This window comes from Conger conger, chromosome 11 (genome assembly GCF_963514075.1).
Source record: "Conger conger chromosome 11, fConCon1.1, whole genome shotgun sequence".
In the NCBI taxonomy this organism is placed as follows: Eukaryota; Metazoa; Chordata; class Actinopteri; order Anguilliformes; family Congridae; genus Conger; species Conger conger.
Window position 1 is genome coordinate 4,161,473 of NC_083770.1, and position 72,089 is coordinate 4,233,561.

Consider the following 72,089-nt stretch of genomic DNA (forward strand, 5'->3'; position numbering starts at 1 on the left):
GAAAATATAATTATAATTTTTTGCAGATTATCTTTCAAGATTCAAATCACTCATAATGCTGTTGCCTTTAATATTTTGGCGAGAACATTGTACATATGTAAAAGATAGGGCTAACACTACCATTAGTTACCATATACAGTACAGTACAATTGCTTTGCAAACAAACAGTAGATGTGATTTCCCGACCGATCACATTGTTGATTCTATTAAAGCTAACTATCACTCTGTTCTGAAGGCCTCTTCTCATGCCAGCATGCTAATGCAGGGTGATTCCTGACTCCTGCTCAGAATGCAAGTTTAGCAAGCAACTATAAGCAAAAAGAAAAATAGAGACAGATCAGCTTTGTGGAACTTAGGGACCTAAGCTTTATGTAGCTGATAATATACATTTTATGAAAATTTGCATTACTAGAGAAATTAATGTTCCTCTGTAAAAACACAAGCCCTAATAATTATCTGTGCGCCAGTAAAATGATCATTAAAAAATAGTGACCCATCAATTGTTTGCTGTCAGCTTCAGGTATTTCAGTACAAGAGAGCAAGCAAATGTAAGGCTGTTTTATGGGTGCAGAAATATTAGAATATTGCCAGCTAATTGCATTATCAACCTGAGCATGCTGTATGTATAACATCAATGGGTTGGGAAATGAGGCAGTGTCATAGGCCAATTGCATGTCTTATTTTGAGATTTTATAAAATTTTGGATTGGGGAGACATAAATGCGGCAGGAGCGCCCTCCCGTGGCCCCAAGAGGTAATGCCCGGAAAACCCCATGACAATTCTGACCTTTGGTCTGAAAAACAGCTAACCCTCTTGACCACATCTGCACGGTTTTATGTATTTAGTTGCTGCCACATGATTGGCTGATTAAATGTGTGCAGCAAACTGTTGTATATCACTCTATAAAATCTTTGTACTGGCTTCCCTGACAGACCAGACCGGCAAATCCAGGTACTTTGAATAAATGGTTGGCATTTATATAGTGCCTTTATCCAAAGCAATGCTTCTCATTCACCCATTCATACACACACTCACACACTCACACACTGACGGTGATTGGCTGCCATGCAAGGCGCCGACCAGCTCGTCAGGAGCATTTGGGGGTTAGGTGTCTTGCTCAGGTACACTTCGACACAGCCCGGGCGGGGGATCGAACCAGCAACCCTCCGACTGCCAGATGACTGCTCTTACTGTCTGAGCCATGTCTCCCCCTTTGAAGAACTTTGAAGTACACGCCCCTTCTGGGGGGGAAGTATAACATTGCGGGAATAGGATATTTTACTTAAATTAGCTATATCTTTTGACAACAAAATCATTTTTATTATATGCCAGACAAGCTGAAAGTATTTTGAGCATTTCCATATCAAGTTGACATTTTTACGATGAGTAGTTTTTTGAGAACGAGAGCTTTGCTTGACACTTGCGGCAGTCTCCATCTGCACCTGCACCAAGTCCGGCAGTACACTGACGTTACGTTTAATCACTTTATACAACGGATAGGTCCGGTCCATTATCTCTATTAGTCAGTTTGCGTTCCAGCCGTGCCAATAGGGACTTTAATCAACAACGGGTTCTGGGACGGCTATGGTGACCGGAAATAGATCGATATATAGATTATCGCCGTCGCCGTCAAATCCATTGAAGTCATTGAGCAAAGTGCTAACCTAGCTAACGTTAGCGTATGGGAAAGTGAGGTAAATCTATTGCTAAAAATTTATTAGAGGCACCCCTAATACAATCGACCTTTGTCACTAGTTTCTAGAATGCATTAACAATTTACATATACTACATTGTATAAACATGTAGCTGAGCTAAATGAAATGTAACCTATTGGGAATGCTTGTTTGTGCCGCCAACACTGGCACAACTGTTGCCTCGAGGATCAGACAAAGCAGACATAGCTTCTGGAAAATCTTCTGGGAAATCTTAACATTAATCAGTGTCTATGGAAAAGGTTCACTGAAATCATTTAAAGCATAGTGTCACTATCAATTGTAAAAAACAATTTAATTTAAAAATCATAATAAAAGCGGGAGATTCACACGTTGTCATGACTATGTTAAAATGCTACTTTTCCCCTTGATCCCATTGATCTGCAGACTACGGCAGCAAGCGGAGTAAGTCTCGATCAACAGATCAACACATTTATTTTCAAATGTGTAAATGGCAACTATGAGTATAGTGTAATGTACATTAATGCTTGTCATATGATGATGATGATTAACCAATCATACTGATCACTAAGTGTGTTATATTTTAGTGTAATTATGTTTTTAAATATTATTTGTTGCCCCCGTTCATGGCATGTCCTGGTTTGGAAACCGAAACTGTCCGTAATTCCTGGTAGTTTCGGTTGTCGCATGTGTTTGCATCCCTTTGGTGCATATCAGACTAAGCACATTAAAATGTTATTTTAATGCATTGTTGTGTATCTGTTGTTCTGCTGTATCCTCAGGGCACCCTTGCAAAAGAGAACTTTGCTCTCAATTGGCCTCTGAACCATTAAACAGAATTCTGTTTCCATGGTGCCCAAAATACAATAATAAAGTCCTGTTTATTAGGGCATTACATTACATTAATGGCATTTGGCAGATGCTCTTATCCAGAGCGACGTACAGTTGATCAGACTAAGCAGGAGACAATCCTCCCCTGGAGCAATGCTGGGTTAAGGGCCTTGCTCAACGGCAGTGTGGATCTCATTGTGGCTACACTGGGGATCAAACCACCGACCTTGCGGGTCCCACTCACGTACCTTAACCACTACGCTACAGGCTGCCCAAATACACTGCTCAAAAAAATTAAGGGAACACTTAAGGGACACATCAGATCTTGAAAAACGATTGATTCATACTTTCCAGCGTTTTCTGTTAAACGTCTGTTACGACCTGTTTCGACCCCGACTTCCGCGTTTAGATTTTCCCATCTGTTTACTTTTGACCCGCAAGTGTATCGACCTGTTTCTGTTTACCGACTTTTGTTTCTGGATGTTTTTGGCTGCTTAGCCCGCTTGTTAACGACCCTTTGCTTGTGACCATGATTACGTTTTAGATTATCCCTGATGCTGGAATTCTGACTCATTGCCTGGACTTTAGATTACAAACTGCCTGATCCCTGCTGTATCTGTTTGCTGGCTATTGACCCTCGCCTGTCTGACCTGCATCTTTATAATAAAGACTTTTATTATAAATCCTAAACCATGGTCTCGCATCTGGGTCGCTTGTTCTATGGACTTGATCATTTTCCCATGGGCCTATCACAGGCATGCCAGTAGATTGTTTCCTAGATAAACAACTCTTACCTTTGGATTTCACTTACATAATGGCCCCTCCCCAACCTGGCCCCTCCTACCGTGCACACACACACACACACACGCACACACCAACAGGATTTGTGGAGGATAGGAGGGGTCAGTTCGGGAAGCAGTAGAAAGTAACTGGAAACAGCCTCTACAGAGAATGTTGACAGTTGAACAAGCTTGTTGCCCAGAGACCAAGCAAGAAAAGTGGCATGGGAGGTACTGCAGGTTATTAAGCGTTGTGTGAAAACTACGATTTTACCGTGGAGAATTTTGGGCAGTAATTTTAATTCTAATTGTTTAAATTCTAATTTAAGAAGTGAGATAAGGACTCTCCAGGGGTACCCAGTTTTTATGCACAGAACATGGGGTGACATTGGCTCAGGTGGTAAGGGCATTCGTCTGGCAGTTGGAGGTTTGCCGGTTCGATTCCCGCCCTGGGTGTGTCAAAGTGTCCCTGAGCAAGACACCTGACCCCCAAATGCTCCTGATGAGCTGGTTGGTGCCTTGCATGGCAGCCAATCACCATTGGTGTGTGAGTGTGTGAATGAATGGGTGACTGAGAAGGGTGACTTGTGGCGTGCTCTGTGTTTTTTGTATAATAAATAAAATAAAGCTTTTGCCCTTTACCTGCTTCGTCCTGAGCTCCTTGTGGTGGGTGGGTTCTGCCTAAGAACAATAGGAACCCGTGGAGGGGGCGGGAGTCAGCTGGTGCTTTTCCCGCTCCCGACATAATCACTCCCGAGGTTAGCGTATGTTTCAAACCCAAATTTCTAAATTATATCTTAAATGGAGTCAGATAACGAAGGTAAATGTATTGGCCCTACTGTGGAGATTCTTGGTCAGCCCAGACCAGTAAAGAGCGGAAGGCAGAGTGGTACTACTGTCTTTGTAACATGGTTTATTCATTGGCTGATCTAGACTCTCCGCATAGCGGTCATTACTATTTAACCCAAGTAATATTCTTCCAGCAACACCAGAAGGACAAGCATGCAAACCCCTTCGGCCCTCACTAAATTCCGTCATTGGGTTTTACAGAGTCATCCCTTCACATTTAGGCACCCAAAATAAAGAAAGAACGAGCAGAGAGAAGTGTGAGTCTTTTAACTTCCTCTGTAGTCTGCGGTCAGGTGCCACTTAATCCAAATGAAGCCTCCACCCACAGCCACACAGAGCCCAGCAGAGCCCCTCACTGCACCCCACTCACTGGCCACAAGAATACTATCACCTAATATAAAACATGCACCCTGCTCTCACTCAGACACAGAGCCCAGCAAGAGTACGGTGGCCCAGATGGACAGTCCTCACTCTCTTAGAACTGTCCGCACCAGGGATGCACAGCAAGGGCAGAACCATGATTTTGTGGAAACTTCTGCTCTTAGTTATTTAACTAGCTCAATCATACTGCATCTTGCTCATTTGTATAAGCACCAGCTACAGCCACAGACTGCAGGTGTAAAGATTTCACTGTAATCCAGAACAGGAGTGAAGCAGTGTAAACTATAGAGCTGTCAGAAAACTACAATGGAAGTAATTGTGAGTTATGCTCCCCTGGTCTACACGCTGTGAAAAGCAGCTCTGCACTGAGAACTTCCAGCTCCACTTCCAGAACAGCCTGCCTGTGAGAGTAAGTGTATTCAGGAATGTTTACAAATGTGGAGTTTGAGTTTGGCTTCATTATAACATCTATGCTGGAATTGATAATCCCAGGAATTATACTTGTGAACATAATTGTGATTCTGCTTATTTGATCAATTAAATAAACACAATTACATCTGAATCTGAGCAGCTGTTTTCATTGCCGTTGGTTTGGATCTGAATCTCAGTCAGAAAGGGCGTGCCGAGGACTACCCAGCCTTTGTGAAATGCACATAGGGAGCGACTCGGAAAACGCTGGAAGAAAAACTGAGAAGATCCGAGCTGGGCCTGCACGTATACTCCATCAGTCATCAGACATCAGATATACGTCATCAATCATCAGTCATCAGACATTAGTCATCAGATATCAGTCATCAGATATCAGTCATCAGTCATCAGTCATCAGTCATCAGACATCAGTCATCAGTCATCAGATATCAGTCATCAGACATTAGTCCTCAGACATCAGACATCAGTCACAAAGCAGCAGAACGTCCTCAGGGAAAATGCAGTCTTCGATCGCAGAATTCCTTTTTCTGCAAACGTTTTGCATTGTTTCTTATTTAATTCCAATTGACAATGTCTTCTGTGAACAAGCAGTATCATTTTATTTTTTTTGGTGTACATTCAGAAAAATTCTGCTCATTGCTCATTGCTCCCATGCACAGAGTATTATGCACATTACTGCACGTCTTATCTTCAGCCATGTTCAAAAATATGCATGAACTTTATGAAAAAGAGGAAGGGCTGCGGCAGCCAGCTATTTGAGTTCACTCTACATTTATATTTAGTGTTTAGCACCTTCCTCTCACATTTAGTCCTGTTGCTCTGTCAGTCAGGCTGTTTTACTTACATTTAGCAAAACACTGAGCCCTGATCCACAAAGCCCCAAACCTCTCTCCTGGTAAGTGTTTTAACACATCATTGAATTGAATATAAATTATGTTCCAATATATTTTGGTACGAGAATTTTAAACTTGGATCAAATTTAAAATAAATAACATTTTCTGGTGAAAAATAATTGCTGTTTATTCCAGACAAATATCAGTGTATTTGTGTGAGGTCTTCATTAAGGTCAGAGCATTAACTCACTGTGTGCTCTTGTGTAGCATCTGTTACAATGAGAATATGGAGAATACTCTGACAATGTACCAGCACAGTAACTCATTGTGTAGCATCTGTTACAATGAGAATATAGAGAATACTCTTTCTCTGCCATTTATTTTTACATTGTAAATAAGAATAATATCTATTTGTATGAATATTTTCAGTCTGATGCACCCATGGCCTTCAGCACCTTGTTGGTAATCCTCTTGACTGTGTCAGGTAAAATGTTATGTTTTTGTTTTTTTCTTCTATTGGGTGCCATATGTGACAAAACACTAGAATTTCTCTTGTAATTTTTCCCCCCACATTTAAGCAAAATTTGCATTTTTTCTCACATTTAACAAAAAATCTTTGAAAGATCTTTGAAATCACAGGTGCAAATGGTAAGTGTGCTATCCACAAATTATATAATGTGAGTTTAATTATTTAGTAGTCTTTATTATTTATCTCAATGTATGAAACATTGAGCAAAACAGTTATACATTTAGCTAAATAATAAAAGCTAAACAATGAAACATTATTATCAGAGAGGTATCCGATAGAATGTCTTTATTCAGTTCACAGCAGGTCAGGCAGGCAATGGTCAGATACGAGCAGGCGGGAATATCACAGGTAACCAAGTGTTGTGGTGATTAACACAGGTGAAGGTTTGAAACCGGGGCTATCAGACATAGCAGAGATAATCCAAGACGTAGTGAGAGTCACAAGCAAGAGTTTGTAAATGGGCAGGTACTTAGAAAAATACAGAGACAGAAAAACACAGATCATTCCAGGATAGCACAGTTACACCTGTCATTTCAAAAATCACAAATGTAGGACACATTTTAATCATTTGAGTAAAATGTGAGAAAAAAGGGATATTTTGTCTGAAATGGGGCGACATTGGCTCAGCTGGTTGGTTGAGGGTTGCCAGTTCAATACCGCCCTGGGTGTCTCGAAGTGTGTCGAAGTGTCCCTGAGCAAAATACCTTGTTGTGTGTGTGAATGGATGCATGAGAAGCATCAATTGTGCAGTGCTTTGGATACAAAACATTTACCATTTAAAAGAGAGAGAATTTACTCTATTAGATGAAGTTCTTTTTCACACCCAGCTTTGAGACTGAGACAGAGGCATGATGGGAATATCTCCGGTTTTACAGAATAATCAGACCTGTATGCAATTATTGATGTTCTGTATTTTTGGAGAAAATGTTCTGTGCAGTTGTTCTACAGACACTTCATTTTTGTGAATTGAATCCATGATCTGTAATGTCGGCAACACACATGTCTGTACGAGCATTTTTGAGCTGTCTGTCTGTCTGTGTGTGTTTTTCAGGTGTTCTTGGCCAGAACGGATGGGGAGTGACTTACACCCCTGAGAGAATCTGTGCCTTAAAGGGGTCTTCAGTAGACATGCGCTGCATTTACTCATATCCAACATCACACAAAGTGCAGAAAGCATTCTGGTATATTCTCTGGCACCATCCACAGGAGCCTGATGACCTGTCCCGGGACCCAGAGTACTCTGGTCGTGTGGAGTACCGTGAGAATCTGAACAGAGACTGTACTTTTAGAATAAAACAACTGAGAGAAACAGATGCAAGAACATATTACTTCAGGTTCCTAACTGACCATGCTGCTGGAAAATATAGTGGCCGACGTGGTGTCAGATTGACAGTCACAGGTAACCATTTTATGCCATGAGCTCATAGGATTCTTCTCCCATATCTATGAATGGAACACTGGGGAAGGGAGAGATGTTTTTACAGTTTTCATTTGTTTGCAGCTCTACAGGTGATGGTGAATCCTGGCTCAGTGACAGAGGGACAGAATGTATCACTGACCTGTAACACCACCTGCACTCTGACTGGCAGCCCAGTCTTCACCTGGTACAGAAACGGATTTCCTCTGTCCTTCACCACCCAGACACACCAGCTCACAGCCAGCAGTGAAGATCGAGGCACATACTCCTGTGCTGTAAACGGATCTGAGCTTCTCCCCTCCCCTGCAGTGGCTCTTACTGTGAACTGTGAGTACAAGAGGCCAGACTTGCGTGTTTCACACTATTGGTGATGTTACCATCACTGTAGAAAGTAAGTTTTACACATCACACAGGTTTTAAAGTATTCAGCCGAAATGTACAGTTAAATTGTACAGATGATCATATGCTGCATGTACATGGTGGCCTGTAGCGTAGTGGTTAAGGTAAATGCCTGGGAGACACAAGGTCGGTGGTTCTAATCCTGGTGTAGCCACAATAAGACTTCCACAGCCGTTGGGCCCATGAGCTTGGCCCTTAACCCTGCATTGCTCCAGGGGAGGACTGTCTCCTGCTTAGTCTAATCAACTGTACGTTGCTCTGGATAGGAGCGTCTGTCAAATGTCAATAATGTAATGTAATGTAATAATGTACATGTAGTGTTTACTAACTTTATTTATTAGCTGAAACATGAATATGGAAATAAATGCATGATTTAATGATTTGAAAGCACTCTACGAGTCCAGTTTAGATTTCATATGAAACTACAAATTATTCTTCCCTCTTACAGATCCTCCTAAGAGCACCTCAGTATCAGTGAGCCCCTCTGGTGAAATAGAGGAGGGCAGTTCAGTGTCTCTGACCTGCAGCAGCAATGCCAACCCACCAGTGCAGAGATACACCTGGTTTAAGGAGAATGGAGTTGTAGTCTGGCAGGCAGGATCAGGACAGAGTCTGAACTTTTCTAATGTTAGCTCCTGGAACAGTGGACAGTACTACTGTGAGGCAAAGAACACCCACGGAGCCCAGAACTCTACTGCTGTGACTTTAAAGGCACTGGTTGTCACAGTGCAAAGTATGGCCAGAACAAGTCTAAGTTAGGCTGCAGCCTGCATGACATTTATTTAGGCTGCAATACCTAGCCCATCTTTGCACAGAAAATCAATCATTCAAAATGCATTCACTGTAATTGGCTTAGTGATGAAGATGTTGGAAGACTGGTGGAATTAATTATTTTGACTAATATAAACTCAAACAACTAATTTTTATTCAAAATACAGTGGTGTCATGTTCCAGATTATTCCACTTCCCTTATTCGATTTCCCTCGTTGCTGCCATTTGCACACACAGCTCTCTCAAAGATGCTCTTAATAAAACAATTTGCTTCACATCAATATCCTAAAAAATAAATTCAACAAACGTAGGCTAACATTAAATGTGCAGAGCAAGTTCAGTCAGGAAACTCTTGCTGCAACAGCCAACCATTGGGCAGCCTCAGCAAGCATGTCCTCAACTCAACCAATCACATACAGACATCACAACATGTCCTCAAACTCAACCACTCACATTGACCAATCACAAATTCTAGTAAACGTGCAGTACATTCTCGTAAACATACTGCAAGCATAGATGGGTATGTTCCCGCATTTATAAACTTTACATGGTGTGCTTTGTTGTGAAATTACCACGGATATATCATGACTGACTGTGATATCCTTTGTATTCTTAAAGGAAAGGCGGACAGCAGGGTAACGTTTCTTGTACTTTACTGAACACTTGTTGGAGCATTACATGAGCTTGGCAGTTACCTTCATAACACTACTGCCTTGTGCTACACACTTCATTGTATATAGTTGAACTCCTACTGCCATCTAGAGGACAATTGTAACATAGCAAAGATAACCTTTCCCATCAACAACACTGACACAGGCGCATCTCTCTGACTTTGTGTAGGGGGTCGGTCCTTGACTCTGGTTGCAGCAGTGGGAGCTGTGGCAGCGGCGGCCATTGTGGCTCTTGTGTTTCTTGGTGTCGTCTGTGTGAGGTACGTGGCTGAAAATCTGTGCCAGTTCACAGTCACTCATTAGTGACTAGCGTACATTTCTGTGGAATGATGTTGTCATATGCTAACTGTTGATGCCATACCCCCCTCTTATGTCTGAGTTGTGCTGGGACCACTGCATCATTAGGTATTTTGGATTATTGCAATGTAAACTTATGACTGATGGGTTTTGATTTTCTAATTACATTTGAGTTTTTTCTCTCTATAAGCAGGAGGAAACGATCAACAAATGAGGAGGTCAGTCAATCAAAATGAAATATATTTCATAGATGTTTTTGTGTATACAGTAAACAATCAGTGACCACTTTCTTAGGTATACCTTTGTTGTACTGTTTTTTATTTTCTGGTTTTTGGACTCTGTTTTGGGTTTTCGTATTTGTGCCTTTGCTTGTTTGGACTTTCTCCTTGTTTTTGAACTCTGCCTTAGTCTAATCAACTGTAATTTGATTTGGAAAATGTGTCCACTAAATAACGACAATATGAAAATGAAGAGGAACTTTCTGCTGAACATTCCCATCCTTTCCCTGCCTGCTCTTCACCCTGCAGGGGAATAACAGCCCCATGTACGACCACACTGCAGGGATGCCAGTGAGGCACACTGAACCCCAGGGTACAGACAGAGGCAACGGGGAAGGTCCCCTCTACTCCTCCCTTCAACCTGCCAACACCCACAACCAGCAAGACCTTCTATACTGCACTATTCAACCTGCCAACACCCGCACCCAGCTAGACCTTCTATACTCCACTGTTCAAAAGCCTCTCCTCGAGTGTTAGGAAGATGTTCAGTACGCCAGCGTCCAGTTCCTGCCCTCCCGTGCTGCCCCCAGGTGAGAATACCCCCTCATTACACTCCCTGTGCTGACTGTGGCTGTGCCAGCTCTTCTGTTTAGCCCAGTCTACATCAAACAGCAGACTTGAGACGGGACTAAACCAGACATGTTGGTTTCAGAATGTTTTTTAATAAAGTCTGCGTGGTGTGTTCTGTCCAGTTTTGGAGAGTCTGCTTATTTGTTTACTTGGCGCTGTGGTGTGGACTGCCTAGTTTTTACTCTGAGCTTTCTCCCGGCTTGCAGGCTGATCAGCTGATCTAGACGCATCTTTTGATTGGCTCTGCTTTTCAACTTTTGCTCCTCCTCTTTTGACCTGCCTGCAGTGTGACCTCAGCCGATGACATCACAGTGATGTAATGACTGACTGAAACAGAATTCCAGAAGGCTCTTTTGTAGCTGAACTTCCTGCAGCTTGTGCTTCATGTAGCATGCTGTGCACTCTCAGAAATAAAGTTATGGAAAGTCCATGAAAAAGCTGAGCTGTTCTCTCCATGTAGGTCACCAGCAGTGAAAGAAGACTGTGTTCTCTACGCCACAGTGCAGGAACATCAAACACGGAAATAAACCACCAGATCTCTCGTCCCACAAACCGCTGTGTGCATAGGGGTATATTTTTTAATGTGTGAGCCATTTTAAGTGGATTTGCTCGGCAAACTCGACAAAGCAAAATTCTGTCAGGACAACAATCTCCAAGCAGCAACTTCATTTGAATGCAACGGCATGATGTGCTGGATGAGTGTTTATTAAAATCAGCGATCATACGCCTGATCGGTGATGTGCTGGATGAGCATTTATTAAAATCAGTGATCATACGTCTGATCGGTGATGTGCTGGATGAGCGTTTATTAAAATCAGTGATCATACGTCTGATTGGTGATGTGCTGAATGAGCGTTTATTAAAATCAGTGATTTGCAGAATATACATTTATTTAAGGTGTAATCGTGGTTCATTATTCTACAGGACAATTATGCCATCAGCACTGTCATTTGTGTTTTAGTACTGGGCAAGACCTACACAGCACTGGTAGTTCATGAATGAAGTTAATAAAAACAATAACTAAAAACAACACAACATAATTGTGATTCATGTAGCAATGGTAAAACCTGCTATTTGGGGTAGTAAATTATCCTAGATAGATGCATATAGCACATTTCATCTGCCTGTAGATGGTTTTATTTTGCTACAGTAAACGAGTGAAACCTGTATGTAAATTTGTCATATGTTCCAAAATATTTTATGAAGCAAGATTAAATAAAGTGGGAGAAGGGGAAAAGAGTGCGCTCCAGAACATTAGTGACCTCTCCTGTGACCCCATACCTGGTCACTTCCAAGGGGGAAGACTCCAGACAATGCCACAGTGCCCTCATTTGGGCACTGCTGTCATTACACCGGTGACTGCTCTCCTACATTAAATATTCAAAACTGCTATTGAGATAGTAAATAGACCCGGTAAAACCTTGAAAACATTGCCCATGTGATCCTTGTATTATTGCATTAAGTCTTATGTAATGGTAACAGGAATTGCATGTAAAATGGATAATCAGGAGGGAAGTTTCATGATAACTGCAGCATAATAAAACATAAGGGTAATCTGTTGGGTATGGATGTGATCCGGGAAATACAAGGAATCGGATGAGATACATTTCATACCAAATGGAGTTTAATAAACCATAGTTTCAGTAACTCAAGGGAAAACCTGCATGTCCTCTCTTGGTAATCATTTCATTTTCCCTACTGAACAACCCCCAAGGGTGGGGGTCTAAATTCCAGATTTGACCACCCCTCCAGGTTGATTTACGGCACTGCCGCCTGGTTTCAAACGTATGATTTGGCATAAAAGCAAGGGAGACAGACCAGTCTGGGAAGATCGTATTCGACTTCCCACAAGGCATATTCTGCGTATGTACATGTGTATGTCACACTGTGTATACTCTGTGTTTGTGTGTAGCCAAAGCAGGCTAGGTATGATTATTTACTCTATCTCTATTCTTAATTTGTGTATTTTGTAATTGACTATTGGTATTCCAAAGCTAATAACCTACCTGTCTGCAAATAAATTATTTTGTTTGTAACTTGCGTGATCTCCATGACTCTAATTCATCTTGTACCTTTTCCAGCCGAAATTACGACTGAATACTCAGGGGGACAATATTGACCAAAGACCGACTGATCAGGGGCTTGGTACTTTAGTGGTGTTTCCAAACTGGGAAAGGTAGCCAAGTTCAGCCCATAGAAAGGATTGGTGGTGCATGGCTCTTGTAATTTGATGCGAAGGGAACCCAAGGGTGTTTCTACGCTGGTTCCTGTCAAGTTAGCTCTAAGGAGCCCTCTAAATGCACGCCGACCTGGGCTCGCAACTATCATGTCAAAATAGTGCATGTATTGTGTTGGCTAGACCCTCAGCCTCTGAGTTCTCCGCCAAACTGAGATTCAGCAATAATGCTAATCCCGGGAGCATATATTGAGTAATGGTGGCGCAGGTAAGAGTCGAGTGTAGTTGTCAGGAGCCTGGTGGCTGGGCTGGATTTGCCAGAGTTGGGTGGGGCTCGGTGTGGGGCTCAGTTGACTTCCCCTTTGCGTGGGGTTTCTTCCCCCCCCTCCTGGGCGTGGGCTGGGTGGCAGGGGGGCCCTGGGTGGGCGACACTGGAGTGCTGTTTGGTCACTGGGGAGTTTAGCCGTGATTGCCTTTGTGTGTTGTGTGACAGGTTTACGCTCTACCTGTGCCGGGCTCTGGGTACGGGAGGGGGGGCGTGTTGTTGTAGGAGTAGTGGGGAAGTCGAAGGGGGGTGGGTTTGTTGCGAGTTTGTGGCGTGCTCTGTGTTTTTTGTATAATAAATAAAATAAAGCTTTTGCCCTTTACCTGCTTCGTCCTGAGCTCCTTGTGGTGGGTGGGTTCTACATAAGAACAATAGGAACCCGTGGAGGGGGCGGGAGTAAGCTGGTGCTTTTCCCGCTCCCGACATAATCACTCCCGAGGTTCGCGTATGTTTCAAACCCAAATTTCTAAATTATATCTTAAATGGAGTCAGATAACGAAGGTAAATGTATTGGCCCTACTGTGGAGATTCTTGGTCAGCCCAGACCAGTAAAGTGCGGAAGGCAGAGTGGTACTACTGTCTTTGTAACATGGTTTATTCATTGGCTGATCTAGACTCTCCGCATAGCGGTCATTACTATTTAACCCGAGTAATATTCTTCCAGCAACACCAGAAGGACAAGCATGCAAACCCCTTTGGCCCTCACTAAATTCCGTCATTGGGTCTTACAGAGTCATCCCTTCACATTTAGGCACCCAAAATAAAGAAAGAACGAGCAGAGAGAAGTGTGAGTCTTTTAACTTCCTCTGTAGTCTGCGGTCAGGTGCCACTTATCTCAAATGAAGCCTCCACCCACAGCCACACTGAGCCCAGCAGAGCCCCTCACTGCACCCTACTCACTGGGCACAAGAGGACTATCACCTAATATAAAACATGCACCCTGCTCTCACTCAGACACAGAGCCCAGCAGAGCCCCTCACTGGGCACAAGAGCACTATCACCTAATATAAAACATGCACCCTGCTCTCACTCAGACACAGAGCCCAGCAGAGCCCCTCACTGCACCCCACTCACTGGGCACAAGAGTACTATCACCTAATATAAAACATGCACCCTGCTCTCACTCAGACACAGAGCCCAGCAAGAGTACGGTGGCCCAGATGGACAGTCCTCACTCTCTTAGAACTGTCCGCACCAGGGATGAACAGCAAGGGCAGAACCATGATTTTGTGGCAACTTCTGCTCTTAGTTATTTAACTAGCTCAATCATACAGCATCTTGCTCATTTGTATAAGCACCAGCTACAGCCACAGACTGCAGGTGTATCCTAAAGATTTCACTGTAATCCAGAACAGGAGTGAACCAGTGTAAGCTATAGAGCTGTCAGAAAACTACAATGGAAGTAATTGTGAGTTGTGCTCCCCTGGTCTACACGCTGTGAAAAGCAGCTCTGCACCGAGAACTTCCAGCTCCACTTCCAGAACAGCCTGTCTGTGAGAGTAAGTATATTCAGGAATGTTTACAAATGTGGAGTTTGAGTTTGACTTCATGATAACATCTATGCTGGAATTGATAATCCCAGGAATTATAGTTGTGATTACTATATGCATACCCAACATAATTGTGATTGTGCTTATTTGATTAATTAAATAAACACAATTACATCTGAGTCTGCTGAATCTGAGCAGCTGTTTTCATTGCCGTTGGTCTGGATCTGGATCGCGGAAAACGCTGGAAGAAAAACAGAGAAGGTCCGAGCTGGGCCTGCACGTAGACTCCATCAGTCATCAGACACCAGATATACATCATCAATCATCCGTCATCAGACATTAGTCATCAGACACAAAGCAGCAGAACATCCTCAGGGAAAATGCAGTCATCGATCACGCAGAATTCCTTTTTCTGCAAACATTTTGCACTGTTTCTTATTTAATTCCAATTTACAATGTCTTCTGTGAACAAGCAGTATCATTTTATTTTTATTGGTATAAATTCTGAAAAATTCTGCTCATTGCTCCCACTCAGACACAAAGCACATTACTGCATGTCTTATCTTCAGCCATGTTTAAAAATATGCATTCACTTTAAGAGGAAGGAAGGCAGGGCCGTGGCAGCCAGCTAGTTGAGCTCACTCTACATTTATATTTAGTGTTTAGCACCTTCCTCTCACATTTAGTCCTGCTTTTTTACTGACATTTAGCAAAACACTCAGCCCTGATCCACAAAGCCCCAAACCTCTCTCCTGGTTAGTGTTTTATCACATCATGCGACATGGGTCAGGCAGTAAGAGCTGTCGTCTGGCAGTCGGAGGGTTGCCGGTTCGATCCCCCGCCCGGGCGCTGTCGAAGTGTCCCTGAGCAAGACACCTGACCCCCAAATGCTCCTGACGAGCTGGTCGGGGCCTTGCATGGCAGCCAATCGCTGTCGGTGTATGAATGGGTGAATGGGGAAGCATCACTTGTACAGCGCTTTGGATAAAGGTGCCATCTAAATGCCTGCCATTTACCATTTTACATCATTGAATTTAATATTAAGTATGTTCCAATATATTTTGGTCCGAGAATTTTAAACTTGGATCAAATTTAAAATGAATTTTCTGGTGAAAAATGATTGCTGTTTATTCCAGACAAATATCAGTGTATTTGTGTAAGGTCTTCATTAAGGCCAGAGCATTAACTCACTGTGTGCTCTTGTGTAGCATCTGTTACAATGAGAATATAGAGAATACTCTGACAATGTACCAGCACAGTAACTCACTGTGTAGCATCTGTTACAATGAGAATATAGAGAATACTCTTTCTCTGCCATTTATTTTTACATTGTAAATAAGAATAATATCTATTTGTATGAATATTTTCAGTCTGGTGCACCCATGGCCTTCAGCACCTTATTGGTAACCCTCTTGACTGTGTCAGGTAAAATGTTATGCTTTTGTTTTTTTCTTCTTGTTTCATTTCTCTCGTAATTTCCCCCCCCCACATTTAAGCAAAATTTGCATTTTTTCTCACATTTAACAAAAAATCGTTGAAATGGTGTAAATGGTAAGTTTGCTATCCACAAATTATATAATGTGAGTTTAATTATTTAGTAGTCTTTATTATTTATCTCAATGTATGAAACATTGAGCGAAACAGTTATACATTTAGCTAAATAATAAAAGCTAAACAATGAAACATTATTATCAGAGAGGTTTCCGATAGAATGTCTTTATTCAGTTCACAGCAGGTCAGGCAGGCAATGGTCAATGACGAGCTGGTTGGTGCCTTGCATCGCAGCTGATCGCCATTGGCTTTAGATAAAGGCGCTATATATATATGTACCAACCATTTTCCATTTAAATGTGGGACATAATTAACAGAAAAAATTATTGCGTTTTAAGGTAGCGTTTTTATGTCCGGCACCCCGTATTTTTCTAAATAAAGTTCAGATATTTCAGTCTACAAATCTTTTTTAGTATTGGCTCCGATTGATCGTACTTCCTGACTTAATAATCATCTCTGATCATCTCAATCAGCAGCAGAAGTGAAAAATCTAAATCCATTAACTGGCAAAGGTATGGAGATAATTCTCATATTGTGACAGTACAGCCATTAGCTCTGAGCAGTGTGACTTCTCTATTGTGTGTGTGTATGTGTATGTGTGTGTGTGTGTGTGTGTGTATGTGAATGGATGAATGAGAAGCATCAATTGTGCAGTGCTTTGGATACAAAACTTTTACCATTTAAAAGAGAGAGAATTTACTGTATTAGATGAAGTTTCACACCCAGCTTTGAGACTGAGACAGAGGCATGATGGGAATATCTCCAGTTTTACAGAATAATCAGACCTGTATGCAATTATTGATGTTGTGTATTTTTGGAGAAAATGTTCTGTGCAGTTGTTGTACAGACACTTCATTTTAGTGAATTGAATCCATGATCGCTAATGTCAGCAACACACATGTCTGTACGAACATTTTTGAGCTGTCTGTCTGTGTGTGTGTTTTTCAGGTGTTCTTGGCCAGAACGGATGGGGAGTGACTTACACCCCTGAGAGAATCTGTGCCTTAAAGGGGTCTTCAGTAGACATGCGCTGCACTTACTCATATCCAACATCGCACAAAGTGCAGAAAGCATTCTGCACTGGTTTATTCACTGGAGTTATCCACAGGAATTCGTGTGAAGTACCGTGGGAATCTGAACAGAACCTGCACTTTTAGAATAAAACAACTGAGAGAAACAGATGCAAAAACATATTACTTCAGGTTCCTGACTGACCAAGCTGCTGGAAAATATAGTGGTCCACCTGATGTCTCATTGACAGTCACATGATCAGATTCACTTTTAAAATGCAGCTAAATGTTTATATATTGTACCATGAGGGCTGTGATTCCAACACAGATATGGATGTAAATGTCAAATTTAAGTCTGCCTTTTAACCCTTGTGTAGTCTTTACATTCTGTATACTCCCCTTGTCCTAAGGGTCAAAAATGACCTTCACTGAACCCCTAAAATAAAGCAGCTTAATTTAATTTTTTAAACCCCAAATCTATTTTGCAAGAAGAAACAACCTGTCACTCTTCACAAACTTTGTCATCAAATTTCAAGTTTAGTTCAGGGGGTTTTCTGGGGGGGGTCTGCTGTTAAACATAGTGGCAGGTCATTTTTGACCCTTAAGACAACACATTTGTCAACCTCACATTCATGCTTTAATTTCAAATCCAATATGCTGCAGTACAGAGCCAAAGCAACTGTGTCACTGTCCCGATACTTTTACATTGAACTTTTATACATGCTTTCACATGGGGTTAAAATAACACTTTTCATGAGCAAACGTTTGTTATATACAGCACTAGTAGTGGGTCTTGATCCCGTGGAATTAGCTTCTCTTCTGAGAATCGTCGTATTTCAATTAAGGCATCAGTCCCAGTCGTGCGATGCTGCTGGGATGCAAGCACTTGAGTGTCAAACTGTGTCCATACCCCACGCTTTGCTGCAGGTGTGGATGCAGCGGTCGCTGCAGTGGAGCTTGAGGTAGTCGCAGTATGCATTGCTGAGGCAGAGCTTGCAGCAGGTTTGGGTGCTGACACTGGAGTGGCTGAGGTCTGGTTCACTGACGGCATCTCAGTGAGGAGTCGTGCTTTCACATGAACGGTTTCAATACCTCTGAAGCGACGTTGGGACTGGGCTGACAGCTCAGCAGCTAGCTTGCTACCTTTGCGCTCAAATGATGCACTTGCTCTGAGAAGCACTGACACAAGGGGAATCACTTTTGAAACTGAAACATGTTTTTCAGTTGATATCTCTCTTGTGACTTCTTCAAATGGTCGCAGGGCATCAATAGACTGACGGATCATGGACCAATCGTCCTCACTCATGCACAGTCAGCTCTTTCCAAGAAGGCAGAGGACAGTGGTAACAGCTTCCTTCTGCTCATAGAGTCTCTCAAACATATAGAACACAGAGTTCCACCTTGTTTCAACTGACTGTATTAGTTTGTGTTCTGGAAACTTAAGCTGTTTCTGGATGTCTTTGAGCTTCTCTGTTGCTTTTGTACTGTGGTGAAAGAATGCTACCAAAGCACTGCATCTGTGCTGGATGTCAAGTAGATTAGGAAGTGCCTTGATGGAGTCTTTTACCACTAGGTTTATAGTGTGTGCAAAACATGGATAATGCAACCAACCTGCTTTCCGCACTGCAGCAACCATGTTTGCACCATTATCTGTGACTACAGCCAGAACCTTCTTGGTTATGCCCCATTCATCTGTGATTCTCTTTAGTTCTGTGCAAATGTTTTCAGCAGTGTGTTGTGCTGCAAAACTGCAGGTTTCCAGGACATAAGCTTGCATTTTCCAACTGTCATCAATGACATGGCATGAGACGGTTAAATAAGCCTCTGTAGCTCTTCAAACATTTGTGGTATATTTTTTTCCATAATAGTTTTCCTACTTGGAATCTTGTAGCGTGGCTCAAGTGTCTTGACAAACTTTCTGAAACCCTCATCTTCAACTACAGAAACTGGTTGCATGTCCTTCACAATCATTTCAGTAAGGCTCCTGGTGATACGGACAGCTCTTGGGGAATCACCTAGATGAAATAACTAGGTAATTAGGTCTATAGCCTATAGACTGCCTATACTTTTTAGAGTTACACAAAATTGTTATAGCCATTTTCACATTTCATGTTTGAGGTAGCCTAGGCTATAGCCTATATAATAATAATAATAATAATAATAATAATAATAATAATAATAATAATAATAATAATAATAACATTATTATTTAATATTGTATTATTATTGTTGTTGTTAAAATAATAAATTATATGTCAAGTTTCCATAGGTGGAATATATTATTTCAATGTCTCAATATAGTCTAAGCTATATTTAACCAGTCTGTCTGCTAAAATCTAATGATACCCATTTAGCCTACAGTTTGAATAAAAACCAATGCTGAAGATCCGATTTGACAAAAATAGTAAGCTAATCTACCCTATATTGTACCTGGATATACTTGTCCTCCCTGAAAAGCCTCCATCAGTGAACTCTGTCTCTGTGTTGGAAATGGGCGGGGGCTTTCTGATGCATCCCCTCCGGCTCCGCCCTCCTCCTCACGTCTTTTCTTTTCCATTTCCTCATTCTCTGTCTTGTGGATGTTTCGAATGTGCTTATATAAATTGGTTGTGTTTCCACAATACCGAACTGCCTTCCGACAGATGTCGCAGTGTGCGACATTGTTGTTCGCAAGCGTGAAATAGCCCCACACCACGCTTCGTTTCTTTTCAGCCATGATTGATTGGCGTCGACCGTCCGTTCTGACTGACAGGCAGGCAAGTGTGGGCAGGCAGCTCTCTCCCCCTCCAGGATAATCCGGGGATGACCCGCCCTACTCTGCCTGTTATTGGCTTAGGTTTACGCATGAGGATTGTTGATTGGTTATGGTCAGCCAAAGTGTTAGGCTAGGATTGGCTAGGCACAACAAAAAGAGAGAACTGGAATATCGATCTTTTCATGCTAGAATTGATCTTCAAAAGACTAGACATAGAATCGCAGTATCGATATTTTGAGATCTCTCCGCCCATCTCTAATACAAACAGGACAGATACAGAAACATCAGAACGTTATATCTAGAACCATCCTGGAACAGGATGTGCCAATGCAGTCAATATTAAAGGTGAGTAAGCGATGTCCGGTCATGTCTGTTATTTTTAACAATGGTGATTGTATCTGTTTGGGTGTCTGCTATAAATGACCAGCATATCTGATCTCATTATGGTAGTCATAGCAGAGGTGGAAAATCTAGGTTCCAAAAGTAAAAGTCCTTCCAGTATTTTTTCAAGAAATCAAAAACCTGAATCTCCTCATTAGCACAATTCTTTGGCTCGGATGTAGAGCTAATGAGTGAAATCAGCTGGAAGAGTTGATCAGTGGAGGAAACACACAGCAGCACTTTTACTTTCTGACCCCTCTGAGTCCTAGTATCACTGACACTATTATACAGCTTGGACCACAGTGGTCATCATCTCAACAAGAAGATGCAGTTTACCTGCAGCCTCCAAGCACGACTCCACGGTTCATGCAGTGTCTCAGAGCAGTAGTTCTGATCTGGGATCAGTTGTGTCTTCAGGCCATAATGGATAAAGCTTGGATATGAAGAGGGGAAACGTGATCCCAGATCAGCTGTCCTACTGAGATTCTTTAGGAATGTGGATGAAGGTCAGTTTTGTCTGGGACCGAGTCCCTGGAAGATTACAGGCCACTTTCTACTGCTGGACCGGCCAAGTAAACTCAGCTGCAGTATGAGCAATTTGAGTTGCTCACTGGCAGTCTAGTCTCGCCACGTTTTTATGTTTTATTTCTTTTTACGTTTCATTGTCATGTCATGTTACTGTAGCGATCCATTAGGGAAAACAGCAGTCCACACAGAGACCTAGATCCACAAATTAACGTTTTATTAAACTGTAACAAAAACTGGACTTTAACAAGCGGAACAGGGAATTATTTCCATTACGTACACATACTCCACTATTTACTGGGCTCTGCCACGGTCCCGAACTGAGAGAGCTCTCTCCCCTGAATGCACCCTCTTAAGACCCCCCACAAAACCCAGCCCCCATCCGCTGAGCTACTGATCAGATACCGAACCTATACAGTGAACAGATACATAAGAACATTTCAAACAATCCAAACATTTAACTGGACTAATTACCGGGTCATTACACTGCCTCCCCCCATCAAAGTTCCTCGTCCGTGAGGAAATGAACAAAGTCCCTGAAATGACCAGGGGGCCTCCTACGCCTGCACGGCCGTGTGGGGGCCACAGGCGAGTGGGGCACCGTATCCGTGTGGGGGCCACAGGCGACACAGTCGCTGTCTGTGGGGAGGGATCTGGGACCACAGTCACTGTCTGTGGGGAGGGATCTGGGACCACAGTCACTGTCTGTGGGGAGGGATCTGGGACCACAGTCACTGTCTGTGGGGAGGGATCTGGGACCACAGTCACTGTCTGTGGGGAGGGATCTGGGACCACAGTCACTGTCTGTGGGGAGGGATCTGGGACCACAGTCACTGTCTGTGGGGAGGGATCTGGGACCACAGTCACTGTCTGTGGGGAGGGATCTGGGACCACAGTCACTGTCTGTGGGGAGGGATCTGGGACCACAGTCGCTGTCTGTGGGGAGGGATCTGGGACCACAGTCGCTGTCTGTGGGGAGGGATCTGGGACCACAGTCGCTGTCTGTGGGGAGGGATCTGGGACCACAGTCACTGTCTGTGGGGAGGGATCTGGGACCACAGTCACTGTCTGTGGGGAGGGATCTGGGACCACAGTCGCTGTCTGGGAAAAGGGGGGAGTGTGGGGTGGCTGAGGTCAGAGTCTGAGGGACCGGGGGGAAAGAGTCAATCTGGTGTGGGGGGACTTGAACAGACTGCACGGGGGGCTGGGTGTAGGGGAGGAGTGGTAGGGTGGGAACATTTTGTGGGGCCATGGTGATTGTGGGGCTTCCTCGGAAGCTAAGGGTGCCCCTCTACAGGTTCAACTGGCAACCTGTGCTCCTCAGGAAGTCCAAACCCAGTATAAAGGGGTCCTGTACAGCAACTACGCATACTGGATGACAAACAGACCTACCCCTCACACTCAAAGTCATCATCCCCTTCCCTTTCATTGGGGCCAGCTCATCTGTGACTGTGCGGAGCTGTACTGCTGTTGGCTCCATCTCCGTCCAGCTTGGCAATATGTCAGTCCTCACCAGTGTCACCGTGGAGCCTGTATCCACCAAGGCAGAGCAGGGCACCCCCTCAACCATCACCGGGACATGGCACAAATCCCCCATGCGAGCCCAGCCCACCAAAACAGGCACCAGCTGTGTGCAGCCATCCGCTTCTCGGGGGAACGTAGCCCCACCCCCCCGGCTGTGCTGTCGGGCTCCTCCATGCGACGGGTGGGATGCAGAGCTAAGGGTCCCTGATGCCCCGTCTACACGGACCCCGAGCCGTTTCCCTGGGCCTGCAGCACTTTGGGGCACTGTCTGACCAAGTAGCCAGGCTGACCACACCCCCAACAAACTCTGGGTCCGGTGTGAGGACGGCGCTCAGCTTGTAGGGAAACTGGAGGGATCAGCTCCATCATCTCCTCCACCCATGCACAGCCCGCGCTGCAGGTCTGCAGCTGCCCTGCCTCCCGCTGCACGCCCTATACTAACTCCCTCTCCAAGGCCATCTCCAAGGCCTCCTGCAAGGTCTTGGGGTGAGCTAATTGCGTCTGAACACCGAGTGCCTGGATAAACTGGTCCTGTGCGACCTCACATATGGAGGCATGTGTGCATATGCCCGCCTCAACAAGCGCTCAATGTCATTGGCCAGTGCTCTAAGTGGCTCTCCGGGCTGCCTGCACCTACTACTCAGTTCAGAGTGCTGCAATCCCGGCTCCAAACACTGTCCAAAGCGCCTCCTCAGCGCTCTGACTAAGGCAGCATAGTTGTAGTTGTGGCTCTTGCCTGCTGTTCATTGATTAACATACACTTTTTTCGTGTCTTTCCGAAAACCTTGCGTTCATGCTTTTTCTCTCTCCCTTGCTGTCGCTCACGCTTCCCTAATTGTTTCATTTTCCCGTGTCTGCTTACTAATCTACTAACATTAGATCAGGATTGGGTAATACTAACATTCTAACCATGTGTTCATGTTTACCACGTTTCTTGTGCATGTCATTTACTAATTTACTAATGTTAGAGCAGGATAGGTTTATTCCGAACGATGCTGCTCTCAAACTAATTGTATGCACCTGTCTACACCTGCATATAAGCTCAGTGTTCATGTCATGTCTTTGCAAAATTCTTGTGAAGCGATTGCCTACCCGTTAAGATCCAAGCCTGTTTATCAGCCAAAGTAATTGACTTCTGTTTTGTTGACCACTGCCTGCCTGTACCACAACCTCTTGCCTGCTGTCTTTGTGCTTTTGCCCGTGGAGCGGACTTCGGTCTCGACTCTTGCACCGCCTTCGACCCCGAACCTGCCTACCGTCCGTCTGCACTACTGCCCTGCTGACAGCTTTCCTGGTGACTGGACTTATTGCATGGTGTACCGATTACGAGACTACCTTCTCCCTCAGTACTGTACTTTCACATCACATCTGAGTCGTGCGTTTTGGGTCCAACCCCCACGCACCCGTCTCATACAGGAATTGTAGTCTCTGTTGTATTCCTACACAAGCATGTAGATGCTATGTCTGTTTACTTCTAGCAGGGGATTGGACAGAACTTGTGTGTGCAGTTGTTGGAAGTATAGTGACTCTTGCACTGATGGCTGTTATTGTGTGGACGAGGTAAGTGTTCACAATGTGAAAACATCTGGAAATCAATCATCACTCAGAAGATGTATAATTAAAAGTTCACATTAAACAGAGATTTGTTGTAATTTTACAGTTTAACGGTTTAATTCAGAGGAGTAAGTAGGAATGTTACAGCCAGACGCCATCTTGAATATCTGTGACTCCCCACCCCCCTTTTATAGTCCATGATCTGTTAAAATGATAATAATTCCATTCCTGGTACACTGGTTCTTGGAGTGATTCTGTGATGTATGACTCAGGTCTGGGGGTCATCAGAGTGGGTGTGGAAAGCAAGGGGTTGTGTGGCCACTCAGATGTAGGGGCAGTCGTTAGGTGGCCAGGTCAAAAGAGCCAGTTTGGACCAGGATACTTAGATTAGCAGCTGTACCTTTGGAAAAGTGCCATGGGAACTTTACTGACAGTGAGTCAGGATGTCATTTTAACATCCCAGCTGAAGAACAGCACTTTCACAGTGCCCACCACGATGAAGGTGCACTGGATTTAATCAGCTTCAGCTAGAAGAGTGCCCTCTACTGGCCCACCAGGACACCTTCAAGCAGCAGCCATTTTCTCTCAGAGTAGCACATGCTGTGCCTTGAACAAGTATTCGCCCCCTTCCTGATTTCCTCTGTTATTTTTCACACTGAATGGAATCAGATCTTAAGACAAACTATAATATTAGACAAAGGAAACTGAAGTAAACACAAAACACAAACTGCTACACACACCCTCTTATTACATTACATTACGTTACATGAAGGGCATTTGCAGACGCTCTTATCCTGAGCAACGTACAACAAAGTACAACGTGCATACCCATAACACACAGTATAACCCTGCTACACACACACTCCAATAACACCATTACACACAGTATAACCCTGCTACACACACACTCCTATAACACTGTTACACACAGTATAACCCTGCTACACACACACTGTTATAACACCATTACAGACAGTATAACCCTGCTACACACACACTCCTATAACACCATTACACACATTATAACCCTGCTACACACACACTCCTATAACACCATTACACACAGTATTACCCTGCTACACACACTCCTATAACACCATTACACACAGTATAACCCTGCTCCACACACTCCTATAATACCATTACACACAGTATAACCCTGCTACACACACTCCTATAACACCATTACACACAGTATAACCCTGCTACACACACTCCTATAACACTGTAACACACAGTATAACCCTGCTACACACACACTCCCATAACACCATTACACACAGTATAACCCTGCTACACACACACTCCTATAACACTGTAACACACTTACAGTATAACCCTGCTACACACACACTCCTATAACTCCATTACACACAGTATAACCCATTCATACACAGACTCACACACTGATGGCAATTGGCTGGCATGCAAGGCCCCGACCAGCTCGTCAGGAGCATTTGGGGGTTAGGTGTCTTGCTCAGGGACACTTCGACACAGCCCGGGCGGGGGATCGAACCAGCAAACCTCCGTGTTCTCTCTCATTGTATGGGAAGCTGTTCTGTGTAAGCACGTCGGCTAAATTAATGCTGAATATATGGCACTGCGTAGTTTAGGCTGTGGCATGGTTCACATGTATTGAGTTCCTCTCTCTATTGCTCACATACCAAGTCCATTTTTGCAGTTTCTGTCTGGGATTAACAATTTGACATGATGCATCATTTTATGTGTTCTCTTTACATATACAAATATCCTTTTATTATATGTACTGATGTATTATAGTTTATTTTATCTTTATCTATCTTTTTATCTTTATCTTTATCTTTTTTATCTTTTTACACACTGTTTCGAGTCTTCATTTTACATTGCTTTGTTTTATTGACTCAGATTTGAACAATTTGAGACAATCTTTTTATTTTTAATCTTTAAATATGTTGCTTGATTGTGCATATTGATGAATTATGGTTTAAGCATTGTAAAGAACTGTAAACCTGTGGTCTCTATGAATATAGTACATTCATAAAGAACATTATAAAGCCTTCATGTTTTGCCAGCACATGTAGTTCAGCTCCAAGGAACGTGAAAGAGACAGTTCATAATACAGCTTGACATGGTTTGACCAGCTCAAGCTATGTTTTGAAAGAAAACGACAAGTGTTCAGACAAGCTACGTACCATATCAGTCAGACGCTATGCTTAGAGGAGGCTTGCCAGCTTGGAGGGTAATAATTGGTGAATACATTCTAATGGGAGTGAAAGTATCAAAAAGCACAGTGGCCAAATAAATCCACACAATCCGTATGAAGATAATGTTTGGAGTTCCACTAAGTAGTGACATCACAACGATACACACAGTTATCAGACATTACACAGCATTTTATTAGGTTAACCTGTAAATCAGCAAATATCTAATCAGCCAATCATCTGGAAGCAACGTCGTGCATAAAAGCATGCAGACATGGTCAAGAGGTTCAGTTGTTGTTCATACCAAACCCGCACAACAGTCACTAGAGTTTACAGAGTGTGGTGCCAGAAAACAAAAAGATCCAATGAGCAGCAGTCCTGTGAGCTTAAACACCTTGTTATTGAACGAGGTCAGAGGAGAAAGGCCAGACGGTTTCAAGTCAACAGGAAAGGTGACTAACACAAGTTACGGCACATCACAACAATGATATGCAGAAGAGCATCTCTGATCACACAACGCATCGTAACTCTAAGTGGATAGGCAACAGCTGCAGAAGACCAATTCCTCTAAAAATAAGTCTAATAAATACCGAATAAAGTGCTCAATGAGTGTATGTTGATGTATTTTGGAAAATACATCTCGATGAATAAAGTTATGATTTTATTTATTGTAGGACCTTCATGTTTTGCCTGCATCACATCTTCCATTCATGTAGTTCATTTCTGTGAAATGTGAAAGATGCAATAAATAATACAGCACTGTACAATAAGTCATATGCAGTAAAAGCGGTCATCCTGAAATGTGGAAAACTGTTTATGTGAACAAAGAGCCATGCAGCGGCCAAAGCTGAACCCAAGTTTGAAACATTCACATGAACATCAGCCACAGGAGCAGTGCTGCATCACCGGAGCGGAACTACACATTACACTGACTACTCTGTGGAGAAGTGTGGGTCTTTTAACTTCCTCTGTAGTCTGTGGTCAGGTGCCACTTATCTCAAATGAAGCCTCCACCCACAGCCACACAGAGCCCAGCAGAGCCCCTCACTGCACCCCACTCACTGGGCACAAGAGTACTATCACCTAATATAAAACATGCACCCTGCTCTCACTCAGACACAGAGCCCAGCAGAACCCTTCACTGGGCACAAGAGTACTATCACCTAATATAAAACATGCACCCTGCTCTCACTCAGACACAGAGCCCAGCAGGGTCCCTCACTGCACCCCACTCACTGGGCACAAGAGTACTATCACCTAATATAAAACATGCACCCTGTTCTCACTCAGACACAGAGCCCAGCAGAGCCCCTCACTGCACCCCACTCACTGGGCACAAGAGTACTATCACCTAATATAAAACATGCACCCTGCTCTCACTCAGACACAGAGCCCAGCAAGAGTACGGTGGCCCAGATGGACAGTCCTCACTCTCTTAGAACTGTCCGCACCAGGGATGAACAGCAAGGGCAGAACCATGATTTTGTGGCAAATTCTGCTCTTAGTTATTTAACTAGCTCAATCATACTGCATCTTGCTCATTTGTATAAGCACCAGCTACAGCCAGAGACTGCAGGTGTATCCTAAAGATTTCACTGTAATCCAGTACAGGAGTGAACCAGTTTAGGCTATAGAGCTGTCAGAATAATTGTAATTATTTGTAATTAATTGTAATTATGCTTATTTGATTAATTAATAAACACAATTACATCTGAATCTGCTGAATCTGAGCAGATGTTTTCATTGCCGTTGGTCTGGATTTGAATCTCAGTATGAAAACCTTTGTGAAATGCACATAGGGAGCGACTCGGAAAATGCTGGAAGAAAAACAGAGAAGGTCTGAGCTGGGCCTGCACTTCGACTCCATCAGTCATCAGACATCAGTCATCAGATATCAGTCATCAGACATCAGATATCAGTCATCAGTCATCAGTCATCAGTCATCAGTCACCAGACATCAGTCATCAGACATCCGACATCTTTCATCAGACATCAGTCACCAGATCACCAGTCTTCGATTGCAGAATTCCTTTTTCTGCAAACATTTTGCATTGTTTCTTATTTAATTCCAATTTACAATGTCTTCTGTGAACAAGCAGCATCATTTTATTTTTTTTGGTATACATTCAGAAAAATTCTGCTCATTGCTCATTGCTCCCACGCACAGAGTATTATGCACATTACTGCATGTCTTATCTTCAGCCATGTTCAAAAATATGCATTCACTTTATGAAAAAAAGGAAGGGCTGTGGCAGCCAGCTATTTGAGCTCATTCTACATTTATATTTAGTGTTTAGCACCTTCCTCTCACATTTAGTCCTGCTGGTCTGTCAGTCAGGCTGTTTTACTTACATTTAGCAAATCACTGAGCCCTGATCCACAAAGCACCAAACCTCTCTCCTGGTAAGTGTTTTATCACATCATTGAATTGAATATAAATTATGTTCCAATGTATTTTGGTACGAGAATTTTAAACTTGGATCAAATTTAAAATAAATTACATTTTCTGGTGAAAAATGATTGCTGTTTATTCCAGACAAACATCAGTGTATTTGTGTGAGGTCTTCATCAAAGTCAGAGCATTAACTCACTGTGTGCTCTTGTGTAGCATCTGTTACAATGAGAATATAGAGAATACTCTGACAGTGTACCAGCACAGTAACTCATTGTGTAGCATCTGTTACAATGAGAATATAGAGAATACTCTGTGTTCTTCTCTGCCATTTATTTTTACATTGTAAATAAGAATAATATCTATTTGTATGAATATTTTCAGTCTGGTGCACCCATGGCCTTCAGAACCTTGTTGGTAACCCTCTTGACTGTGTCAGGTAAAATGTTATGTTTTTGTTTTTTTCTTCTATTGGGTGCCAAATGTGACAAAACACTATCATTTCTCTCGTAATTTTTTCCCCCACATTTAAGCAAAATTTGCATTTTTTCTCACATTTAACAAAAAGTCTTTGAAATGATCTTTGAAATCACAGGTGCAAATGGTAAGTGTGCATGTATGAAACATTGAGCGAAACAGTTATATATTTAGCTAAATAATAAAAGCTAAACAATGAAACATTATTATCGGAGAGGTTTCCAATAGAATGTCTTTATTCAGTTCACAGCAGGTCAGGCAGGCAATGGTCAGATACGAGCAGGCGGGAATATCACAGGTAACCAAGTGTTGTGGTGAGTAACACAGGTGAAGGTTTGAAACCGGGGCTATCAGACATAGCAGAGATAATCCAAGACGTAGTCAGTCACAAGCAAGAGTTTGGAAATGGGCAGGTACTTAGAAAAATACAGAGACAGAAAAACACAGATCATTCCAGGATAGCACATTTACACCTGTCATTTCGAAAATCACACATGTAGGACACATTTTAATCATTTGAGTAAAATGTGAGAAAAAATGGATATTTTGCCTGAAATGGGGCGACATTGGCTCAGTTGGTTGGTTGAGGGTTGCTAGTTCAATCCCGCCCTAGGCGTGTCGAAGTGTCCCTGAGCAAAATACCTTGTTGTGTGTGTGAATGGATGCATGAGAAGCATCAATTGTGCAGTGCTTTGGATACAAAACATTTACCATTTAAAAGAGAGAGAATTTACTCTATTAGATGAAGTTCTTTTTCACACCCAGCTTTGAGACTGAGACAGAGGCATGATGGGAATATCTCCGGTTTTACAGAATAATCAGACCTGTATGCAGTTATTGATGTTCTGTATTTTTGGAGAAAATGTTCTGTGCAGTTGTTCTACAAACACTTCATTTTTGTGAATTGAATCCATGATCTGTAATGTTGGCAACACACATGTCTGTACGAGCATTTTTGAGTCTGTCTGTGTGTGTTTTTCAGGTGTTCTTGGCCAGAACGGATGGGGAGTGACTTACACCCCTGAGAGAATCTGTGCCTTAAAGGGGTCTTCAGTAGACATGCGCTGCACTTACTCATATCCAACATCGCGCAAAGTGCAGAAAGCATTCTGGCTTATTCACCCTCCACAGGAGCCTGAAGACCTGTCCCTGTACCCAGAGTACTCTGGTCGTGTGAAGTACCGTGGGAATCTGAACAAAGACTGTACTTTTAGAATAAAACAACTGAGAGAAACAGATGCAAAAACATATTACTTCAGGTTCCTGACTGATTTTGATGGAAAATATAGTGGCAAAACTGGTGTCTCATTGACAGTCACAGGTAACCATTTTATGCTATGAGCTCATAGGATTCTTCTCCCATATCTATGAATGGGAGACTGGGGAAGGGAGAGATGTTTTTACAGTTTTCATTTGTTTGCAGCTCTACAGGTGAGGGTGAATCCTGGCTCAGTGACAGAGGGACAGAGTGTAACACTGACCTGTAACACCACCTGCACTCTGACTGGCAGCCCAGTCTTCACCTGGTACAGAAACGGATCTCCTCTGTCCTTCACCACCCAGAGACACCAGCTCACAGCCAGCAGTGAAGATGGAGGCACATACTCCTGTGCTGTAAACGGATCTGAGCTTCTCCCCTCCCCTGCAGTGGCTCTTACTGTGAACTGTGAGTACAAGAGGCCAGACTCGCGTGTTTCACACTATTGGTGATGTTATCATCACTGTAGAAATATTTTACACATCACACAGGTTTCAAAGTATTCAGCCGAAATGTACTGTTGAATCGTACAGATTATCATATGCTGCATGAACAGATGTACATGGCGGCCTGTAGCGTAGTGGTTAAGGTAAATGACTGGGAGACACAAGGCCGGTGGTTCTAATCCTGGTGTAGCCACAATAAGACCCGCACAGCCGTTGGGCCCTTAAGCAAGGCCCTTACCCCTGCATTGCTCCAGGGGAGGATTGTCTCCTGCCAAATGCCACTAATGTAATGTAATAATGTACATGTACTGTTTACTGACTTTATTTATTAGCTGAAACATGAATATTGGGAATAAATGCATGATTTAATGATATGTGCTTGAGTCCAGTTTAGATTTCACATGAGACTACAAACTATTCTTCCCTCTTCCAGATCCTCCTAAGAGCACCTCAGTATCAGTGAGCCCCTCTGGTGAAATAGAGGAGGGCAGTTCAGTGACTCTGACCTGCAGCAGCGATGCCAACCCACCAGTGCAGAGATACACCTGGTTTAAGGAGAATGGAGTTGTAGACTGGCCGGCAGGATCAGGACAGAGTCTGAACTTTACTAATGTTAGCTCCTGGAGCAGTGGACAGTACTACTGTGAGGCAAAGAACACTCACGGAGCCCAGAACTCTACTGCTGTGACTTTAAAGGCACTGGTCGTCACAGTGCAAGGTATGGCCAGAACAAGTCTAAGTTAGGCTGCAGCCTGCATGACATTTATTTAGGCTGCAATACCTAGCCCATTGTTTCTTTGCACAGAAAATCAATCATTCAAAATGCATTCACTGAAATTGGCCAAGTGACGAAGATGTTGGAAGATTGGTAGAATTAATTATTTTGACTCATATAAAATCAAACGACTAATTTTTATTCCAAATACAGTGGTGTCATGTTCCAGATTATTCCACTTCCCTTGTTGCTGCTGTCTGCACACACAGCTTTGCCGATCTCTCTCAAAGATGCTCTAAATAAAACAATTTGCTTCACATCAATATCCTAAAAAATAAATTCAACAAACGTAGGCTAACATTAAATGTGCAGAGCAAGTTCAGTCAGGAAACTCTTGCTGCAACAGCCAACCATTGGTCAGCCTCAGCAAGCACGTCCTCAACTCAACCAATCACATACAGACATCACAACATGTCCTCAAACTCAACCAATCACATTGACCAATCACAAATTCTAGTGAACGTGCAGTACATTCTCGTCAACATACTGCAAGCCTAGATGGGTATGTTCCCGCATTTATAAACTTTCACCTTACAGACCATGGTGTGCTGTGTTGTGAAATTACCACGGATATATCATTACTGGCACTGGTGCATCTCTCTTTGTGCAGGGGGTCGGTCCTTGACTGTGGTTGCAGCAGTGGGAGCTGTGGCAGCGGTGGCCATTGTGGCTCTTGTGTTTCTTGGTGTCGTCTGTGTGAGGTACGTGGCTGAAAATCTGTGCCAGTTCACAGTCACTCATTAATGAATGATGTCGGATTAGACCTGCGGTATCAAAACTCGCGTACATTTCTGTGGAATGATGTGGTCGTATGCTAACTATTCATGACATACCCCCCTCTTATGTCTGAGTGCTGAAACCACTGCATCATTAGTTATTTTGGATTATTGCAATGTAAACGTATGACTGATGGGTTTTGATTTTTTCAATACATTTGAGTTTTTTCTCTCTATAAGCAGGAGGAAACGATCAACAAATGAGGAGGTCAGTCAATCAAAATGAAATATATTTCATAGATGTATGTGTTTTTGTGTATACAGTAAACAATCAGTGACCACTTTCTTAGATACACCTTTCTTGTCATGGTTTTCACTGTCGACTTCTGGAAATTCCTGTATTTACCACTCTAGACCTCTAGAGGGCTTGCCGGCGTAGCTCAGCAGGAGAGACTGCCTCCCACATGTGGAATGCGGGGGTAATCATGGCCGATTGCAGTCAGCTGCTTGGAGAACTATTTAAGTCTCTTCCTGGCACTGCTCTGAGCTTTGGTGTTCAGTTTGACACATGCACAGAGCCGGTATTGAGGTCTAAAGGGAGACAGAGACAGAGACAGAGACAGAGACAGAGACAGAGACAGAGACAGAGACAGAGACAGAGACAGAGACAGAGACAGAGACAGAGACAGAGACAGAGACAGAGACAGAGACAGAGACAGAGACAGAGACAGAATTTAATTCAGTTAGAAATCGATATGTTTAGGGTCCTATTTTTGTTTTCCTTTGGGTTGGTTAGCTCCTGAGAACCTTCCCAAGTTTTGTTTCTTGGTTCCGCCTCTGTTTTGAGGTCTGTTTTCTTGACCATTTTAGTTCTAGTCATATTTTCGGTTGGCAGATCGCCGGGGAGTTTTTTTTTCCCTTTTTCTGTTATTTTCCTCATCTATTTTAGTGGTTATCCAACTTATTGTTGGTAACTTTGTGATCCCTTCCCGGTCGCTCTTGCTCTCCCGCCCCTCACATTTCTTGTTCTGTTTTTTTTCTTTTCTGTTTTTTGGACTCTGTTTTGGGTTTTCATATTTGTGCCTTTGCTTGTTTGGACTTTCTCCTGGTTTTTTAACTCTGCCTTAGTCTAATCAACTGCAATTTAATTTTGAAAATGTGTCCACTAAATAACGGCAATGTGAAAATGAACGGGAATTTTCCTTTCACCCTACAGGGGAATAACAGCCCCAAGGATGACACCTCTGCAGGGATACCAGTGAGCCACACTGAACCCCAGGGTACAGACAGAGGCAACAGGGAAGGTCCCCTCTACTCCTCTGTTCAACCTGCCCACACCCGCACCCAGCAAGACCTTCTATACTCCACTGTTAAAAAGCCTCTCCCTGAGTGTGAGGACAATGTTCAGTATGCCAGCGTCCAGTTCCTGCCCTCCCGTGCTGCCCCCAGGTGAGAATACCCCTCATTACACTCCCTGTGCTGACTGTGGCTGTGCCAGCTCTTCTCTTTAGCCCAGTCTACATCAAACAGCCGACTTGAGACGGGGCGAAACCAGACAGGTTGGTTTCAGAATGTTTTGTAATAAAGTCTTAGTGGTATGTTCTGTCCAGTTTTGGAGAGTCTGCTCTCGTCGGCTAGCGTTTCCCAAACTGACCATGTCAATGCGAAATTGGCTCAGGAGGTAAGACCATTTGTCTGGCGGTCAGAGGGTTGCCGGTCCGATCCCACCCAGGGTGTGTGAAAGTGTCCCTGAGCAAGACACCTACCCTCCAAATGCTCCTGATGAGTCAAGTCTCTTGTCAAGCTGACTGTTTGTTGTAGACTGGTTTTAGAACTTAACCAATCACAAAGCAGCACAGCGGATTGGAGAGGACGGTGGTGTGGGAGGAGTCTCATCAAACTGTTAGCTTGTGTTGATGTTGTTAAAGTCACGGTACCCAACAATAAATATAAACAATACAGTGGAAATGCGAGCTAGCTAAACAAAATACACATATAAACATCACTAGAAGAAACATAAACCGTCAAGCACGCGCAGTCATTGTTATGAAAGCATTTGTTTATTTGTTTACTTGGCGCTCTGGTGTGGACTGCCTACTTTTTACTCTGAGCTTTCCCCCAGCTTGCAGGCTGATCAGCTGATCTAGACATGCTGTACACTCTCAGAAATAAAGTTATGGAAAGTCCATGAAAAAATTCAAATAGAGATACAAGAGTTCACAAGTGTTTTACTGAGCGGTTCTCTCCATGTAGGTCACCAGCAGTGAAAGAAGACTCTGTTCTCTACGCCACAGTGCGGGAACATCAAACACGGAAATAAACCGCCAGATCTCTCGTCCCACAAACCGCACTGTGCATATGGGTATATTTTTGACTGCGTGAGCATTTTATGGTGTGGATTTGCTCGGCAAACTCGACAAAGCAAAATTCTGTCAGGACAACAATCTCCTAACAGCAACTTCATTTGCATGCTTCGGCATGATGTGCTGGATGAGCATTTATTAAAATCAGTGATCATACGTCTGATTGGTGATGTGCAGGATGAGCGTTTATTAAAATCAGCGATCATACGTCTGATCGGTGATGTGCTGGATGAGCGTTTATTAAAATCAGCGATCATACGTCTGATTGGTGATGTGCAGGATGAGTGTTTATTAAAATCAGCGATCATACGTCTGATTGGTGATGTGCTGGATGAGCGTTTATTAAAATCAGCGATCATACGTCTGATCGGTGATGTGCTGGATGAGCGTTTATTAAAATCAGCGATCATACGTCTGATCGGTGATGTGCTGGATGAGCGTTTATTAAAATCAGCGATCATACGTCTGATTGGTGGGCATGCAGGCCATTCAGGACTGGAAGAGCAGACATATTGTCTGAGTGACAGATCAGGGAACAAACCGCTCCAGTCATCACATTGAAGATGAGACTCTGGGACTCTTTCAGTTACTTTATCCACTTTACCTCCAGGTCAACTCCTCATCAACTCAGGTCACATGGCTGGGATGACTGTGGTGATTGGCTCCTTAAACGTGCGCTCAAAATGATCATTCATTTGACATTCTGTGAACAGTATATGCAAAACACCCCCATGTCTTCATATTGTATACAAGGTATCATCAAGATGCCATTTTATTTTCTTAACTAGATGTAATTTCTTACAACTAAGATATTTGCTGGATTAAAAGGCTTTTTGTCTGCATATTTAACCTTAGCTATTGTTTTACTGAATTAACTGGTATAATCTGTGCTATGGTTAAATTCATTTTAATTATTTTGGGATTATGGAAGCCGAAACATCAACCATTTTAGATTTGATTTCTAAACCGACACACAATTTAAGTTTTCGCGAAAGGATTTTGAGCAGTAATTAGACAACATACCCGGATTACTGTGCGAATAGGTTAGCCCCTTTTTCCTGCCTATACACATTATATTATAAGTATTTCGCCAAGCAATGTGATTCGCAGAATATACATTTATTTAAGGTGTAATCGTGGTTCATTATTCTACAGGACAATTATGCCATCAGCACTGTCATTTGCGTTTTAGTACTGGGCAAGACCTACACACCACTGGTAGTTCATGAATGAAGTTAATAAAAACAATAACTGAAAATAACACAACATAATTCTGATTCATGTAGCAATGGTAAAACCTGTTATTTGGAGAAGTAAATTATCCTAGATAGATGCATGCTGCACATTTCATCTGCCTGTAGATGGTTTTATTTTGCTACAGTAAACGAGTGAAACCTGTATGTAAATCTGTGATATGTTCCAAAATATTTTATGAAGCAAGATTAAATAAAGTAGGTCGGGAAATTGGTTTTATACAGGGATCCTGGACTTATGGGTGTTTGACTACGGTTGCTGCCTACATATCAAGCCTCACATTAATATGAATCTCTGCTGCTTTTTAAATTTATGCATGTATTAAAGTAGCCCTAGCCTCAGCATTAGCAGCAGTGTGTGCCTTAGTAGTGTAAACCAGTCATAAGTAACATTTGGTCTCATGCGCTGGTCAGCTTGCTGACTTCCCCCTCCTGGAGCATACATTGTTAGCCCCCACCGTTGGCACACATGCCTGTGGGGGAGAGCTAGAGAAGGATTCTTAGAGGCGCCTTCTTGGGCCCTGGGGGCCCCCCTTTTCTCACATTCCTGACAGGTTAGAGCAAAGGAATATTGGAGATTTTATGAAGATGTTTCATGATAATCCCAGGTCAGAATATAGTAATGTTTGGTGTTATTCTGATTGGTTCAGTGCAACTGGTGTAATGGTCTAGTTTTTGTAACAGTCTACCTTTGATAGCATAACCATTCAGGAGCCGAGGGGAAACTGGGCAAAAGATGTCTCTGTAGAAGCCATGTGTTTTAGCCCCCTGCCTGGTGGGACTGGCTGTAAATTATAGATGGGTGACTCAATTTTAGGGTCAAGAACTTAGATTTTGGAGATAAGGAGAAGAAACCAAACAATCTGGGGTTGTGTCTCCTTTCCTTTCATTCACCCAAATCAGGTTTATCCAAAAGGTATATTACCATGAGAGGCACAAATACAGATTTACAGCATAATGCAGTTCTCATGAAAACTCCCAACTACAGCATTCATAGATATTTTGGGGCGGCCTGTAGCGTAGTGGTTAAGGTCAGGAAGGGCTGCCATTTGTGAGGGGCCTGAGAGCTGGGGTTTCATTGTTGTTTAAACTAGATTTGGGGAGTTTCGGGCAAAGATAAAAGAAAGATGTATGAGTGGTCCAAGGGCAGTTGGGTCATGGGAAAAGAATCCTCCCGAACATTGGTGACCTGACCTGAGACCCCATACCTGGTCACTTCCAAGGGGGAAGACTCCAGACAATGCCACCGTGCCCTCATTTGGGCACTGCTGTCATTACACCGGTGACTGTTCTCCTAGATTAAATATTCAAAACTGCTATAGTAAATATAGTAAATAGACCCGGTAACACCTTGAAAACATCGCCCATGTGATCCTTGTATTATTGCATTAAGTCTTATGTAATGGTAACAGGAATTGCATGTAAAATGGATAATCAGGAGGGAAGTTTCATGATAACTGCAACATAATAAAACATAAGGGTAATCTGTTTGGTATGGATGTGATCTGATAAAATCAAGGAATCGGATGAGATACATTTCATACCAAATGGAATTTAATAAACTGTAGTTTCAGTAACTGAAGGGAAAACCTACATGTCCTCTCTTGGTAATCATCTCATTTTCCCTACTCAACAACCCCCACCCTGGGGGTCTAAATTCCAGATTTGACCACCCCTCCAGGTTGATTTATGGCACTGCCGCCTGGTTTCAAACGTATGATTTGGCATAAAAGCAAGGGAGACAGACAAATCTGGGAAGATCGTATTCGACTTCCCACACAGCATATTGTATGTATATGTAAGTATAGGGAAGATCGTATTCGACTTCCCACACAACATGTCTTGGGTATGTAGGTATGTATGTATGTATGTATGTGTAGCAACGGAAGATCGTAATCGGCTTCCCATACATGGCATATTCTATACTCTGTGTTTGTGTGTAGTCCAAGCAGGTTAGGTATTATTATTTACTCTATCGCTATTCTTAATTTGTGGATTTTGTAATTGACTGTGATATTCTGAAGCTAATAACCTACCTGTCTGCAAATAAACTATTTTGTTTGTAACTTGCGTGATCTCCATGACTCTAATTCATCTTGTACCTTTTCAGCCTAAATTACAACTGAATACTCAGGGGGAAATGGTGGCCAAAGACCGACCGATCGGCGGGGCGGTACACCTGTGGTAGTTCTAAGCTGTGAGGCCAGCAAGTTTCTGTCCGTTAAAGGGTCGGGGGACACACGGCTCTTGTAATCTGGTGCGAAGGGAACCCATGGGCGTTACGGCGCTGGTTCCTGCCAAATTAGCTCTAAGGAGCCCAGATAATGCTACGCTGACCTGGGCTCGCAACTATCATGGCAGGTTTGCATGTATTGTGTTGACTGGACCCTCAGCCTCTGAGTTCTCCACAGAACTGAGATTTCAGCAGTAATGCTAATCCCGGGAGCATATATTGAATAATGGTGGCGCAGGTACGAGTCGAGTGTAATCACTCCCGAGGTCCACGTAAGTTACAAACCCAAATTTCTAAATTATATTTTAAATGGAGTCAGATAAACAAGTAAAACTATAGTAACCACTAAGTGTACAATACGGCCCCGTTTGAGAACGGAGAATATTAAGAATTGTACTGATCCGTTTCTGGCCAGCTGTAAGCGGGATATGGGGCAGGTCAATCCATATCCGACCCATGGCAACGGACCCAGTATATTCTTAAACATAATTGTGCTCTGTTCTTGTACGGAGGATAATAATTAACCCTACTAATGTTCTCCCAGCAATGCCACGCAAAACCCCCTTCGGCCCCCGCTAAATTCCGTCATTGGGTTAGCGTGGGGTTTTACACCAGAGACAGGCAGTTTTTGTGCAGATGGGACTCAGAACCCAGAGACAGGCAGTCCTCAGGCAGACGGGACTCAGAACCCAGAGACAGGCAGTCTTCGGGTGGAAGGGGCTCGGAACCCGGTTACAGGTACTCGGGTAGAAGTGGAAGCTGGAATTGCTGTGGTTCTGGAAGCCGGGTCAGGAGTGGATTGGGAGAGTGGATAAGGGATGGGAAAGCGAGTTGGATATGGCCTGGATCGCATGGATCGCTGCGAGCTGTGCAGTGATCTGCTCCAGCCTCCACATGCGGGCCAAGTGGACAAATGTGTCGTATGCTATATCCAAGGGGAGGGAGGAGTCCGCTGGTTCCATGCTGACTAGTTTGTTCTGTTATGCTGGGGGGAGAGTATTTTGAGAGTGTGCGAGCTACAATTTCACATGGTCGCATTAGTGCAAGTGCATGATGATCACCGGTGTTTTGGTGCCGCTCCGGCAGCGAATATCACACGGGTACTGCGTTAGCCATTGTGGTTGAAAATAGTACTTTTTCTTCTTCACTGGCTCAGTCGCTCTCTCTCTACCTGCACTCTTACTGCCTACTACCTTCATCATTAGTGCGCGTGCGCGTGTACGTAGCGGCGCTGAAGACAAAAGGCGCGAAACAAACAAACAATCAAAAAAATTAAGCGGTCCATTACAGAAGAGTGCAGGTGGAAGCAGGGTGCGACTGAAGAAAAAAAAGTATTGCTTTCGAACACAATGGCTAACGCAGTACCCGTGGTTGCGGTACGAACGGGTGAATTTAGATTCAGATTTCCTTTATTGACATTGGAATACCACAAAATTCAGAGTTCAGTGTGGTGATGGCCTTGGGATAAAAACTGTGTTCAGGTCACGTATGAATGCTGCAGCTAATAAGTTATGCTGTTAGTAGGGAGGGCAAAGTGGAGCTTTAGAATGTAGACCGCTGTGTGTGCACGTGAGCTCGCCAATAGATTTCTCACAGAAAACGTAATTTGTCCACGTTTTTACTTCACAGTAGAGGTGATCAAACTTACAATAACTAAGTGCTAGTGTGTTCTAAGCCTTTACTGGCCCCTGTACGATGTTAGCATGATGTAGCTAGCATACGCGAATAGCACAAAGCCATACAATTTGCTTTTTAACGGCACTTGGTCATTCGAACGATATAAATAAAAGCATTCGATTAAGTTCGACGGCACCGGAATTTTCTGTCGTACCGTCCATAAATGGCAAAAGTCCCACCATAGGATTTATTTAAATCTTTAAAAGTTATACATTTTCTGAATCATTAATTCATCTTGTTTCTATCAGTGATTCGGCGTGATCGGACAGTTCTGTAGCTATGTAAATGACGTAAGAAGGATACAGCAGTGTTATGCTAAGCAAAGCTGTTATGCTTTGCTTTTATGTTTGTTATGTTCAGTTATGTTCAGATTAAAATATTTTGCAAATAACAAGTCTGGAGTCACTGTCAATCTTTACATCAATGCAAAACTAGGGTATGCAACTATTCATCAAGGTCATTGATTAATACCATGCTGTACAAAGAAAAAAGGTGCGACCAAATCATATGCTGGTGCGACCAACTGAGAAAGTTGGTAGCACCAGTGCTACCAGTGGAAAAGTTAGTCTGGAACCCTGATACATACATACATACACAAGACATGTTGTGTGGGAAGTCGAATACGATCTTCCTGATACTTACATACACGTACAATATGCTGTGTGGGAAGTCGAATACGATCTTCCCAGATTGGTCTGTCTCCCTTGCTTTTATGCCAAATCATACGTTTGGAACCAGGCGGCAGTGCCATAAATCAACCTGGAGGGGTGGTCAAATCTGGAATTTAGACCCCCACCCTTGTGGGTTGTTAAGTAGGGAAAATGAGATGATTACCAAGAGAGGACGTGTAGGTTTCCCCTTCAGTTACTGAAACTATAGTTTATTAAATTCCATTTGGTATGAAATGTATCTCATCCGATTCCTTGATTTTATCAGATCACATCCATACCAAACAGATTACCCTTATGTTTTATTATGTTGCAGTTATCATGAAACTTCCCTCCTGATTATCCATTTTACATGCAATCCCTGTTATCATTACATAAGACTTAATGCAATAATACAAGGATCACATGGGCAATGTTTTCAAGGTGTTACCGGGTCTATTTACTATCTCAATAGCAGTTTTGAATATTTAATCTAGGAGAGCAGTCACCGGTGTAATGACAGTAGTGCCCAAATGAGGGCACTGTAGTTGGGAGTTTTCATGATAACTGCATTATGCTGTAAATATGTATTTGTGCCTCTCATGGTAATATACATTTTGAATAAACCTGATTTGGGTGAAAGAAAGGAAAGGAGACACCCCAGACTGTTTGGTTTCTTCTCCTTATCTCCAAAATCCAGGCCTAAGTTCTTGACCCTAAAAGTGAGTCACCCATCTATAATTTACAGCCAGGCCCACCAGGCAGGGGGCTAAAACACATGGCTTCTACAGAGACAGATTTTGCGCAGTTTCCCCTCGGCTCCTGAATGGTTATGCTATCAAAGGTAGACTGTTACAAAAACTAGACCATTACACCAGTCGCACTGAACCAATCAGAATAACACCAAACATTACTATATTCTGACCTGGGATTATCATGAAACATCTTCATAAAATCTCCAATATTCCTGTGCGGTGTAGGGACTACAACTTCCACATTCCACAGGAAAATTCCGCGACGTCCACCCCGCATGACGTCTAGCTCGGTTCAGCCAATCCCGTAATGGCGGGAGCAATAAACGATCCCGTATGAAAGCAAGACACGTTCTTGGGATCTCTCTTCTGCTTCTTCTGCCTCTTCTGCTTCTTCTCTTCGACGCACCCTTTTTGGCCATTTGCTTCAGCTCATCTGCTCCGAGACTCGGACAGAGGCTGAATGCTGCACAGCGCACTACCAGGCCTACGGACACACCCAGTTACCTCGCGGTAACTTTGTGGCCTATAGCGAGTGGAAACTGGTGTACGCGGAACGCTACATCAGTTTACCCCTGCAAAGCTCACCAAAGAACAACAGCAACAAACTTTTCCACCCGGAAAAGGGACCAACGAACATCCTTCCAGCAACCAAGCGAACCAGACGACAACGCGCGACTAAGACGCCCCAGCCTGCGCATCTCTCCAGGACACACATTCACAGCACCATCGCGGCTCCTACAAGGACAGCACGTCTTTTGGATCCAATGCGTATGGACTCAGTAAGAGAACAAACATTCAGGCATAGCCTGTTTAGTTTAGTCGTAACTGTTTTTGTGAATCTGTGTTCCCATATTTGCCGTCTTATCATTGGAATGTATTTTGTTAGCTATATATGTCTTCTCACAGCTAACAATAACTAACACACCCAGAACTCTAGCTTACCCAAGCTAGCTACTCCCACTTTTACCTTTCCTTTGTTCAAGCGACACGCGCGCTTACGCGCCACACACACGCACACACACAATTTCCTTACTAACTTCCCGTTAGTTTATCTGTTCTGTGTTTTACGTTTGTTTAATAAATATATTTTATTAAACCCCGGTGTCCGTTTTGGAATCACATAGACATGAGAGCCGAGTTAAAGCAGTCTTTCGAAGAACTTCCAACCTTCAGGTTATCGGTATGTTTAATCATTAATATTGGTTATTTTAATTATTAATTAAAATACTAAATTTGTGGTTAGATATTTCTGATAAAAGTAATTTTATGAGACTGATTACTTTTTGCAGTTATACTGCTACACAACGTTTAACTGGTGTCCCGGTTTCGTAGAGAGTAAAATCCCTGCGTTATTTGGCGGCCCGTGCGAGGACCCTACATAATTTGGAGTCCCGTGCGAGGACCCCTACAGCTGTAATCTGTCAGGAATGTGAGAAAAGGGGGGCTCCCAGGGCCCAAGAAGGCGCCTCTAAGAATCCTTCCACCCGAAGACTGCCTGTCTCTGGGTTCTGAGTCCCGTCTGCCCGAAGACTGCCTGTCTCTGGGTTCTGAGTCCCGTCCGCCCGAAGACTGCCTGTCTCTGGGTTCTGAGTCCCGTCTGCCCCAGGACCTTGGATAGCTTTTAAGGCAATTTTGACACACATAAAAAACACAAGACAGGTTCTAAGGCATTTCATTTATTCATAGCATTTATGAACAAAGGAATAATAAACTGTACATTATTGGCATCATTCTCATCATCATTATTTAATCTATTGTCATGGTTCATGTTTAGTCATTGTCTTAGTTACGTTATTGTCATGTCACGTATTATGTTGTTATGCTTTATTTCTTGTTACATTTAATTTTCATGTCATATTACGTTTCCTGTTTAGTTGTTATGATTTAATTGTTAGTCTTGTCTTGCCATGTTATGTAGTTTATTCATGTCATATTTTGCAAACTTGTTATGTCACGATTTATGTTGTTTCATGTTATATTGTTCTGTTCATTGATTAGCATACACTTTTTTGTGTCTTTCTGCAAACCTTGCGTTCATGCTTTCTCTCTCTCCCTTTCTGTCACTCACGCTAATCTACTAACTTTAGATCAGGATTGGGCAATACTACCATTCTTTTTTTTTCAGATTTTTTTCTTTTTTCTCCCAATTTGGTAGCCAATTGTACCCCGTCTGATTCAATTAGAGCTAGTATTAGACACACCGCCCATACCCCGTTCCTCAGTGGCCCGAAGGAGAACGACACGCCTTCATCAAGCCGTCTCGTCTCATGCCCGTTGCCGTAATTCCGAGGCGCCCGAGGCTCTTTATTGTGCGGCAATCTACTAACCCTGCCAAATCCCTCCCTCTGGAGCAGCGAGCCAATTATGCTGCTCCACATGAGCCGGCCAAACTTGGCTTTTGGCAGGACCGAGAATCCAACCCCTGTCCCCAGCGTGCAACTGCAGCAAACTGCAACCGCAAGTCTGCTGCGTCTTAGCCTGTTGCACCACCGCGGCTATAATACCAATATTCTAACCATGTGTTCATGTTACCTTACATTTCTTGTGCATGTCATTTACTAACGCTAAGGCAGTATAGGTTTATTACTAACGATTACTAATTATCTCGTTAACATGTCAATCCTCCACACCTGATTTCCATTCTCATGCTGCTCTCAAGCTAATTGTCTACACCTGTCTACAGCTGCATATATAGCTCAGTTCCATGTCATTTGTTTTTGTGAAAATTGTTGCCTCCTGTTTGTCAGTGCACTTTTTAGCGGTTTTGTCAAGCTATTGTTTACCCGTTAAGATCTAAGCCTGTTTATTGACCACCATTATTGACTTCTGTTTTGTTGACCATTGCCTGCCTGTACCACAAACTTTGCCTGCTGCCTTTGTGCTTCTGCCCCGCTGAGCGGACTTCGGTCTTGACTCTTGTGCCGTCATTGACCCCAAGCATGCCTACCGTCCACCTGTAATTCTGCCCCACTGACAGCTTTCCTGGCTACTGGACTCTTTGCATGGTGTACCGATTAAAAGACTGCCTTCTCCCTCGGTACTATACTTTGGTTTTGGCTGGATTTCACGTGTATGAACTTTGCTTGTTTTTCGACTATGCTCACTGGACGTTCCCTGAATAAAGCCCTGATGGGACTTTATTACATCCCTTTTGTCTGAGTCGTGCATTTTGGGTCCACGCACCCGTCTCATCAATATTATTATTTACATTTCCAAGGCAGAATTTTCCAGACAGATTGCAGTAACAGCGTTTATTTTAATTTGAAAACTAAAGCAAAGCTGAAAATAGATTTTTTTTTAAAACCTGCTACCTCACTCCTGCCGTACATTGCCTCTCCTGGAACCAAACACACAATTTAGGGCATTTATCACAAAGCAGGAATACGGGTCAGCTTGGAAGTAAAACACAGAACCATCTTAAATTTGGAACACGGACTGAAGTAAAAAGAGCTGGGTTTTTTTGCAGGTTTTACTCAGTGCAGTTATCCAGCTAACTCGGTAATCCTGCTTTGTGGGTTTTACTCAGTGCAGTTAGCTGTATAACTCAGTAACCCTGCTCTGTGGATTTTACTCAGCGCAGTTATCCAGCTAACTCAGTAACCCTGCTCTGTGGATTTTACTCAGCGCAGTTATCCAGCTAACTCCGTAATCCTGCTTCGTGAAAGATGCCCTAAAGTCTGGCAACAGATCTCTGATAGATACATACTACATGCACTTTTGCACGGGATCCTGACTACAGTCTCCCAGACTCAGTCTACCCAGCTTCAGAACCCAGAACAAGCCTTTGATGTTAGACTAAAAATTGTCCAAATCCAAATTGGGTCATTGTGGGATTTAGAGACGAATTCCCCCAGGTGGTGGGTGCTTGTCAAGGGATAGAGACAGGCGGCTTCACAGGGACAGGTATCCACAGTTTTCCCAGGTTCCTGGATGATTACCAAATCCTAGATGTACTGCTGTGGGAATTAGGGGTCGACCGATATGCATTTTTCTGGGCCGATACCGATATTTGGCCGATATTCTAGGCCGATATTAATTTCTCATATTTGACTTTTTCAATAACAAAAAATGATTAAGGATATTGAATTTCTATTCTAAATACTGTCTATAAGGAATAAGAAACAATATAAAGAGTTGAGGAAAGGATGCTTTTAATGAGAAAATGTATAAAACAGTTTATTAAGAAATAATATATTAATAGAAAGTATTTCTAGTTGTGTAAGGCTAGTATGAAATAAAAATAATGTTTTACTGACTTCATTGTAGCCTATGCCTAGCCTACTTTACAACTCATGAGCATTTATTCATTGTACGTAATTCTGCAGCTTATGACATCCCTATGCAGTGTAGACAAAGTACAATTAAATTGACATGTTTATCAGCCTACCTACACTATGTTATAGTAAGCTTTTCATTACCACAGACGCACATAGCCAGGACATAGATAATAGGCTACTGATTATTTGGCTAGGCACACTAAATAGGCAACACTACATTCTCTTCAATGATAAGCTCCACCTCAGGCACAGAGAGGCAGGCACAGAGAAATGCGCACGCACTTCGGAGCAGTCTAAGCGGTGTGAGTCGTGTCAACTGTAACCAGAGAATGGGCTAGAGAGACGGGACGGGACGTAGCTGCTGTAACGCAATAAAGCTTGGGCAACAGCATTGGGGAATGCTGGCGGGACTATTGCAATGCAACAATAAGGGAATCTGCTGCCATATATTTGATGTTCCTACTTCCTAAATTAGACTGAAACTTATTTGTGTTTACCTTATGGAAGGGCAAAATGCGGAGTGCAGCAGGACTAAAATATCCACTCCGAGTGGACGTCTGGGGCAGTGTACTTCGGCAGTGGCTTCCTTCCGCGGTTGGAAGCTAGATTATTCTCTACTGGATCGTGCTTAATTGTACGAACAAAATAAGTCTGCATTTCATTCATTTATTTCTCATTGGGGTTAAGACACGTCTGAAATTAATAGGTTGGGGGGCAATGATAACACATAGGGGCTGAATAGTTCAGTAGCCTATTAACTAACACCAAACGCATTACAAAGTGTTTAGAAAATGTAAGCGAGACTTAACCTACTACTCCATTTCTTGAGTGTCCATTAATTAATTTCTTCCTTCACCATCCCATGTTTCCAAGCGTCGTTGCTGGTTTTGTTTACCTTCCCAACAGTAGTTGTTGAGCAAACACCATTGAAATTAACTTTAGGACTAATATTTTTAGTCACAGTAAATTTGAACCTGCTGAATGTTGGAATTAACATGAGATGGCGCATTTTGGACAAATATCGGCAAAAGCCGATATGAGAATGGCCGATACCGATAAGGTAAAAATGGGAAAAAAAAAAATGCCCGATATATCGGTCGACCTCTAGTGGGAATTAGACCATTGCACCAAGCAAAAAGATATTAAACATGAACTTGCTTTATCATGAAACATCCCATGCTTGATGAGTTTTAACGCCTGAACCCTGATAGAAACGTGATAGACAGGTGGTGTTTTAACAAGAGAAAAGATGTCTTCTCTTGACTACCCTTCCTGCCACCTAAAAAGGTGCAAAGAATGGATTACAGCGTACTTGATTTAGAATCATGTTGTTGTAGAAGGTTGTAAAGCTTTATGGCACCACCACAAGAGGAAGGCAACTTCACCCACTCACTGGTAATATGGAAAAGTTCAATTGTTCCAGGATATTGCAGTCGGTCTGCCGTACACCAATGAGAGGCCAAGTCCCCCAGCTCTGATCGGTCAGTCCACTGATCAAGGGGGTGGAGATAGGGACACTTGCTCTGTATTTGGAGACTGGGCACCACCTGCAGGAAGAGAGAGGAACTTTTCAGAGATGCAGTCGGAAGCACAGACTGGAGAATTCAGCATCATAACTGAAATGACCCCACAGAGAGGTTACAAGATCTGCTGCTGCATGTAATCCCACTATCCCCAGAAACTAAACAATATATATACACTCACCAAGCACTTTATTCTGAACATTTTTACTTTATTACACCTACCTATTCATGCGATTATCTAATCAGTGCATACAATCATGTAGATACAGGTCAGGAGCTTCAGTTAATGTTCACACCAACCACCAGAATGTAGTAAAAAAGTGATCTAAGTGGCTTTGACTGTGGAATGGTTGTTGGTGGCAGAGAGGTTGGTTTGAGTATCTCAGAAACTGCTGATCCCCTGGGATTTTCACGCACACTAGTCTCTAAAATTTGCAAAGAATGAAGCCCAAAAAATACAGTGAGCAGCAGTTCTGCAGACAGAAACTGAGAGACGTCAGAGTGGCCAGATTGGTCGAAGCTGACAGGAAGGTGACAGTAACGCAGATAACCACACATTATAACATTGGTATACAGAAGAGCATTTCTGAACACACAATGCATCATAACTCTAAGTGGATAGGCTACAGCAGTAGAAGTCTAAAAAAGACTAATAAATACCTAAGTGCTCACTGAGTGTGCTCCACTATAGAGGCATCCACGCATTGTATACAAGAAAGCCTAACAAGAGAATGAAATCTGTACACATGCCCTTTAAAAGACAAAAACATTTCTCCACAGACCTGAACGCAACAAGGGGCAACGTCACCACTGCTCTCTCATTCCATCTTTAAAAAAGGTTACTCTGCCCTCTTGTGGCAGTGTGTTGTATTTAGTGGTACTGAACTCATGTTTTGAAGTGGGTGGCCTACATATTTCTTACGCAATGCTTGGGCAACACTCCTGTCTTTGTAAGAAGCCTTGTTGAGCTAAGGTTGAGTCCTTTGAATCCTAACATATTCATGACTTGCACACACTCAGCCTGCAGCCTGGTGCTTATAGCCTCCCCTAAGGCTGATTACTTCTGCTCAGTCCATTGTAGATATTCCATTGCTTTCATTCAATTGTCAGTAATGATAGATGTTAAGAGCATTCTAATCACACACTTGTGATCTTACACCTTAATGGTCATTTATGTTGACCTGTAGGCTTCAACTGTGATTGTGTAATTCTTCTTCTCCTCCACTTGATGCCTCTCAAGCACATTTACTCACAAGTTCTGGGGATCAATAGAATAGTTCATATACAAAATGAATTGCGTATATATTTTAAATATTTTGTACATTTGACACATTTGTCTCAGTGGGATAAAACATCTGTTGACAGAAATGACAAATGGAAAAGCAGCATGAATACATTTATTATTTTATTATACATTGATATACAACTGTTTAACCCATTCACATATTGCATCAACCACCTTAAAATTCACATCATTAAAATCAGACATACAAGTGGCTGAGGGCGGCTACTAACTCATCACGTAAGCCAATGATACAATGACTGACTCTCATAGACCGGCAACTCTCTCCCCTGGACTAAACAACCCAATCTAAACAAAATTCTCTGGTCTGATGAGACAAAGATTGAACTCTTTGGCGTGAATGCCAGGCGTCATGTTTGGAGGAAACCAGGCACCACTCATCGCCTGGCCAATACCATCCCTACAGTGAAGCATGGTGGTGGCAGCATCATGCTGTGGGGATGTTTTTCAGCGGCAGGAACTGGGATACTAGTCAGGATTGAGGGAAAGATGAATGCAGCAATGTACAGATACATCCTGGATGAAAACCTGCTCCAGAGCACTCTTGACCTCAGACTGGGGCGACGGTTCATCTTTCAGCAGGACAACGACCCTAAGCACACAGCCAAGATATCAAAGGAGTGGCTTCAGGGCAACTCTGTGAATGTCCTTGAGTGGCCCAGCCAGAGCCCAGACTTGAATCTGATTGAACATCTCTGGAGAGATCTGAAAATGGCTGCGCTCCCCATCCAACCTGATGGAACTTGAGAGGTGCTGCAAAGAGGAATGGGCGAAACTGCCCAAAGATAGGTGTGCCAAGCTTGTGGCATCACATTCAAAAAGACTTGAAACTGTAATTGCTGCCAAAGGTGCATCAACAAAGTATTGAGCAAAGGCTGTGAGTACTTATGGACATGTGATTTCTTGGTTTTTTATTTTGAATAAATTAAAAAGATTTCAAAAACGTCTTTCATGTTGTCATTATGGGGTGTTGTGTGTAGAATTCTGAGGAAAAAAATGAATTTATTCCATTTTGGAATAATGCTGTAACATAACAAAATGTGGGAAAAGTGAAGCGCTGTGCATACTTTCCGGACGCACTGTATATGTCCACAGTGAATTTAAAAGGAAAAGATACAATTTCAGCATTTCCCATCCAGAGCACATTATCGGTGAGACTCATCTCCCAGTGGCCCCTTCTGCTCATCCACATCACACTGTAGCAATACGGCACGGTAGAGGACATTCACACACCACCAAATTCAGGGTTCCGCCTCAACCATGTTCATAAATGCAAGTGCTGCACTTGGTTTGTTTCTGATGTGACACTGCATCGTAATCAGCGCAATGCACCGGGAAATCTGCCACCATATACACAGAGTACCTGACTAGACATCGCCCTCGAGTGTGCTACGTTCAGGCAGGTACCGAAGCATGTCTAATATTTTATAAATTTCACATTCCTAAAAAAATGTTTTATCACGTTGTCGTGAGCCACGGACCCCTTGCCGAGCTCAGACCTCACGTTCCCACGAGCAGTACCTCACAATGAGGTGTCTCGGGGACGAACTCAAGTACTCCGAACGTCCTGGAGCCCTGGTAAGTTCTACTGAACTTCCAGCCCAGTCTCGAAGTGAAGGGTGTGATGCAAATCTGGTAATCGATGTCCTGTATTCAATGTATTCCTCTAAAGACTCTTTATCACATATGATTATAGTAAGATATACTTTATTATAATCAATCAAAATAATAGAGTTATACAGATTACAGTGTACATATCATCTTTTGCAGTTTGCTAATCACATGCAAGTTACGTATACCCCTCTTAGCTCTTTCTAAATTACCTTTCCACCACGATGTTTAAAAATCAAGGTACACCCTTCCTATATCCATCCTCCTCTTTGGCCTTTACCTTATCTTATGGCTCCCCCTTCACGGAGATAAAAGCTACTGAACTTCCATTAATACAATGGGTACGAACACCCCTAAAGTCTACTACTTATTTATATCGTATATAGTATCTTTCTAAAAAATAAAAGACATAAAAATAAAAGGAAACTTATCATGTATTACTTCTATGTATTACTTTTCCTACTTCTACAAGTAATATAGATTATAATTACCACTCATGCCCTAAATATAGCCATCTCGTTTTCTGCGGGATTTGATCCCTCCTCCTTGCTGTTGATGAGCTCTTTGAACAGCTGCATTGGTTTGGGAATCTGGGGCAGGATCAGGACCCAGACTTTCGAAAGACGTGACTTTGCACTTCGTACTTCTCCTGCCTGTTGTCTGGGATGTGCACTGGTATTTCTTCGAACACGTCGGGGGTTTTGCAGTGCAGCCGCAGCATATGCCTCTCCTCACTGACACTGAGGTTAGGGGGGGAGGCTTCAGGTTCTTGCGTGGGTCCAGCAGGAAGGTGTTCTGTAGCGTGGAGGAACCCCACGTCCCGTCTGTTGGCCTCCAGGTGCAGTTCACGGCTCCAAGCATGTTGTAAAAGCCCTTTAACTCTTTCACCAGCTTTTCTGTATGATGAGGGATGCGCGTGAACACCTCTTCGACATCAGTCCTGCTGTCACAACTCTTGGGCTGAGTCCGCACCGCGTACGTCACTCCTCTCTCCATATCCATATCCTGCTTGACTACAGCTGTCTTGTGTTGCTCTCTCTTCAACAGCTCGTAGATATCCTGTGAGGAAAAATTCTAAGATCCTGCTCTAAGGTCTAAAAGCTTATCCCTTATATATCTTTTTTGCATACAAAAGTGTACCTTTTTTGATAAGAAATGCCCCCATTATGTCAAGCGGGAAGACATTTATCTCTTATATAACCTGTTTTTTAATGACCATATTAATTATTTCTGTTTTTCCAATTGTCATTTTCTCATACCTCAAAAGAACTGTCCCCAATATTTTATTTCATGGGCCCCTCTGGTTTGGGAATTTCCACCATCTTAATATACGAGTGGAAAAACACTAGCCCTTATGTTGTTTTTAATGAACCTATTCATCACTGGTGTCTGTGTCAGTTTCATAATCTCTCCTTGACTTCCTCCAAACTTTGATCTCATGCAAGCCAGACGTTAAAGCCTGCCACCATCCCAACACCCTCTTCAGGTGCCCCTTTTTGTGGCGCCTTAAGGGATCTACAAGGTCATCCAGCTAATAGCTGAGTGTAATTCATCATTTAACTCCTCTATAGTCAGTCCTTTGAATCTATCCGAAAAATTATTTGTGCTATAATCAGGAAGGCCCTTGAAGCCTCTTAATTTTCTTTCGGTATTGACGTCCCTTCCGTTTTCCTTATTTTAGTTTTTCTTTAGCCAGGCATTGTGCCCCTCCCCTGTAGGGTTGGGGTATTCTCAGTCAGAACTTTAACCTTGCTCCTTAAAACCCTAAATCTAAGTCCCCCGACTTCAGACTCCTCTACTGACAAGTATGGCTGCTCATTCTCTGAACCACATATTTTTCTTCTTACGGGCGTTCTTACTACCACCTCGATGGCGTGTGCGAGGGGTTAACAATGCATTCCTTTCTAACCCATCCCCCGTCAATCTCTCATCAGGGGGGCCTAGGGCCGGGTCCTCGACAACGTGATCACAATTAAACTACCACCTCTGCCTCATTTTGAGTCCTGAAATTGATCAACTAAATACAAACAGTACATTTGAGTATTGATTATTTTGCAGTTTACTGCGCTATAGTGGTTTGAAGTTCATCTTTAAAAATCATTATGAAGCACATTTAAGGTTTTAGTTTCCCAGAGTGAAAGTGCTGTGTATGTTACTTACTGCATCCTGCATCTCCTCTTCAGTGTCACCCTGCTGTTCCTCTGGTGTTACCTCCAGGCTCTCTGTGGACCCACTGAGGTCCTCTTCAGTGTCACCCTGCTGTTCCTCTGGTGTTACCTCCAGGCTCTCTGTGGACCCACTGAGGTCCTCTTCAGTGTCACCCTGCTGTTCCTCTGGTGTTACCTCCAGGCTCTCTGTGGACCCACTGAGGTCCTCTTCAGTGTCACCCTGCTGTTCCTCTGGTGTTACCTCCAGGCTCTCTGTGGACCCACTGAGGTCCTCTTCAGTGTCACCCTGCTGTTCCTTTGGTGTTACCTCCAGGCTCTCTGTGGACCCAGTGAGGTCCTCTTCAGTGTCACCCTGCTGTTCCTCTGGTGTTACCTCCAGGCTCTCTGTGGACCCAGTGAGGGCCTCTTCAGTGTCACCCTGCTGTTCCTCTGGTGTTACCTCCAGGCTCTCTGTGGACCCACTAAGGTCCTCTTCAGTGTCACCCTGCTGTTCCTCGGGTGTTACCTCCAGGCTCTCTGTGGACCCACTGAGGTCCTCTTCTCCTGGCCCCATCACTGCTATGCCAGGGACAGCAGGCTCCACAGGGGAGAGCTGGCTGGAGGCTTCAGTGTCTGCCGTGGTGATGGTGGAGGTGCCCTGGGTCTCTTGTAGGCCGGCCACATGATCACTTTAGTCATTTAGCCGGTTCTACAGAGCGACTTCAACACACTTTACAAACATGCCATTATTGCAGATATCTAATGAAGCAGTACAGATTAAGAACCTTACTCAAGGGTATAAGAGCAGCATTTCACCTGGGATACAAAGCTGCATTGTTTCTGTTACAAGCCCAGGTTCAACCTTTACACTATTGTAAGGCCGACTGACTGTGCAACTGCACCCGGGTTTCAAAACCTAGGATTCAACTCATCACTCTGTACTCTCCAGAACGCAGGACGGGTAATCAAGGCATTCCAAAGCAACCCCCTCTGTTATCTGATTGTTTATTCAGGCCTCCGGCTGTTAAAACTCATTACGACAGAGTAAACGACAGCACCTTAAAACTCATTGCGACAGAGTAAACGACAGAGCAACTTTGTTTACGGCACCGAGAGGTTGGGAGGGAATCCTGCCTGCCAGGCCCGACCTTCTCCTGAACCCTTTATTACTCTCCCTCTTGACTCAGTCACTAAATGATGTGTACAGCATTGGATGTTTCATGACAAAGTCAGTTTAGATAATATTCATGTTTGGTATTATTCTGATTGTTTCAGTGCGACTGGTGCAATGATTTTATTTCTGCAACAGCAAACCCTGTACATCATAACCAACCAGGAGAAGCTGTGTGGAGCTCTGCCCCAGTGAAAGCCATGTGTCTCAACCCCCCTGCGCTTCCTGGGGAGGCGTGGCTCCAAATTACAGATGGGTGACTAATTTCTAGGGTTAACATCAAAGGCCAGAATTAGGATTTAAGGACAGCAAACTAAGCAATCTGGGAGAATGCAATCAGCCTCCCGTGCACTCCGTGCACGTAGTTTCTACGTACAGGGTATCTGTAGCCAGACTCCCGTATGTAGCTTTTATTACCAGGTATGACGTTTAAGACTCCGTAATTTGGTTTGCATTGTAATGTTTTTATTTGGAACTAGTATGCAATTACGTGTATGTAACCTGCCTGGTAAAATAAAATTGTTAAAACTTGATCTGTTTGGTTTTCCTTACTGACACTTAATGTTACACAGGGAATGCGTGGTTTACCCCCTCGAACTGGTCTAGGGAGGATGATTATTTCCACTTACTGTATCACGGCGTATAGCACCCGTAGACCTATGTTGGTAAATCCCTCGCCTCCGCTTGGTAGTTCATTCATGTCGAGCACAGCCGTAGCTATGTTGGTCTGCTTGGGTCCCTAGGCTGTAAACAGATATACCCGAGAGTAGCTATTCCTGCGACCTCTGTAATGACTACAGATAGCTAGTCAGTTCGTGAGACGTGCACATTACGCGCGATGTGACATGCGGTGGTACCAGCAGAGGATTGTTCAGCGAGTTCTTCTCAGTACAGGATTCCTATAGCGATCAAGTCAAAATTATAAATACGACATCCACTAATGTGGATAACTAATCTAAATTATTATTCTAAAATGGAGTCAGATAAACGAAGGTGAATCTATTGGCCCTATTGTGGAGATTCTGGGTCAGCCCCGGACCAGTAAAGAGCGGAAGGCAGAGTGGTACTACTGCCTTTGTATCGTGGTTTGTTTATTGGCTGATCTAGACTGTCTGCATAGGGGCCACTACTTTTTAACCCTATTAGTATTCATTCAGCAACACCAGAAGGACGAGCACGCTGATACCTTCAGCCCTCGCTAAATTTCGTCGTTGGGTTAGCGTTGGGTTTTGCACTATATATACCACTGGCCTGAATATTCAACTGAATGTTCACAATGAGAGGCTATATTCTTGGTGTTACTGCATTTGTCTCCACTTGGTTGTTGCTGTGTACTTTACCTGGATCACACAACACTACACTTCCATGGAGAATACTGAAACACACTCAATCATTAAGAAATGAATGAAATGAAGATGAAAGCACAGTGTACAGTACTTACTCCATCCTGCATCTCCATCACAGCCACCTGTGGATCTGCAGTACCCAAATCGCCCAGCAGGGGTCCTGCTGCTTTATCCTCCTCATCTTCCGGTTTCACTTCTTCTGACCTCCCGGTGATGGCCTCATCTCTAATCGGTGCCGGTGTCGCACTAGGGCTGGAGAAGGCTTGTGTGTCCTGGCGGAGCTGTCTGACAGCAGCAGTGACCGCTGTAGCAATGGCAGCGATGGTGTTGGCTTCCTTGCTGCACAGCGCCCCCTTCAGGGCCTGAGGGGAGCCCACATTGCTCTGCAGCTCGGTGTGAATGAACGCCATCATTCCGTCCCTGGTAGCCCGTGAGAACTCCACCGTCTGGCTGAAATCGGCACGGACCGCGTGCAGCACAGACACCACGGTGCCGACAGCCATGCTGCTCAGCAGCCTCGTGTCCGTCTCGTCTCTGGCCCCATCTCGGGCGCCACCCTCGTCCGTTATCACCTGGAACAGGCTGGACACCATGTCTGGCAGCGGCTGTGGATGCCAGCTCGTGCAGGATGTCCTTCAAGGCCCGCTGGACAACGGCGCAGGCGTAAAAAATGCCAGGAAATTTGAAATAAACAAACTCATAAAGGGAGGAGAATGCGCTGGGCGGTAAAACACCGGCGTTCACTGACTGCCTGCAGGGTGAGAGAGAGAAAGCATGCTGAACCACGGTCACAGAATAAGAACAGGGCAAGTTGTGATCAGGCAAATTAAAGATCAGGGGCCTCATTTATAAAACTGTGCTTAGGATTCACGTCAAAAGGTTGCGTAAGCATGAAACCTAGGACGTGCGTACGCAAAACAATATTCTGATTTATAAAACAGTGCATACGCACGTCCCACGCCAGTTTTCCTTTATAAATCACAATCAACTCTAAATGTGGCGCAGCTTTGCCGGCTTCATGTCCCGCCCACAGTTGCCTATAAATAGGCAGTGAAACGCCCCTAATAAATATGCATTTCACGAAAACGACAATGCCAAACTCAGAAAAGAAGGCCAGGAAAAGGAATTTCTCAGTGTGAGATTGAAGTTCTTGTTGGGGAGGTGGACACCCGAAAGAAGATGTTATTTGGTGGGCACAGTGTGGGCATTACTAATGCCAAAAAGGCGTTAGAGTGGCAGCATGTCGCTGACGCTGTGAATACTGTGGGGTCAGCGGTTCGGACCATCGCCGACATTAAAAAAAAGTGGTCTGACATTAAATTGGACGCTAAAAAGCGCATAGCCATGCACAGGCAGAGCGTTTGCGCCACAGGCGGGGGGAGAGGGGACACCGGAGCTCACACCACTGGACGAGAGGCTGGCAGGGATAATCGGTGAACCCCTCCTGAGTGGAGTAGTGACGGAGGCAGAGGGGGACACCGATTTACAAGAGACACCGGATGACTCACGTAAGTACTTTATATTATTTGAAATGAGCAAACCAAATGCATTCAAGTTGTGTTTAAACACATGTAACTTTATTGTCAAACAACTGAGATTTGAAAGCAATTTCTTTCTTTCTTTTAGTCGCTGCGTGTTCCAGCGGGGTCGGTGGCAGTGCAGCTGCGAGTTCCAGCGGGGTCGGTGGCAGTGCAGCTGCGTGTTCCAGCGGGGTCGGTGGCAGTGCAGCTGCGTGTTCCAGCGGGGTCGGTGGCAGTGCAGCGGAGGAGCTGTGTGCGCCCAACGTCTCCACTGCACCTCGTGCAGCTCAACCCTCCAGCAGCGGCCGTGTCCTCACCAATGCAATCCTGCAAATGCAGAGAGAAACCATCGACTCCATCAACGCGGTTGCCAGAGAGTTGAATGACATCAAAAATGTGTTAATTGAAATGAGTAATACAATGAAACAGTTCCTAAATAAATAGATATTTGTTTCCATACCTTTTGTGTTTTTACAAGCGACGCATCACAGCCACACGCTGGCGCACGGCAGCAGCGATTGGCTCAAATGCCTGGGGATAGGGGTTGGGCTCGGGGTCAGCGCGACCATCAGCATCAGGGGGTATAGCCACATTCCTTAGCTGTGCCACATTATGTAGCACAGCACACGCCATCACTATATGGCACACCTTTTCGGGCTTGTAGAGCAGTTTTCCTCCTGTAGCATCAAGGCAACGCCATCTGCCTTTAAAAAGCCCGATGGTGCGCTCCACAACAGCGCGTGCCTGGCTGTGGCGCATGTTGTAGTTCCTCTCCTCTGCGCTCTGTGGGTTGGGGAAAGGGGTGAGCAGCCACTGTTTTAGGGGATATCCACTGTCACCTGCAAGATTCGTGAATGGGTTTGACACTGTAGAGAAAAATCGCAATTTATTGAAGATTTCTACATTAATTATCCGTACCTAGAAGCCAGCCATCTGGCACAGCCCTGGCCTCAAGTCTGCGCCCAACACTGCTGTGTCTCAATATAAATGAATCATGGGTTGATCCAGGCCACCGAGCCACTACATTGGTCAGTAACATGTCCGCATCACACACGATTTGGACATTCATAGAATGAAAATGCTTTCGATTAATGAAAGCATTTTCATTCTCAGTCGGTGCCCTTATAGCAACATGAGTGCAGTCAATAGCACCGATGACATTTGGGAAACCGGACATTGCTGCAAATTGCACTTTTTTTATTTGCCTGTTCACCCACCGTGTAAGGAAAGTTGATGTACAGATGCACCAAACCAATTACACCTCCCAACATGTCTGGCATGACACGACTAAGGGTTGGCTGAGATATCCCTGATCTGTCAGCCAATTCCCTCTCAAAAGTCCCTGTTGCCATAAATCCCAGTGTTGTGAGGACTTGAAGTGGGACTGGCACGGCATGGTTTCTGTTTCGCTGTAAAGCTGGGCTCAATACAGCACAGAGATCCAAAAGAACAGCTCGTGGAAGTCGGAACCGGCTCATAAGCCACTCATCATCATTGGCCAGTGGATCCTGTTGGTCTCGGAAGATTCGCTCCCTCCGAAGTCTTCGATTTGCCACATCCTCTAACAGTGCCAAATAAGCCATTGTGCGTAATTGCGTATCATGATTGCATGCCCTTTTATACCCACCCATTTGATTGCCTCTGAAAAGCTACAGGTGTGGGAATTATCCTGATTGATTGTAAATGACGAACAGTTCTGCACAACGAATGTGATGATGACTATGATAATAATAATAATAATAATAATAATAATAATAATAATAATAATAATAATACACGTTATTTGTCTAGCACCATTGAAAACACAGTTACAAAATTAAGAGATAAAACGAACAAAAATCCATAACAATAAACACGTTATAAAACATAATATTGTGGGAGTATGGGAACAAAAAGGTGCAAAGGAGGCTTTTTGTGGACGGAGAAAATAAACGTGTTGTTTATTGCATTCTCTCATTCAAAACTCACAACACACGAACACTCTCTCGCAACACTTCCTGAAAGTCATTACCGCTAAGGAACATGGATAATGTAGTTGCATAGTAACGTTAACAAGGGCTAGATCGCAGTGAAGTCTAAACCACTGAAACACACTGTCCTGCTAGTGAGTGGCCACTACAATATATGAATATGATAACAATAAATGAAACTGTGCACTCGTATCTGCCCGACTGACGCATTGTAAACGGCATCAGTGCAGCGCAATTTGTCCGACTGTTCACCATATTATTTATGAGAATACATTTAATAACATGAAGTATTGTTTAACAATTCGTCTACATATTTGAGGGATTATTTTACAACAACATCTCCGTTTATATTTATCATCCTAAATCATATTTTTTGGGCACTCCAGGGAGCATCAATCAAGCAGCTGTTTGTTTATTCGTTGTAAGAGAGGCTTTTATCCGTTTTTGCAAATTAACTCTTCATATATGATACGTGAGAGGTAATATTTCATTACATTACATTACATTACATTACAGGGCATTTAGCAGACGCTCTTATCCATAGCCACGTACAACAAAGTGCAAATTAAACACCAGAACAAGTGCAGAGGACCTGAGAGGACAGTATAGTTCCGAGTCCTAGTGTAAACATGCAGAAAATCAGAACCCTTTAAGAGTACAATCAACAACAATCAATTTCGATTTATTTTACACAGTGATATCTGTTGTGTATCATTTTCGACTTCTCTCGTCGCCAAATGTTGTGTTGCACTTAGGAAGGGAGAGAACCCGTATAGCGAGATTCAACAATACAACACTTTAATAAGTATAACCGGGACGAAGCACGTCCTTACAGCAGCCATACCCAGCCACAACTCCCGGCAAATCTTTATACCTTTTTACATCCTGTTTCACTTCCCGTTTTCCTGGTCTTACGTCACGAGCATTAAAGGCACAGTTTCTCATTTCTCCAGTTAATGTGCGTACGCATGGGTCAGAGTTTCAGTAGAGAACCGCACATTTTCCGGTCAAGTTCCTTTTTTATAAATGCCAAAGTTTGCTTAGAAAGTGGCGTACGCATTCTTTTATGCCTACGCAATGTTTATAAATGAGGCCCCTGACCAGTAAGTAAGTAATTTTGCTTGCTCATAAAATGCTAATTGCTTCAAGACTGATATAAGACAAAGATAAAAACTCCCAAGCACCACGATCCACTAAGGTACTTAGTTACTATACTTGTCATTTTCATTGATTACAGTAGAGTTAATCCACCGCACCAACATTACCAACCAAAATGACTGAGTGGGCCCTCAGCAACATTTCATTTCCAGGTTCCTCTGTGATGCACAGGAGAAGAATAGTTCTACATGCACATGGACATGCGTGTGCGCAGGGCTTACAGGTCAGTGAGAGTGGCCTGGTGAAGGTCCTGGTCACAGGCTAGACGTGGGCTGAGGGGCCCCAGTCCCTGGTTCCCACAGACTCACAGGCTAGACGTGGGCTGAGGGGCCCCAGTCCCTGGTTCCCACAGACTCACAGGCTAGACGTGGGCTGAGGGGCCCCAGTCCCTGGTTCCCACAGATCTGTCTGCAGGCCCTCTCCATCTCCTGCAGCTTCAGCTGGATGTTCACCTCCCAGGTCTGTGTTCAGGAGGCATCATAAGCCCAAAATCAGTGAGTGAGAGAACCATGAATTTACCGTTACTGCCCCTGTCACCCTGCAACGCTTATTGATATTGTCGAGAGTATGAGCATGTGCAGGAATTGCCAGGGATGTCACAAAAGACTTTCTTGCGGCCTTTTTTCTACATTTGAACATGGTATGTGCTCAGCCCAGGTTCTTTACCAGGTAAACCAGGCCATCCTCCCTGCCTGAATCTTCCATCTGGAATCTGAACACAAACAGAATCCTCTGTGTTAATTCTCATCCCTGCACGGCCCCAGCACAAACACTGTCGGACTGAAGTGAACTGAGCACAAAGTTTGCTGAAACAAGTCTTAATCCCACGATAAAATTGCATTTTGTGGTGACAGTAACACATTTGTAACACAACATATATTTTAACAGAAGACCCACTGTGAAAACCAGCCTAAAGCTCATGCTATTCCCACATTTGATAATGCAGGTGTCAGTTGCCTGAGGGGAGGGGGGTGCTCCATCATGATTTCTACACTAAGCTCAGGGCTAAAGGCAGGATCATTGTTTCACAATGGGCAACATTATTTTCGAACCCTACTGAGCGAAAGGCATTCTAAAAGTGTTAGTGGTACGAACCTTTCCTTGACAATATCTTGGTCTTCGGAAATGTTCCACGCCTTCATGTCTTCGATAGTAACAAAGCAGGGGATCAGACCACTCTCCCGTAGGTTCATGAAATCAGTCACAACCTCTTTCTGCAAACCACAAACACTTTCTGATGTCTGAAATATCTCACCTGCTGTCTATAATTCTTCTTTCCCCAGCAAAGCACAAATGTCGCAATGTATTCCACAAGGGAATCCAACGCTCCATAATCCTGCGATAGTGAAGAGAAAACAAGACTGCATTACAGCACAGAGGCAACAGCGCAAAGTTGCTTTAGCCAGGCTAACTGAACAGTTTTGTCCTTTGGATAAGATAGGCCCACTTCTGGATATTTTGGAGGATTTGCACTTTGTTTTTCACTAAAGTACTTTGTCATCATTAGGATACATTTTCCAGTTATTTTGCATGACTTATCGTTTGCGTTGAGCTTATAGTCTACCTATTTATTTTTGTACATGTGCCTCACAGGAATTTGTGTTGACCAATACAAATTAATTACATTGACATATGCACTCAGTCGCCTCACAGCAAGGAGGTCCTGGGTTCGAATCCCCGTCGGCCGGGGCCTCTCTGTGTGGAGTTTGCATGTTCTCCCCATGTCTGCGTGGGTTTCCTCCGGGTACTCCGGTTTCCTCCCACAGTCCAAAGACATGCAGGTTAGGCTGATTGGAGAGTCTAAATTGCCCGTAGGTATGAGTGTGTGAGTGAATGGTGTGTGTGCCCTGCGATGGACTGGCAACCTGTCCAGGGTGTATTCCTGCCTTTCGCCCAATGTATGCTGGGTTAGGCTCCAGCCCCCCTGCAACCCTGTTCAGGATAAGCGGGTTAAGATAATGGATGGATGGATGGATGGATATGCACTCAGTGACCACTTTATTAGGTATTTATTCAACTTATTTATCTTCTGCTACTGTAGCCGATACACTTCAAGTTTCGTCAGGGACGCTCTTCTGCATACCACTTGTTGTAACACGTGGTTCTGAAATTCAGAAATGGACTCTAAAGTCATGCACTGTGACATCAAACCCTGAGCTTGATTTTAAGAATTCTGGGGATATTACGTAGCTCAGAATGTCAGAGGTGGTCAGAGTGTTTCCAAATAGTTTCAAATTAAAATGTTTTCAAATAAAAATCAGCCTTTTAGTAATTTAGCCGGCTAGAGTAGTTGTTTCACCAGATAGGCCTACTTTTCACAGGGCGATAATTCTTCGGAGTGATAGGCCTACTCTTACTGGAATACACTTTCATGAAAATAACACAACCCACCTCTTTGCAGTAGCATCATCCATCCATCCATCCATTATCTGAACCCGCTTATCCTGATCAGGGTCACAGGGGGGCTGGAGCCTATCCCAGCATACATTGGTCGAAAGGCAGGAATACACCCTGGACAGGTCGCCAGTCTATCACAGGGCACACACACCATTCACTCACACACTCACACAGACTCTCCAATCAGCCTAACGTGCATGTCTTTGGACTGTGGGAGGAAACCGGAGTACCCGGAGGAAACCCACGCAGACACGGTGAGAACATGCAAACTCCGCACAGAGAGGCCCCGGCCGACGGGGATTCAAACCCAGGACCTCCTTGCTGTGAGGCGGCAGTGCTACCCACTGCACCAGCAGTAGCATCAGCTCAAGCAAATATGACAATCCAGAAGCTAGAATCGGAAAACCCTTTCTTATAAAAAACAATTTAGGACTCGCATTGATTAGATTATTAAATCAGTGGTTTTGTATAACAACATCCCTTATGGAAAATGACTTAATGTGCACTAAACTTTTTCTGGTACTGTATGTAGGCTAGGCTACAGTAAACAGTTTTACAGCATCTCCAGAAGTGAAAATGTAGGCTATTTAATGTATACAGAAAATGATTCCCGTCAGATAAAAAAAAAAAGCTTTGTGAACATTACTTAATTTTGATATTAATAACTTCCGAAATAAATAGCATACCTCTCCGATTCTGGAATGAATTCCGTCGAACTGGGTTTCAATGTCCATATTGAATGCGTATCTTTATTAAAGCGTTGTGTATTAAATACTCACCAGAACTTTTCAAGCATTTCAACGACGGAATTTAGCGAGGGCTGAAGGTATCAGCGTGCTCGTCCTTCTGGTGTTACTGAAAGAATACTAATAGGGTTAAAAATTAGTGGCCCCTAGATCAGCCAATAATAAATCACGATACAAAGGCAGTAGTACCACTCTGCCTTCCGCTCTTTACTGGTCCGGGCTGACCAAGAATCTCCACAATAGGGCCAATAGATTCACCTTCGTTTATCTGACTCCATTTTAGAATAATAATTTAGATTAGTTGTCCACATTGTAGAACCCGCACAGCTAGACCAATGAGGGAATAGCTGGAGGTGAAGGGACGACAAGTTTTTCCCTGGCTGTTTTGAAGTGAATGAGAGATTTTAATTATCATCCTCCGCACACGGACAGAGCACCATTATGTTTAGGAATATACTGGGTCCGTTGCCACGGGTCGGATATGGATTGACCTGCCCCATATCCCGCTTACAGCTGGCCTGAAACAGATCAGTAAAATTCCTAATATTCTACGTTCTCAAACAGGGCCGTATTGTAAGCTTAGTGGTTACTATCGTTCCACTCGTTTATCTGACTCCATTTAAGATATATAATTTTGAAATTTGGGTTTGAAATTTACGCGAACCTCGGGAGTGATTACACTCGACTCGTACCTGCGCCACTATTACTCAATATATGTTCTCGCGATTAACATTATTGCTGAATATCTCAGTTCGGTGTAGAACTCAGAGGCTGAGGGTCCAGTCAACACAATACATGCAAAACTGCCATGATAGTTGCGAGCCCAGGTCGGCGTAGCATTAACTGGGCTCCTTAGAGCTAATTTGACAGGAACCAGCGCCGTAACGCCCAGGGGTTCCCTTCGCGTCAAATTACAAGAGCCGTGCCTAACCGACCCTTTAAGTTGGCAGAAACTTGCTGGCCTCACAGCTTAGAACTATCACACCGGTACCAAGCTGCCGATCGGTCAGTCTTTGGTCCCCATTGTCCCCCTCAATATTCAGTTGTAATTTAGGCTGAAAAGGTACAAGATGAATTAGAGTCATGGAGATCACGCAAGTTACAATAATTTATTTGCAGACGGGTAGGCAGTTAGCGTAGAATAACACAGTCAATTACAATAGACAAATTGAAAATAAAAATAATAGAGTGAAATAGTCTTACCCAGTCTGCTTTCGCTACACACAGATACAGAATGTGCACAGTGTGGGAAGTCGAGTGCGATCTTCCCTGATAGGCTTGTCTCCCTGGCTTTTATGCCAAATCATGTGTTTGATCCAGGCGGCAGTGCCATAAATTAGCCTGGTGGGGTTGTCAAATCTGGAATTTAGACCCCCACCGTTGGGGGTTGTTGCGTAGGGAAAATAAGATGATTACCAAGAGAGGACGTGTAGGTTTTCCCTTGAGTTATTGAAACTATGGTTTATTAAAATCCATTTGGTATGAAATGTATCTCATCTGATTCCTTGATTTTACTGGATCACATCCATACCAAACATCCATCCATCCATCCATTATCTGAACCCGCTTATCCTGAACAGGGTCGCAGGGGGGCTGGAGCCTATCCCAGCATACATTGGGCGAAAGGCAGGAATACACCCTGGACAGGTCGCCAGTCCATCGCAGTCCATACCAAACAGATTATCCTAATGTTTTGTTATGGTGCAGTTATCATGAAACCTCCCTACTGTGTATCCATTTTACATGTAATTCATGTTATTACTATAATGGGCATAATGCAATACAACAAGGATCACATGGGCAATGTTTACAATATTTTACCGGGTCTATTGACCATCTCAACAACAGTTTTGAGGTTTTCATCCAAGAGAGTAGTCACAGCAGTGCCCAAAGGAGGGCACTGTGGTACTGCCCGGAGTCTTTCCCCCTGGAAGTGACCAGGTGTGGGGTCATAAGATTTTAGGCACATTCTTTTCCCAGGAGTTTTAATGGCCCTCATGGCCTAATTGCCCGGGAACCGCTCATCCACCCACCATATATCTATCCCTTATCTTCTTGGTGTCAATCATCTAAAACTCCCCAAAAGGTACTACAAACAGCATTGTCCTTTGTCCCTTTTGACACATACCAGAACCCCCAGCTCACAGGCTCATCACAAATGGCAGTCACACTTTGCCTTCCTCCAGAACCCCCAGCTCACAGGCTCCTCACAAATGGCAGAGTCACACTTCGCCTCCCTCCTACAACATTTAGCAGATGTCTTATTTATAATTTTGACTTGATCGCTATAGGAATCCTGTACTGAGAAGAACTCGCTGAACAATCCTCTGCTGGTACCACCGCATGTCACATCGCGCGTTATGTGCACGTCTCACAAACTGACTAGCTATCTGTAGTCATTACAGAGGTCGCAGGAATAGCTACTCTCGGGTATATCTGTTTACAGCCTAGGGACCCAAGCAGACCAACATAGCTACGGCTGTGCTCGACATGAATGAACTACCATGCGGAGGCGAGTGATTTACCAACATAGGTCTACGGGTGCTATACGCCGTGATACAGTAAGTGTATAATCATCCTCCCTAGACCAGTTTGAGGGGGTAAACCAAGCATTCCCTGTGTAACATAAGTGTCAGTAAGGAAAACCAAACAGATCAAGTTTTAACAATTTTATTTAACCAGGCAGGTTACATACACGTAATTACAGACTAGTTCCAAATCAAAAAACATTACAACAGAAACCAAATTACGGAGTCTTAAAAGTCATACCTGGTAATAAAAGCTACATATGGGAGTCTGGCTACAGACACCCTGTACATAGAAATTACATGCACTGTGTGCACAGGAGGCTGATTGCATTCTTCCAGATTGCTTAGTTTACTGTCCTTAAATCCAAAATCTGGCCTTTGATGTTAACCCTAAAAATGGGTCACCCATCTGTAATTTGGAGCCACGCCTCCCCAGGAAACGCAGGGGGGTTGAGGCACATGGCTTTCACTGGGGCAGAGGTCCACCCAGTTTCTCCCTGGTTCCTGGTTGGTTATGATGTCCAGGGTTTGCTGTTGTAGAAATGAAACCATTGCACCAGTCGCACTGAAACAATCAGAATAATACCAAACATGAATATTATCTAAACTGACTTTGTCATGAAACATCCAGTGCTGTACACATCATTTAGTGACTGAGGAAGAGGGAGAGAGCAATAAAGGGGGGTTCGAAGGGAATAATGGGCCCAACAGGCCGTGCCCTCTGAAACCTTCCCGTGCCGTAAAGGATGTTGCCCCGTCGTAACGAGTTTTACGGCTGGAGGCCTGAGTCTTCCCCCACAGGCTCCTGCCCGTATGGGTGCGGAGATAGTGGGGGTTAATGGTGCATGCTCCTGAGTTAAATTACTTTACAGCCACATATTCCACAATACCAGAGGAAGCCAGCAAGCTGACCAGCCCTGAGTGATAATGCCAGATCTTACACAGTGAGCAGCAGTTCTGTGGGCAGAAACACATTGTTAATGAGGGAGGTCAGAGGAGATGGGCCAGAATGGTCAATCTTCAATGCTTGTGCAATGGCTCTGTTCATTTCCCCCTCTTTTCTAAGCTTATAATTCTCCCAAAGACAGCTCTCTGGTCTTCATGTTTCCAACACAAATACAGTCTTCAGAAGCGACACCCAATGTTAAAACCAAGAGGAGACATTCATAACTATTTCTTGTTTAACCAATCAACCCAACAGGACACATGTGGGAAACAAGAAACACCTGTCAGTCACATGCTGGCATGTATCTCAGCTAATAATTGGGTGGTCTGATACAAAAGGTGACATAATAAGTTTTTCAACAAATCTTGGTAAAAATATCTGAAATTCGGATCTATCATCTTTTGTTCTGACCTCAAACTCGATGTCTTCAGTGAATAGCAAAAACAAACAAATTTATCTTGCTGTTCCAGCACTTTTGGAGGGGACTGTAAATGCAGTAGAACCTCAGAGTTATGGACTGACCGGTCTGCTGAACAGGATATGAACTCCATCCATCCATCCATCCATCCATCGTCACCCGCTTATCCGGAGTCGGGTCGCGGGGGCAGTAGGCAAAGCCGGGTATTCCAGGCGTCCCTCTCCCCAGCAACGCATTCTAGCTCCTCCTGGGGGATCCCGAGGCGTTCCCTGGCCAGGAGAGATATATAATCTCTCCAGCGGGCTCTGGGTCTCCCTCGGGGTCTCCGCCCAGTTGGACGAGCCCGGAAAACCTCCAAAGGGAGGCGCCCGGGAGGCATCCTGATGAGATGCCCGAACCACCTCAATTGGCTCCTTTCGATGCGAAGGAGCAGCGGCTCTACTCCGAGCTCCCTCCGGATGTCCGAGCTCCTCACCCTATCTCTAAGGCTGAGCCCGGCCACCCTACGGAGGAAGCTCATTTCGGCCGCTTGTATACGCGATCTCGTTCTTTCGGTCACTACCCAAAGCTCGTGACCATAGGTGAGGGTTGGGACGTAGATCGACCAGTAAATCGAGAGCTTCGCCTTCCGGCTCAGCTCCTTCTTCACGACAACGGTCCGGTGCAACGCCCGCATTACTGCTGACGCTGCACCGATCCGCCTGTCGATCTCACGCTCCCTTCTACCCTCACTCTTGAACAAGACCCCGAGATACTTGAACTCCTTCACTTGGGGCAAAGACTCGTTCCCAACCCGGAGGGAGCAATCCACCGTTTTCCGGCAGAGAACCATGGCCTCGGACTTGGAGGTGCTGACTCTCATCCCGGCCGCTTCACACTCGGCTGCAAACCGCTCCAGTGCGTGCTGAAGGTCACGGTCCGATGAAGCCAGCAGAACCACATCATCCGCAAAAAGCAGAGATGCGATTCTGAGGTCACCAAACCGGACACTCTCCTCACCTCGGCTGCGCCTTGAGATCCTGTCCATGAATACCACAAACAGGACCGGTGACAAGGGGCAACCTTGGCGGAGTCCAACACCCACCGGAAACGTGCTTGACTTTGTGCCGAGAATGCGGACACAGCTCTCACTTTGGTTATACAGGGACCTGATGGCTCGTAACAACGGCCCCGGTACCCCGTACTCCCGCAGTACACCCCACAGGGTTCCCCGGGGGACACGGTCGAAAGCCTTCTCCAAGTCCACAAAGCACATGTGGACTGGATGGGCAAACTCCCATGACCCCGCCAGCAACCCTGCCAAGGTAAAGAGCTGGTCCACTGTTCCACGGCCAGGACGGAAGCCACATTGCTCCTCCTGAATCCGAGGTTCGACCGTCGGTCGGAGCCTCCTTTCCAGTACCCTAGAGTAAGCTTTCCCAGGGAGGCTGAGGAGTGTGATACCCCGGTAATTGGAGCACACCCTCCGGTCCCCCTTCTTGAAAATGGGGACCACCACCCCGGTCTGCCACTCTGCAGGTACTGTCCCCGATCTCCACGCGACACTGAAGAGGCGTGTCAGCCAAGACAGCCCATCAATGTCCAGAGCCTTCAGCATCTCAGGGCGAATCTCATCTACACCCGGCGACTTGCCACTGAGGAGCTTTTTGACTACCTCAGCAACTTCCGCCAGGGATATAGGTGCAGATTCCCCCGAGTCTTCAGGCTCTGCCTCTTCCACAGAGGACGTGTTGTTCGGGTTCAGGAGCTCCTCGAAGTGCTCTTTCCACCGCCCGACAATATCCCCAGTCCGGGTCAGCAGTTCTCCTCCCCTGCTGAAAACAGCCTGAGACAAGCCCTGCTTTCCCTTTCTGAGTCGTCGGATGGTTTGCCAGAACTTCCTCGAGGCCAACCGAAAGTCCTTCTCCATAGCCTCCCCGAACTCCTCCCATACCCGGGTTTTTGCTTCAGCGACTGCCGAAGCTGCAGCCCTTCTGGTCACCCGGTACCTGTCTGCTGCTTCAGGGGACCCCCGGGCCAGCCAAGCCCGAAAGGCCTCCTTCTTCAGCTTGACGGCCTCCCTCACCGCTGATGTCCACCAGCGGGTTCTTGGGTTGCCGCCCCGACAGGCACCGATGACCTTCTGGCCACAGCTCCTGCTTGCCGCCTCTGCAATGGAGGCTTTGAACATGGCCCACTCGGACTCCATGTCCCCAGCTTCCCCCGGGATGCGTGAGAAGTTCTTCCGGAGGTGGGAGTTGAAGACCTCGCGAACAGGGGCCTCCGCCAGACGTTCCCAGTTCACCCTCACTACACGTTTGGGTTTACCGGGTCTGTCAGGCAGCCTCCCCGGCCACTTGATCCAACTCACCACCAGGTGGTGATCAGTTGACAGCTCTGCTCCTCTCTTCACCCGAGTGTCCAAGACATACGGCCGCAGGTCTGATGATACGACCACAAAGTCGATCATCGATCTTTGGCCTAAGGTGCTCTGGTACCAAGTACACTTATGAGCTACCCTATGCTCGAACATGGTGTTTGTTATCGACAATCCATGGCCAGCACAGAAGTCCAATAACAAAACACCGCTTGGGTTCAGATCAGGCAGGCCGTTCCTCCCAATCACCCCCCTCCAGGTTTCTCCGTCATTGCCCACGTGAGCGTTGAAGTCGCCCAGCAGAACTATGGAGTCTCCGGGTGGCACCCTTTCCAGGATGCCACCCAGTGACTCCAAGAAGGCCGGATACTCTGAACTGCCATTTGGTGCATACGCACAAATGACAGTCAGAGCCTTCCCCCCAGCGACACGTAGTCGCAGAGAAGCGACCCTCTCGTTCCCCGGGTGGAACTCCAACACAGTGGCGCTCAGCCGGTGGCTTGTGAGTATCCCCACACCCGCCCGGCGCCTCTCACCTTGAGCAACTCCAGAAAAGAACAGAGTCCAGCCCCTCTCCAGGAGTTTGGTTCCGGAACCAGTACTGTGCGTGGAGGTGAGCCCAACTATATCTAGTTGGTACCGCTCCGCCTCCCGCACTAGCTCCGGTTCCTTCCCCACCAGAGAGGTGACGTTCCACGTCCCCAGAACCAGTCTGCGACGCCGAGGATCAGCACGCCCGGATCCCCGCCTTTGCCTACTGCCCGTTGGGCAAAGCACCCGACTCCGATGCCGACCCCTGCAGGTGGTGAGCCCACAGGGCGGCGACCCCACGTGACCAGTTCGGGCTGTGCCCGGCCGGGCCCCATGGGATAAGGCCCGGCCACCAGACGCTCGCCGACGAGCTCCCCTCCCGGGTCTGGCTCCAGCAGGGGGCCCCGGTTTCCCTTTTCCGGGCGAGGTAACTGGGTCTTTGTGTGGCCGTGTCATGGGAGTCTTTGAATCGCTCTTAGTCCGGCCCCTCCCCCGGGACCAATTTGCCTTGGGAGACCCTACTGGGGGCTAACAGTGCCCCCGACAACCTAGCTCCCAGGATCACCGGGACACACAAACCCCTCCACCACGTTAAGGTGGCGATTCCTCGGAGGGGGGATATGAACTCGGCAAAAGCAAATATATATTTTCACCTGACTGTAAAATCCATACAGTGGTATGCAAAGCTTCACACCATTTCAGTTTTGCATGTGTCTGACTCTGTCCGTGAGCACTGAGAGACAGTGTTGTGGTTTGAGCGGGTTTGTTGCTCCAGTTCCTCTCTTGACCGTTGGAGGTCTGAAATTATCTATTGTACCTTTAACTTGAAAATTTTATCCATTTGGGAAAATATAATGTGTTTTTTTTGCAGACTATCTTTCAAGATTCAAATCACTCATAATGCTGTTGCCCTTAATATTTTGGCGAGAACATTGTACATATGTAAAAGATGTACAAATACTACCATTAGTTACCATATACAGTACAATTGCTTTGCAAACAAACAGTAGATGTGATTTCTCGACCGATCACATTGTTGATTCTATTAAAGCTAACTATCACTCTGTTCTGAAGGCCTCTTCTCATGCCAGCATGCTAATGCAGGGTAATTCCTGACTCCTGCTCAGAATGCAAGTTTAGCAAGCACCTATAAGCAAAAAGAAAAATAGAGACAGATCAGCTTTGTGGAACTTAGGGACCTAAGCTTTATTTAACTGATAATATACATTTTATGAAAATTAGCATTACTGGAGAAATTAATGTTACTCTGTAAAAACACAAGCCCTAATAATTATCTGTGCGCCAGGCTGTTTTATGGGTGCAGAAATATTAGAATATTACTAATTGCATTATCAACCTGAGCATGCTGTATGTATAACATCAATGGGCTGGGAAATGAGGCAGTGTCATAGGCCAATTGCATGTCCTATTTTGAGATTTTATTAAATTTTGTATTGGGGAGACATAAATGTGGCAGGAGCGCCCTCCCGTGGCCCCAAGAGGTAATGCCCAGAAAACCCCATGACAATTATGACATTTGGTCTGAAAAACAGCTAAACCTCTTGACCACATCTGCACGGTTTTATGCATTTAGTTGCTGCCACATGATTGGCTGATTAAATGTGTGCAACAAACTGTTGTATATCACTCTATAAAATCTTTGTACTGGCTTCTCTGACAGACCAGACCAGCGAATCCAGGTACTTTGAATAAATGGTTGGCATTTATATAGCACCTGTATCCAAAGCACTGTACAATTGATGCTTCTCCTTCACCCTTTCATACACACACTCACACACTGACGGCAATTGGCTGCCATGCAAGGCACCGACCAGCTCGTCAGGAGCATTTGGGGGTTAGGTGTCTTGCTACTTGAACCGGCAACCCTCCAACTGCCAGACGACTGCTCTTACTGCCTGAGCCATGTCGCCCCCTTTGAAGAACTTTGAAGTACACGCCCCTTCTGGGGGGTAAGTATAACATTGCGGGAATAGGATATTTTACTTAAATTAGCTATATCTTTTGACAACAAAATCAGTTTTTTCCTTTTCATTATTATTATATGCCGGACAAGCTGAAAGTATTTTGAGCATTTCCATATCAAGTTGACATTTTTACGATGAGTAGTTTTTTGAGAACGAGAGCTTTGTTTGACACTTGCGCCAGTCTCCATCTGCACCTGCGCCAAGTCCGGCGGTACACTGACGTTACGTTTAGTCACTTCATACACCACATAGGTCCGGTCCATTATCTCGATTGGTCAGTTTGCGTTCCAGCCGTGCCAATAGGGACTTTAATCAACAACGGGTTCTGGGATGGCTATGGTGACCGGAAATAGATCGATATATAGACTATCGCCGTCGCCGTCAAATCCATTGAAGTCATTGAGCAAAGTGCTAACCTAGCTAACGTTAGCGTATGGGAAAGTGAGGTAAATCTATTGCTAAAGTTATTAGAGGCACCCCTAATACAATCGACCTTTGTCACTAGTTTCTAGAATGCATTAACAATGTACATATACTACATTGTATAAACATGTAGCTGAGCTAAATGAAATGTAACCTATTGGGAATGCTACTGTTGCCTCGAGGATCAGACAAAGCAGACATAGCATCTGGAAAATCTTCTGGGAAATCTTAACATTAATCAGTGTCTATGGAAAAAGTTCACGGAAATCATTTAAAGCATAGTGTCACTATTAATTGTAAAAAACAATTTAATTTAAAAATCATAATAAAAGTGGAAAATTCACACGTTATCGTGACTACGTTAAAATTCTGCTTTTCCCGTTGTTGATCTGCAGGCTACGGCAGCAAGTGGAGTACCGTAAGTCTCGATCAACAGATCAACACATTTATTTTCAAATGTGTAAATGGCAACTATGAGTATAGTGTAATGTACATTAATGCTGGTCATATGATGATCCATCCATCCATCCATCCATTATCTGAACCTGCTGATCCTGATCAGG

The 72,089-nt window shown here is 44.2% G+C and overlaps 2 long non-coding RNA genes across 2 annotated transcripts; one reads left to right on the forward strand and one right to left on the reverse strand.

Moving 5' to 3' along the window:
• Positions 1-30,237: 30,237 nt before the first annotated feature.
• LOC133140114 (uncharacterized) lies at positions 30,238-31,294 on the forward strand. The gene is made up of 3 exons (XR_009709989.1): positions 30,238-30,368; positions 30,471-30,713; positions 31,185-31,294. It is a non-coding gene; the product is annotated as an uncharacterized LOC133140114 (long non-coding RNA).
• A 24,948-nt stretch (positions 31,295-56,242) lies between these two features.
• LOC133139881 (uncharacterized) lies at positions 56,243-57,644 on the reverse strand. The gene is made up of 3 exons (XR_009709968.1): positions 57,286-57,644; positions 56,529-56,851; positions 56,243-56,395 (listed from the first exon to the last, which is right to left on the reverse strand). It is a non-coding gene; the product is annotated as an uncharacterized LOC133139881 (long non-coding RNA).
• Positions 57,645-72,089: the final 14,445 nt, after the last annotated feature.